The 72,089-nt window shown below is 36.5% G+C and overlaps 7 protein-coding genes across 8 annotated transcripts in view; 3 read left to right on the top strand and 4 right to left on the bottom strand.

Moving 5' to 3' along the window:
* The window catches only part of LOC131022347 (26S rRNA (cytosine-C(5))-methyltransferase NOP2B-like), a 5,424-nt gene extending 4,797 nt beyond the window's left edge, over positions 1-627 (bottom strand). The window contains exon 1 of the mRNA XM_057951802.1: positions 462-627. The gene's annotated coding sequence lies outside the window, so the exon portion shown is untranslated. The remainder of the gene's footprint in view (positions 1-461) is intronic.
* Positions 628-4,062: 3,435 nt separating this feature from the next.
* On the bottom strand, positions 4,063-6,931 carry LOC131022345 (anthranilate synthase beta subunit 1, chloroplastic-like). The gene is given in 8 exon segments (XM_057951800.1): positions 4,063-4,274; positions 4,432-4,567; positions 4,769-4,868; positions 5,501-5,611; positions 5,705-5,742; positions 6,336-6,406; positions 6,535-6,688; positions 6,690-6,931. Coding segments are annotated over 8 exon segments (825 nt in total). The 5' UTR covers positions 6,800-6,931; the 3' UTR covers positions 4,063-4,169.
* Positions 6,932-29,647: 22,716 nt separating this feature from the next.
* Positions 29,648-30,664, bottom strand: LOC131022885 (uncharacterized protein At2g29880-like). The gene is made up of 2 exons (XM_057952430.1): positions 30,356-30,664; positions 29,648-30,271 (listed from the first exon to the last, which is right to left on the bottom strand). The coding sequence occupies exons 1-2, from the start codon at positions 30,662-30,664 to the stop codon at positions 29,648-29,650; spliced, it is 933 nt and encodes a 310-aa protein (XP_057808413.1).
* A 9,259-nt stretch (positions 30,665-39,923) lies between these two features.
* LOC131022344 (ribosome biogenesis protein BOP1 homolog) lies at positions 39,924-47,947 on the top strand. The gene is given in 20 exon segments (XM_057951799.1): positions 39,924-40,399; positions 41,029-41,134; positions 41,755-41,832; positions 42,805-42,996; positions 43,363-43,517; positions 43,654-43,771; positions 43,905-44,006; positions 44,786-44,939; positions 45,057-45,165; positions 45,265-45,367; positions 45,474-45,624; positions 45,702-45,828; positions 45,910-46,016; positions 46,091-46,161; positions 46,296-46,356; positions 46,615-46,773; positions 46,776-46,841; positions 46,959-47,043; positions 47,414-47,592; positions 47,678-47,947. Coding segments are annotated over 19 exon segments (2,205 nt in total). The 5' UTR covers positions 39,924-40,399; positions 41,029-41,032; the 3' UTR covers positions 47,764-47,947.
* A 4,682-nt stretch (positions 47,948-52,629) lies between these two features.
* Positions 52,630-57,197, top strand: LOC131022343 (protein RETICULATA-RELATED 4, chloroplastic-like). The gene is made up of 8 exons (XM_057951798.1): positions 52,630-53,462; positions 54,474-54,542; positions 55,749-55,880; positions 55,966-56,019; positions 56,111-56,155; positions 56,331-56,470; positions 56,637-56,762; positions 56,851-57,197. The coding sequence occupies exons 1-8, from the start codon at positions 52,908-52,910 to the stop codon at positions 56,897-56,899; spliced, it is 1,170 nt and encodes a 389-aa protein (XP_057807781.1). The 5' UTR covers positions 52,630-52,907; the 3' UTR covers positions 56,900-57,197.
* Positions 57,198-57,348: 151 nt separating this feature from the next.
* LOC131022342 (putative disease resistance RPP13-like protein 1) lies at positions 57,349-62,750 on the bottom strand. 2 transcript variants are annotated; one of them, XM_057951796.1, is made up of 3 exons: positions 62,507-62,750; positions 57,918-62,003; positions 57,349-57,823 (listed from the first exon to the last, which is right to left on the bottom strand). In XM_057951796.1, exon 2 carries the CDS (start codon positions 61,987-61,989, stop codon positions 57,940-57,942), a length of 4,050 nt encoding a protein of 1,349 aa, XP_057807779.1. In that variant the 5' UTR covers positions 61,990-62,003; positions 62,507-62,750; the 3' UTR covers positions 57,349-57,823; positions 57,918-57,939. The 2 variants fall into 2 exon arrangements, with proteins under 2 accessions (XP_057807779.1, XP_057807780.1); XM_057951797.1 differs by having other exon boundaries at positions 57,918-62,000; positions 62,507-62,677.
* Positions 62,751-70,989: 8,239 nt separating this feature from the next.
* On the top strand, positions 70,990-71,409 carry LOC131022341 (60S ribosomal protein L27a-3-like). Its single transcript, XM_057951795.1, has one exon. It carries the CDS (start codon positions 70,990-70,992, stop codon positions 71,407-71,409), a length of 420 nt encoding a protein of 139 aa, XP_057807778.1.
* Positions 71,410-72,089: the final 680 nt, after the last annotated feature.

The raw sequence follows: 72,089 nt of genomic DNA, 5'->3' as shown, positions 1-72,089 counted from the left end.
CTTACTCGCCCAACACATAAGGCAATAAATAGAAATGCATGTCTTGGCAGCCAGGTCTTCGACCTTAAGGTTTCAGCTATATCGGAAACCCAAAAACCTCCCATAGATTCTTTTGTATAAAGAGATACACTATGAGCATTCATTGAGAAAACCGACACTTAGTAGAGATTTATCCACGTGTAATTCAAGTTCACCACATAGGCTCATGAAGAATCACTTGATAAAGAAGGGCTATTCATGACTATCCTATAAATTTCACAAAGGAAGCCAATGAACTAAGAGCAAGAAGCTCAGCTCCACGAACATGAATGTTAAAGAACATGACAAACTAACAAAACTCCCACAGTCTACTGTACTCGCTTAATTAAACAAAAAATACTAGTGCACGCAAGTTTAGTTGCAACTCATTTCACAAAGCAGATGAACAGAAAACCTAGCAGCATAAAAAGCTCAATACTTACTCGTCGAATGATGAGAAAGAAAGAGGATGAATTTGACCGGCAGAAGCGGCAGCGGCGGCGGCGTCGGTCGGCGGAGAAATTTGTGAAAGAAAGCTGTTTCCGGAAAATATAGAGAAATTAGGGGTTTTTCTTTATAAGGGAGGGGCGGGGAAGGGTTTAACAGCGGGTGCGGGGAAAAGGGACAGCGGCCCCTTAATTTTTCATCATTATTATGACTCCTATTATTTTTAGTTTTCATTATAAAAAAAATCAATGTAAGATTTTTTTATTTTTTTTAATGTACAAAAGATTTGATTTTATGTTGAAATTAAATTGAAGATATTTACTTAGTTACTAGTTAAACTTTTATTTAGCCAAATAAGTATAGTCGAATTAAATTGGCAATATGTAATTGTATTAATTCGACTATTTTACCAATTAAAATATTAGTTTTTGGTTTGGAGAATAGGAGCATTCTATTATATAGAGCTTTTTTATAGAGCTTTATTTGATGAAATATCATAGAAAATACATGTATGATGAAATAATTTAGTTAAATAAGAATGAATAAATATGAAAAATGCTAATGCTGTGAAATATCTATTGAAGATAATAAAAATTAATAATTGTCCACCCAACATTATTTCAATAAAATGTAACCATTTTTTAGTGTTTTGAACGTAATTATTCTCGTCATTCTTTATTGTTCTTACAAAAACACAAGCTTTCTCTTTTCTTTGTTTAAACTCTAGTTGCTCCATCGTTGAAATCCTAATCTTTCCGCCGCCGATTCGATGATATTTTTTTCGATTTCGCCCGTACGCCACCATGCATCAACATCTTCTTCTCCAAATATGTCGTGTTAGCAGACCAACGTGATCATTAACACCACCTATAATAGGTGTCCGTGTCCATAATATGGATTAAACGACGATCCCCATTAGTGTCCATTTTAGATCATTGTGGATTTACTTATGGCACATAGTTACAGTTGCGATTTTTTGTTATATTTTATGTTATTTGTGATATTTGTACTTGTATTTATAGTTGAGTTTGTTGTAAAATGAAGAAAACATATAAAATATTGTTTCGAATTTATATTATTTCAAACTTCTGTTATTTCGTGTTATTTCAAATTTCTGTTGCACTAACAATTGAGACGAATGGTACGAGTATTCCATTCTGCACAATTTGTCCCGATGTATGTCGCACCAAGTGTTGGCACAAATGCTGCGAAATAGAATATTGGTACCATTCGTGGCAAACACTTGCACGACATACATGAGATGAATGATACGAATATATCATTTCACACCATTTGTGCCAAGGTCTGTCACGCAAACACTTGAGACGAATGGTGATAATATATCATTTTGTACAATTTTTCCTACCGAAAATGGCATAATAAAATCACTATAGACTTGCAGTTTGTTCCAACAAAGCCAAGTATAATTGATGAATAAAATTCAAATCAATATTTTATTCATTTTCCAAACAATACAATTTCAAATCGTATGATCAAATCAACGCGAAATGTTACAACTCTCACAAAAGCTAACTAAATATTCATTTTTCATATTTTCCCTTTACTTTCGTGCATTGAAGGAAGGCGTCATGCGGGGGCAGCAGTGAAGAATTGGGGAAGGCTGAAGATTGTTGTCTTATTCACCTCAATCCTGTGTATTTGGCATGAATGGAACAAATTTGTTTATTCGTTTCTCTCATACGCGGGACAGATCTCGGGGATGCTAATGACTCCATTCACACCATTCTTACCAATTGTTGCCCCAATGGATTTTGGTGTAGACGACACGGATGAGGCTAATGGCTGCGTTGGCCCTTTCCATTCCTTCCGGTGAAACGAAAGATCTTGGAACGTATGGTACAAATTCGTACCATTTTATTCAATATCTTCTTATGTTTGCATTTGCATCTCATAATTTTTATAGATCTGAAATTGATAGAACTCAGATTTCATCAGATTCTGGAGAATATGATATTGACGGCGACAATGAAGCAAATTGGAGAGAGAGAGATTTCAAAGCTGATCGAAGTATATGCAAGTATATCGATGACAGTGCGTCAAAGCAAATATTTTAGCGACATAATGGTAAGAAAAGAGAGAGAGCCAGGCCCTGGGGCGTTTGGGGGGGGGAGGGGGGGGAAATATTTAAAATAACTAAAATAGTTATATAGATATAACATAATAAAATATTATTACAAAACACAATAATTCTCTATGATTACTCATAAAAGTGAGTAACATGAACTTGTTATTAATTGTATCTTTCTCAATATAATTAAGTAACAAGACCACGACGATCTCTTGTTCTATTTTGAAGTTGACTTTTTATAATCTTCATGACAAAAAAAGTTATTCCTACAGTGACATAGGTATATATATTTATGTATTCCCTTTGTCCTCTCACAATAATTATATAATTCTGTGAATTTGGAATTTGGATAATATAAATATATATAATTATGAATTAATTCTTTTACAACAAAATTCAAAGAAGATTCATGTGTGTAAAAGGAAGACCCACGTAATATTATTAAAATTCTAATAAAAATACTACTACTAAAATTCTGTAATAATAAACAAATAATCATGCCAAAAGAAAAGCTAGAAAAGTAAAAAAAAAATGCGAATTAGAACGAATTATAGAAAAAATTAACTTTTATAAAATTCAAAGTTAATAATGATCATTCAATAAATTAATTAGATTATGGAATATACATGGGGCTTCGCTTGGTTAAGAAATTGATAAAGTCAAGCGAAATTAGTTTTTAAAATCAAAGAAGAGTTTTAAAAGACCAAAAGAGTTTTGTTTTGTCAATAATATAAAAAATAATTAAAATTTGTGTACATTAGGAGTAATACTTTATTTGTGTAATTTTTGAATTGAATTTATTTGAGTTTATCTATTTGAATGTAATTTACTAATTTACGGTCTTCTCTTTATTAGAAAGACACGTATGAATCCTTTTATCTAACACCAAAAAACCATTTACTCCCTCCGTCCACGAAATGAGTATCCATTTGTGGACGACACGGATTTTAAGAAATATATGGAGTGTAGTGTGAATAGTTTAAGGGTCTCACTTTTTGAATGTATTAATTAAAGAAATATGTGGGATACACCTACCAAAAAGGGAAATTGGTACTCATTTTGTGAACGGGTGGAGTATTTGCCTTTAAACTTTTGCTCCTACTTTTCACAATTTGTAGTGGGGCAAACTTAAATATTTATGTAACCATTGCCCCTACTTTTCACAATTTTAAGTGGGGCAAACTTAAATATTTATGTGACATTGAATATATACGGGAGTATAATAGAACTCAATTGAGGAGGGGGCAATTGCCCCACCATTCTATAGTGTAGCTCTGCCCCTGGTTTCAAAAGCCCTAGCTCAAATTTGCTACAAATCGTAAAGTTCAGATAATGATTTTAAAAGTTCGAATCACTAGCTCTAAGTAAAAAAAAATCACAAGAGAATTTGTAAATTAAAAGTGAAATTATGCATAGTATAATATAATAAATTTATGATTCGACCTACCAGAAAAATGGCGCGCGTGAATGCTATATTCAAACTATTTAAAAACTACTGCAAAAAAGCAAACTCAGAAAAATCCATCGATAATTTTATTGAATTGATGTAGTATAAAATTTTACAACTGACAATTATAACCAAGAACTAGAATTTATCCTACACTGAAGATTAATCCTACTTCTGCGATTCAGCTTCCTTTCTCTTTATCAGCTTGATAAAATTATGCACGATAGTTTTGCCTTCAGTAGATATGATGCTTTCTGGATGGAACTGAACGCCCTGCAGCTTTCGGAAAATAAAACAACATTAAATCCATGCTCGTGTGCAATGTCCGGTAGCAAAATTCCACGCTCATATCAAATGGCATATTTGTAATTTTGCTACTGTTTTGGTGAGTTTGGATCTGGATCTTTTAACCAATCTTACGGCACCTCACCTGTAGATGACGGTGTACTTTGTGACGAGCAGCCATTACCAACCCGTCTTCTGTCCATGCAGTTATCTCGAGGGCATCGCTCGGGAAACTATCTCGTTCAATCACGAGGCTATGGTACCTACCAGCAGTAAAAGGGCTGCCAATGAACCAAACAGTTGTCAGAACTCAGAACTCAACATGATTCATAAAGATAACACAACTGAGAAAAGAATGATAAGAAAAACCATTGACAGGGGAGAACAAGTAATGACAATTGCTTATTATACAGAGAAATAAAGAACTTCGAATATCTTTCTCATTAGTTATAAAAGTCTGACAGACATGAAAAGAGACGTACTTCGATAAGCCTGCAAACAAGCCATCTTCCTGTCCTTCATTGTAGTAAACAGGAGAACTTTTTCCATGCACAACTCCATAAGGAGATCTCACAATTTTCCCTGCAAAGCACAGTATCATTTAGGGAGAGGAGGGGAGAGAGATAAATAATACTATTAGTAGTATGACCAAATGTAGAACTGTAGAAGCACATATGAAAACAAGGGATACCCAGCAAATATGATGTTAGCTAAAAGATATTACCACATGTTGCTAAACACTAAAAGCATTTGCTAGGTTCGCTTCGAGAATATTAAAGAGAAATTAATAATTGGGCTTAAATGGGAACCATCATCCAATGGGAAGATACCTGCCCCTGGCTTATTCTCAGACCAGTCGTTTTGTTTGAAAAAAATTGTCTCCGACAAATGGTTGGTTCTTGAGAAAGAGAAAGGTCAAGCATCGATATCTTTAAGTATCCATATACGAACAAAAGATATATCACTCAACTACTAAAGTTATCAAATAGAGTTATACACGTGTTCATTGAAATCCATCATCATATATTCAAGCTCAAGAGAACACATATGTGACATGTTATCTTAGGAAACTTACATATTTTATCTCATAAAACCCCAGCTAACAAATATCTAATTTTCTCTCCCTTAAGGACCACCTACAGTCATTTTTCCTATTTATAGTCCATAGGAGAATATGGACACGTACAATTTCATATTGGGAAATACAAAGTTACCTCCAAAAGCTTCCCCAATGCATTGCAACCCCATGCACACACCAAACAATGGCACAGTAGGTCCAAGCTCCAGCACCGTTTGTAATGATATTCCTGAATCTTGCGGTGTACCTAAATTTTTTAAGTGAAGTATACTTATATGATATAACTAGATGATAATAAGATATTAACAAAGAAGAAACTTAAGCCAAATAAAATTCTTACCAGGTCCAGGCGATATTAATATACCTCTTGGATTTTTCCTGTAACAACAAATAATAAACTGTTATTAACTATATCAACATCCATAATCGATTAGCATTTTCTCTAGTAGAACGTAATTGGCTCATTTCAACAAACAAATAATGTAGACTAACCTACATTGCAATCCACAAATAATTTAACCTAACCAAATAGCTAAATGCACTTTACACAAACAAAACAAGATTTGATGGGGGGAAAATGACAATAAAAAAATGGAACAATATTTCTTTTCAGTTTTGATTATGAATCCAATTACTCTCTAGAGTGCAAGTAGACAGTGTTAGCTTGATAACATCTCAGGACACGATGAAAACGAACATAACTCGAACGCGCATCTAAATGCTCTGTTAATGTAACAAGTAACAATGCAGGAAACATCTAACAAATAGCAAAAGCAACACCTAACTAACTCCACAAAATCAAAACTTGTGCTTCTGCTATCAACTAAGCTGGAATGGTCATCACATTTTTCCCCAAAATGATCAAACACTGTAATTTTTATTTTATTTTATTTTTCATTAAAATAAATGATGTAGGTTGCTGGAGATTAAATATTGCACCAAAAAAACGAAGAGGAAAAAAAAAAACTTACTCTCTAAGCTCATCAACAGTGAGCTCATCATTTCTGTAAACTTCGAATTCACAACCTAGCTCTCCCATATACTGCCGAAAACACGAAATGAGTAGTGAAAAATAAAAATAAAAATAAAAAATCGAAACATTATTATATCTTATGCAATGTAATTAAGAATCATGAATCTATAAAATAATTAAAGAGAAAATAAACTGACTTGGCAGAGATTATACGTGAAGCTGTCGTAATTATCAATAACGATGATTGGCCTGGTTGGCGTTTTCGGATACGATGAATTGACGGAGGAAACGGATGTGTTTCCGGAAATTGCCATGGGCGTTTTCGATGATGTAGAAGAAGAGAGTGCGGGGAATGGTGGTGAATCTGAATGGCCGGGTTCTTGGAAGCGAGGAGTTCTGGTGTGATAAAACGACGGAGGATGGCTGGTTGATGGAAGCGGAAGAGGCGGCGATGGTGGCCATGGCGGGCGGCGGAGCTGTGACTGTGAGGGTGCCGGGACCCGTGAGTGTGATGTGAGGGTTTATTAAGAACAACGTAATTTCTAAAAAGGCCTAATGCATTTAATTGCATTTGCTATTCCTTACCCAAAAAATAAGGGAATAACTTGTGCAAACTTGCCTCTTCAAAAAAAGAAAAAAAGAAAAAAAAGATTGTTGTAACTTGTAATTAGTAATCAGTGATAGTGAGAATTTGTTTGACAAAGCACCCAAATATTCTCATTCCGGAAAGGTATTATGTTCAATTCCGCCTGTTTTCAGATTTTTTTTTTTTTTTTGGTCAGAATTTTTTGTAATTTTCATTAAGAAGAAATTCTCATTAAAAAAAAGGTAATCACTAAACAGTAGTACTTATGTATTCTTTATTGAGTTCGAGTTCGGCTAATGTAATTACTATGTAGCCTATGCGAGAAAATAATTTACTAAGGAGGTAAATTTCAGTTAATTGAGCAATAAAAAATCCTAAACACAATATCAGTAAGATTCTTAGTATCACGTTTTTTTTTTTTAGTAAAGATTTTTATTACCATTTACATGATAAAATAAGTAATGTTACAAACATTAATCTCACCAACTACTCTAGAGCTCAACTTTGTAGCATTCTTCTAAATTTATCATTCCTATTATAACGAGTAGCAATTTGAACTTGACAAATGCGTATCAATACTTCATCCGCTCTTGTTGTTTGTTGAAATTTTCTTACATTCCTTCTAAGTCGGATGTGATACACTATAGTAGCAACAACAACACGATACATCAATTTTTTCCCTGTCTTTGATCAACGTTTAGGGATGGCAATGGATCCGGGACTCGGTCCAAATTCGCGGATCCGGACACTTTTTTCCGGATTTGAACCTTGTCAAAATTAGACCCGACGGATCTGGATCGGATCTAGAGCACTCTTTAAATTTCTGGATCCGGATCTGGAGTAATAATAGATTTAAAACTCAGATCCCACCCATTGAACCGGATATGTATAAGTATATATAATATATTATTTTTATTTTTTATTTCTATCAAACTCTAAATATTGATGTTATTCTGAATTTCTAACTATTGCTATTACGTCCGCCACAAGCTGCTCTAGTACCGTTCATCTCCAGTCTACCGCCTGAGCCGCTCTCTCACCCATCGGCGCCGGCAGCATGAAGGTAATGCCAACCACCGCAACGTGAAGCTCTCCAATCCACTGACGCTGAAGCTCTCAAGCTCCCCTCAACGTGAAACTAAATAATATGTTGTTGATTGATTTGATTCCGCTAAACAAATTTGTGCATAAAGTTTTGCATTCCGTAATTGATTTGATTCCAAGTCTCATTAAAAATATTCTATTTGTTCCATGTTGGATTAAATTATTGGTGAATTGGGATGTTAAATTAAATTATTCCATGTCAGATTAAATTATTGTTTGAATTCCTTTAGAGAAGCTATAGGTTATTGCCGAGTCAGTTTGCAATTTCGCAATTGTGCAATTTTGTTAATATGTAATTATTGTTAAATTAGAGTCAGTTGAATTCATTTGTTGAATTGTTGCTGAATTTGAGTCAGTTTGAATTCCTTTATTGAATTATTGTTGAATTCGTGTCAGTTTGTGAAAAATGTTATTAATTGTTACTCAATTTTGGTGATCATTTTTGTCTTTGTAGAAAAATGGAAAAACAATCTATAAATTCAAACATTGAAGCGGTTTACTCTCAAACATCAATTAATGGCGTGGCTGAAGGCTTTGTTGAGCTTCAATTTGGAGATGACAAAACCACTGAGACTTCGAAAGAAAAGGAAGAAAATCCAATGGCGTGGCTGAAGGCTTTGTGGATTTTGATGTAGTGTTTTTTTTAAAAAAATGATTGTTGGAACTTTAGACAGTTATTATGATTTTTATTTGATGTTTAATTAGTTTAGAACTTATTTTAGAAGTGAAAATGAAATGGATTCGGGTCTGGATCCAAGACCCTGTGGATCTTATAGATCTGGACCTGGATTCCATTTTTTTATATTCAAATGGATCTGGACCGAATTTGAATCTAAGTAGAAAATTATGGATCTGGATCTGGATCAAACAGAATCCAGTACAGATTCGGCCCATTGCCATTCCTACCCATGTTGCGTCTGCATGTACACTTATCATCTTCCAAATTTCTAATGTTTCCATTCAAACCACACCATGTCATGATCTGACTCCAAACTCGAGTAGAATAGTAGTAACATGTAAAAAATAGATGTATGTTGTAAATATATCTTCTAGATATATCTTATGTGTGTTGACCAAAAAATCTTCCTAAAACCCTAGCTTCCGACTTGTATAAATAGAGGCCTTTGGCCCTCATATTGAATACGCTCAATAGATATTCTCTTCTCTATTCTCTCTAGTTTATAACACGTTATCAACACGAGTCTCTAATCAATTGAGTAAATATTGAAGGTATGCCCTAGGAAAGAACCGTGTCTTTCCGATAAGGTAATTCATATAATTGTCGATTATAAGTGTGTTATTTGAATTATTAATTTTTTTTCCGAACGCTCGAACACATCAATATATATTTTCTTCATATACATCGATTTGTGAATTGATTCAATCAACGATTTTAATTGTTTTTCATTAATTATGTTGAATGTGTTGATCCAAATTGAAGTGAGTGCATGTATTGTGATTAATCTCCTTAAAGTTGATTATCTCACTCTAACCACCATTATTGTTACCTGCATCGGGCTTGTTGGCTTATAGAAAAGGGCGATTTCCATGGGTGATGGATTCCTTCACTTACTTTCACGCACATGGAGTAATTGATAACATATTCATTTGTTGAGATGGATTCAATCATAAAATTCGCCCATTTTAATTGCTTTACAAATCGTATTGCTCGTCTGATTAATTTAAATTTTGATTACTTACCAATCAAATTGGATATTGTTTAACCAATGGATATTTTGAATTGCTTTTACATATGATTATCGAAATTGTTTCGATTAATTGCTTTGTCTCCATAACCTATTGCTTGAATATATATATTCTCATATTAATTTTCTAATTTTATGTCAATCCATATAAATACGCGCATGAATCATAAAATAAGCTCTTTTTAATTGATTTCTTTTACTTAATCAATTGAATTGAATATTATTAAATCTATGGAGGTCTTAAGCGTTTGTGTACAAAGATTACTTAATTGCTTGTATATGATCAAAAAAATTGATTAGATTATCAATTACTTTTATATTTTATCAAATTCATTCTTTTAAAATTTCTTTTAATATGATGAATTGATATTCATTTAAATAAATCAAATCAATTTGTTTAATGTAAAGTTTATTGGTATATATCAATTTCTATGCCAAATTCAGTATTTTTTGTGCTCTTATTTCGAAGTTTGACATGTTATAGTCTGATATACTATATATATATACAGTCTATTTTTCCAAAATAATCTTGAAATTAATTGATTTTATTTAAATAGCACAAGTAGTATTCATGAAGAATATTACATTCAAGATCTTAAATTGATGCTATTAAAGTAGCACAAGTAATATTCCTAAAGAATATTACATGCTTTTGAAGAGCAATTCATATTACATGCTTTCGAAAATTAGATCTTGAGCACAAGTAGTGTTCCTGAATAATATTACATTCAAGATTTTAAATTGATGCTATTAAAGTAGCACAAGTAATATTCCTGAAGAATGTTACATGCTCTTGAAGAGAAATATATATTACATGCTCTCGAAAACTAAACCTTGAAGGTCAAATGGCCCTAAAGGCCGAATGGTTATACTCTTTTTCCCTTACTAAGTTTTTTCCTATGAGGTTTTCTTAGTTAAGGTTTTTAACGAGGCAACTAGTGTAATATATGAGTAAATATATATATCTTGTACTCTTTTCCTCTACCGAATTTTTCCCATGGGATTTTTACGGAGAGGTTTTTAACAAGGCATGAACATCTAAACACTAACATCATATGAAATCTTGTGATATTTGTCTTGGTGAATAACTACACATATTATTCTTCAAAAGAAGAAGTATTTCCTTAAGTTGACATTAGATGAGAATAATGTTAACACAATATCAGGTGCATCAAACATCATTGAAGGCTCCGGAAGAGCTTGTATCATTTTGCCAAATGATACTAAATTAGATATTGAAAATGTCCTGTACTCTAGTAAGTTTAAAAGGAACTTACTAAGTTTCAAGAATGTCCGTAATAATGGATACCACATCGAGACAATTGTGTGGAAGGTAGAAATGAATATCTTTGCATAAATTCTTTTGTTTCAGGCTATAAGCTGACAAAAGAAAAATTAGCATCATTGCCTTCTGGAATGTATTATACATTCATAAAAGCAATTGAGACAAACCATGTCATAAACACGAATTCAATGACTCAAAAGCTTTAAGCTTAATTTGGCATGATAGGTTTGGACATCCTGGAGCAACTATGATGCGCTAAATAATCAATAATTCATATGGGCACAACATAAAAATCAAAAGGTTCTTTCTACAAATGAATTCCCATGTGATGCTCGTGCGCAAGGCAAGTTAGTCATTAGACCTTCATATACGAAGGATAATACCGAATCTCCATCTTTCTTAGAAAGAATTAAAGGAGACATTTATGGACCTATACATCCACCTTATGGACCTTTTCGATATTTTATGGTATTAATTGATGCCTTTTATAGATGGTCACATGTATGTTTGCTTTCTACTAGAAATGCAATATTTGCTAGACTACTTGCTCAAATCATAAAATTAAGAGCTCAATTCACAGACAATTCAATTAAAAGAATTCGTCTTGATAATGCTAGTGAGTTTATGTCTCAAGCATTTGAAAACTATTGTATGGCTATTGGAATTGAGATTGAACATTTAGTCGCTCAGGTCCATACTCAAAATGGTTTAGCAGAATCGTTTATTAAACGCCTTCAAATTATTGCTAGACCAATACTTATGAAATCAAAATCCCCAACTACTGCTTGGGGTCATGCCATATTACATGCTGCAACATTAGTTCGACTAAGGCCATCAGCCAATCATGAATACTCCCCAAATGCAAATTATTTTTTGCCGAGAACCTGATGTTTCTCACTTACTAACTTTTGGTTGCACGGTTTAAGTCCTAATTGCACCCCCACAACGAACAAAAATGGGTCTCCAACAAAGACTTAGGATATATGTTGGATTTGATTCACCCTCGGTTATAAAGTATATAGAACCTTTAATAGGTGATTTATTTACTGCACGTTTTGCAGATTGTCATTTTGACGAAATGACATTTTCAACATTATGAGGAACAAATCTACATCCAGAAAAGCACAAGGAACTCTCTTGAAATGAGAAAAACTTATCACATTTTGATTCTAGAACAAATCAATGTGAACAAGAAATTGAAAAGATCATTCATTTGCAAAAAATTGCAAATCAAATTCCTGATGCTTTTGTAGATACAAGAAAAGTGACACAATCTCACATACATGCTGCAAATACTCCAACTAAAATTGATGTCCCTGAAGGACAAATAGCTTTGGCAGCAAATGAGTCTAAAATTCCTCAAAAACGTGGTCGACTGGTTCCAAAGATTCTATGCTTAGAAAAAGAAAGGGGCAAGATGGAAACCAAACACTGACGAAATGACTAATCAACCAAATGAAAGCGATGTAATTCCTGAAGAATTACAAGTATCTGAAAATCATGAGATCTCAATAAATTATTTACATCAGACACTAGAGAGAGAAAATATCATTGTTGATGATATATTTGCCTTTCATATAGCTCTTCATGTTTTAAATGAGGATCCTCAACTAAAATCTGTTGCAGAATGCAAACAGAGACTTGATTGGCCAAAGTGAAAAGAAGCTATAGAAAGAGAATTAAATTCCTGTGATGATCGGAAAGTATTTGGATATATAGCGCTAACTCCGGAATTTAAAATCCATGTTTAATACAAATGGATCTTTGTTAGAAAGAGAAATTAGAAAAATAAAGTTACGAGATATAAAGCAAGACTCGTAGCACAAGGTTTCTCACAAAAATCAGGAATTGATTATGAGTAAATATACTCTCCAATAATGGACGCTATTACTTTTAGATTTTTGATTAGTCTGGCTGTGTCACAAAGGCTTTAGTAACTGCTTATCTATATGGGTCATTAGATAATGACATATATATGAAAATTCCTAAAGGATTTACAATGCCTGAAGAATTGCAGTCAAAACTCAAAAGCATGTATTCAATTAAACTGCAAAAATCGTTGTATGGTTGAAACAGTCTAGTCATATGTGGTATAATAGACTGAGCGAGTATCTTTTGAAAGAAGAATACAAGAATAAAGATATATGCCCTTGTGGTTTCATTAAGAAAACCGAAAGTGGATTTGCAATCATAGCAATTTATGTTAATGATTTAAATTTAATTGGGACTTCTGAAGAGCTCAATAAAACTGCTGAATATTTGAAGAAAGAATTGAGATGAAAGATTTGGGAAAGACAAAGTTTTGTCTTGGTTTGCAAATGGAACGTATCCGTGGAGGAACGTTTATCTATCAATCCACATATACAGAAAAAGTGTTAAAACGCTTTTACATGGATAATGCACATTCATTAACATCACCAATGGTCGTTAGATGTCATTATACTAAGAAATATCCATTTCGACCAATTGAAGAGGATGAAACGATACTTGGTCCTGAAGTACCATATATAAGTGCAATTGGAGTGTTGACTTATTTGGCTAATAATACTAAACCGGATATAGTTTTTTTTTCTGTAAATTTTCTAGCAAGATTTAGCGTTGCACCCACTTTGAGACATTGGAATGGTGTTAAACACATTCTACGTTCTCTAAAGGGTACCATTAACCTTGGATTATATTATCAAGAAAATTCTGATAATACTCTAGTGGGATATTCGGATGCAGGATTTTTATCCGATCCACATGAAGTTAAGACACAAACTGGATATGTTTTCACATGTAGTGGAACTGCTATATCATGGAAGTCTGTGAAGCAAACCTTGACTGCAACATCCTCAAATCATTCTGAAATAACTGCAATCCACGAAACAAGTCAAGAATGTGTATGGTTGAGAAATGTGACGAGTCATATCCAAGAGTCGTGCGGCCGGGTTAGCTTCATCAAAGGCCAAACCAACTATTTTATATGAAGACAATGTTGCTTGCATCGTGCAACTCAAGGAAGGATACATCAAAGGCGATAGGACGAAGCATATTTCTCCCAAGCTCTTCTACACACACGACCTTTAGAAGGGATGGTGATATCGAACTTCAACAAATTCGCTCAAGTGATAATCTGGCGGACTTATTCACCAAGGCATTACCGACATCGACATTCAGAAAGTTGGTACACGAGATCGGCATGCGTCAACTCAAAGATATTCAATGAATTCAAATTCAGGGGAAGCAGTTGTACTCTTTTTCCTTCGACTAGGTTTTGTCCCATTGGATTTTCCTAGCAAGGTTTTAATGAGGCAACATTTTTGTTATAGGGATTGGTCAATCAAGGGGAAGTGTTGTAAATATATCTTCTAGATATATCTTATGTGTGTTGACCAAGAAATCTTCCTAAAACCCTAGCTTCATACTTGTATAAATAGAGGCCTTTGGCCCTCATATTGAATACGCTCAATAGATATTCTATTCTCTATTCTCTCGTTTCTCTCTAGTTTATAACAATGTATAATTATGTGGATTGAATTTGATAGCCTAAAACACAATATCAGTGAGATTCTTATCTTTTGGTATCACATTTTTCTTTTGACATCAAAATGGGAGTTTGTCATTTACAAAGTCAAAATTTTAATTTTAAATTAATTTTAAGATTAAATGATAATTTTATAATTATATTAAAAATTAAAGGCTTATGTATAAATACATATTTTTTTTTCTTTGTCTTTCTTTTCCTTTTTTAAAATTGTGAAATTTAAATAATTATAATATATATTTTATATAAATATTTAATTTAAAATATAAAAATTATACTTCCTCCGACCCTCTAAGACCGTCCCTAGTAGCGCCCAAATGAGATAGTGGTCGGCCGCCACGTCAAAATTTTATAGAAAAATAAAATAAAAATTCCACTCTTTTTTTTTCTTGGTAGATCGCCCATAGGCGGTAACTGGCCGACGAAAACCTCCACATTCATTTGCATTTTCCTTACTTTTTTGATATTTTTATTAGTTACTCTCTCCATCTACCAAAAATAGTTTTTTTAGGCGCACCAAAAATAATTTTAAAGGTAAACAACACGGATTTTAATAAAAATGATTATTGTTTTGTGAGTGGATAATGGTCTCACTTAAAAAAATACTTCATCCGTTCACGAAAGAGCGTCCTATCTTTCCTTTTTGGGACGTCAACAAAAAAACTTCATGCTTATTTTTGGACTATACCCTACCATTTATAATTACTAATACTTTTCACTTTTTTCACAACTCTCAATATTAATTAGGGTTAATTACGTATATATTATTGAACTTTCAACAAATTCTCATTTTGTACTTGAGCTTTAAAATCTTTATTAAAATTACTCAACTATTAATTTATTCTCATTTTGCATATTCGTTCATTTTCAACTAAATTTTGGGTCTTAAATGACGTCATTTCCATCTAACTATACATTACAATGTCAATTTTATTTTTCCATATGATCATATTTATGTTACGCAAGCATATTCATGCCAAACGAGTATATTTATGTCATGTCACCACGATGAAAAATGGGCAAATATGCAAACTGAGAATAATTTAATAGTTGAGTAATTTTAATAAAGATTTAAAGTTCATGTGCAAAATGAGAATTTGTTGAAAATTTAGTAATTTATATGCAATTAACCCTATTAATTATCACCTTTTTCACCACTCAAAATGCACTCAACAATCTTTTTTTTTTCACTCTCAACACACTCAACAATTTTTTTCGTAAAACTCGTGTCACTTCCTCCTAGGAAGTTATTTCGTGGACGGAGAGAATAGTATTTATAATGATAATTAATTGTATTATGAGTGGAGAATAGAGTCTACCATGGATAGATATTTTCTAAAATTGGAAATGGACTAGTTTTTGTGGACATCCCAAAATGACAAAAAATGGCTATTTTTTGTGGACGAATGAAGTATTTTTTTAAATTTTTTAATTTTTTTATTCTTTTTAATTATCATTTGTTTTCTTCTTTATTTATTAATTTGCTTTATTAAATTAAATAAAGTTTATAGCCCTTTTTGAATTGGATTTATATTTTGTATTGAGATTGATGCAATTTGTGTTCTTAGTTTATTATTTAATGTTATTTTAATTTATGTTTAATATAATTACAAGTAATGGAAAATAATTATATAAAATATTGTGATTGAGTGGTTGAAGTGGTCACTGATAAACTATAAAATATTGGTGTGGTGGGGTTGAATGAAATATTGGTATTGTGGAAGATAGATAAATTAATTAAATATTGAAAATGGTGGATGGTTGAGTCGGTCACTACTAGAGATAGTCTAAGTTTGCTAAGAAAAATAATGATTAAATGATAAAGGTAATAGAAATTGTTGGAGCTCACAATTTTTTAGTAGAGAAAGTTGTTTGATTTTTTGGAATGAGTCATTATCAATGCTGAAATAAGATTTTATTAAAAGAAAAGAAATTTTACAACGGAGAACCAAAAACCCTTGAAAGCACAAAGCTGCAGACTAAGGGCCGAGCCTCGTTAAAACCTCGTAACAGCTGAGGAAAAAGAGTACTCGTCAAGGACCAAGGTTGACAGAGCTGAGTTAGGAGGTCTCAAGGATTCCGGCCGAACCATTACCCTTAGGCCTCCCGGCTCACAACCGATCCAGAACCAAGAGAAAAAAACCAAAAAATTAAGCGAAACGAGTAAAATAGGGAATAGCAACATCCTCCTTGACAAAATCATTAAGACCAGCAATGGCATTAGGCCAAAAACCCTCCTCCGAAGCTTGAGAAGCCAAAAAATCCGCCGATCTGTTGCCTTCGCGAAAAATGTGAGAAATGCGCCACGTGAAAGTATGGAGTTTGGAGAGAGCAAGCTGCCACCGAGGCTTGAATCTCCAAGGAACCGTCTCAGATAGCGACTGAAGAAGCTGAACCACGTAAGAAGAATCCGACTCAAACCAAACTCTCTCCCATTTTGCGCGATGTGCAGATTCAATCGCAATAATAATAGCTAAAAGCTCAGCTTCGAACGCAACCCCATGGCCGCCTGAAAAATGATAACAACCAAGAACGTCGTTGAAGGCATTCCTAAAGACGCCCCCCGCATGAATCCTCCCTTCCCGTACCGAGCCATCAGTATTAACTTTAATCCAAGACGGCGGGGGAAGGTGCCAAGCAACGTAAATAAAGGAGAAAGGCTTCCTGGGTTGTCCAGCGATGGAAAGATTCTTAAGAATGAGAAGATCGGTAACCGAGTTGGCCATAGTGCCAAGGACGAAATTGTTGGCAGCTTCACAAAGAAAAACCCTGACCTGCTTGAGAATGAGTTGGCGCGAAGGTGCTAAATTGTTGTGTATGATGTTGTTGCGGTGAGACCAGAGACTCCATAGGAGAGAGACCACCCCAACTTTCCACAAATTGCCAACTTGTTTGCTGTTTTTCTGGTGGATAGAGAAGTGAATCATGCTGCCCACATCCAACGGAAAAGTTTGCTCAATCAGAAACCAACGAAAGACATCCGCCCAAATAGAAGCCGAGAAGGAGCAGTTCAACAGAACGTGATCCATCGTCTCTTCTGCTGCCGAGCATAAAGGGCAGCGGTTAGGCCCCTGAAAACCAAGTAGGCGATTCATATCAAAGGTAGGGAGCTTGCCAACAATAGTGCGCCAGACAAAGAGAGATCGTCGAGCGGGGATAAAAGGGGCCCAAATCCAGGATCCCCAGTCGACCTTAGGGAACTGAGGTCGTATGTGAGCAAAGGCCGAAGCAGCAGTAATTTTCCCGAAACCCGAGTGAATCCAGGATCTATCGTCCGCCAATCCAGGAATGGGGGTAGATATGATGTCGAGAGCAATGCGCGGGAAAGACTGAATAAAACTATAAGTGAGGTGCCACTTATTATTAAAGTAGAAGTCTGAAATCTTCTGAGAAAAATAGGGTGTCATGAACTCCGGAATATGAAGTCTGTCGATCAGCCGATACCCGAGCCAATTATCTCTCCAAAAATAAATCGTATCACCATTCCCAATCGTGCAGAAGGTATCCGAAACAATCTCCCGAATTGTCCTTCTAACACCAGTCCAAATCGACGAACTCGCCCATTGGGAAGCCCAATCCATGGTCTGAGTGAGATATTTCTGACGAAGCAGCCGATAACCGAAGCTGTTCATGTTCAGAATATACCAACCTAGCCGAAACATGAAACTATTATTGATGTCAGAGAAAGATTTGACTCCAATGCCGCCCTGTTCCTTCAGAGCGCGAGTTCTGATCCAACTCACAGAAAAAGAAGGTTTCTTCATAGTACTCCCAGTCCAGATGAACGATCTACAAGCTCTGTCAAGATCATGCAGAAGTTTCACCGGCCATTTATAAACAAGCATACTATGTACCGCAGCACTGTTGATAACAGAAGAAACTAAGCAGAGCCTGCCCGCCATAGAGAGTTGACTACCTTGCCACCTAGGGAAATGTGCAAGAATACGATCAAAGATAGGTCGAAGTTTAGCGGAAGAAGCTCGACCCGAGAAAATAGGCACTCCCAAGTATGTGAAAGGCATGGAACCAATGTTGAAGTCCAAAATCCGTTGGAGTCTAGAACGTCGGCCAGGCGACACCCCTTTCCCGAAGTAAAGAGTAGACTTATTCTTGTTGCAATATTGACCAGAGACCGTGGAATAGAGCTGAATAATCGAGTCTATCATAATGCAATTACTCTTGGTGTCCTGACAGAACAGGAGCACATCGTCAGCGTAAAGCAAATGAGAAGGGAAACTCAAAGATCTCGAGAAACGCATGCCGGCGATTAAACCCCGATTACCAGCGTCCAGAAAAATACGGCTAAGAACATCTTCCGCCAAGGCAAAAAGAATGGGAGACAAAGGATCTCCTTGTCTTACTCCCCGACTGCATTCGAAATAGCCATAGAGAGCACCATTGAACCGAATAGAGATGCGAGCCGAGCTTAGAATAGTTTTGATCCAAGAGCAGAAAATATTGGGGAAGCCAAACTGTTGAAGCACGAACAGAAGAAAATCCCATCTAAGCGTATCAAAGGCCTTATGAATGTCGACTTTAAGAGCCATGTTTTTGCCGTGTAAAGATCTCTCCATGCAGTTCGCCCCTTCAGAGGCAAGAGTGATGCACTCATGAATAGAACGTCCCAAAATAAAGCCAAATTGGTTGCTGGAGACGATGGTGGCAGCAGCAGCATTCAGTCGGATCGCCAGAATCTTGGCAATAACTTTGAAAAAGAAATTGCCAAGAACGATGGGCCGATAGTCAGAGATAACCTTGGCATTAACTTTCTTGGGAAGAAGGCTCAGAGTATTGGAATTGAGACCCGAAGGGAGATAATGATGAGTGAAGAATCTTGTGATGGCGGAAGTGAAATCATGTTCAATAATATCCCAAGCGGAACGATAGAAAGTACCTCCAAAGCCATCCGGGCCGGGCGCGCTATCTTTGTCCATAGCAAAGACCACCGCTTTGATCTCCGTCGCAGTCGGACAAGTAACCAAAGCCGAATTATGATCCAAAGTGAGGCTACTGGTGATATAATTAGTAATCCACGAAAGATCGCCCCCAGGATTGATATCTGCCGCAAAAAGAGCTTTATAAAAGTTTTCTACATGAGACGCCAAAGTGTTATGATCTTCAACCAGGACGTCGTTAATCTCAAGATGCTTGATAGTATGGCTAGCGCGCTTCATTCTCAACATGTTATGATAAAACTTTGTATTTCGATCGCCATCCTGGAGCCATCGAATTCTACTTTTCTGGCGATGAAGGTTCTCTTGCCGAGAGAGCATGACCGAGATAGAGGCTTCAAGCTCAACTTCTTGATCAAAGAGCGCGTCAGAGTAGCCAACATTATCGATATGTGCCTGAAGAGAAGAGAGCTTATTATAGAGCTCTTCAAGCGAAGTGTTGAAGTTCCCAAAAGTGGATTTATTCCAAATTTTGAGCTCTTTCCTCAAACGTTTCAACTTGTGCATCATACGCACCATGGGGCAGTTCGTGTCAACAACAGTAGCCCAAGAACGCTGAACCATTGGAATAAAATCAGAGTGAGAACTCCACATGTTCAGGAAACGAAAAGGACGGGCGCCATAGGTATTAGGAGGAGTGGAACATTTAAACAAAATAGGAGCATGGTCAGAGCCAAGACGGGGCAAAACCCGACTCTCAGTAGAATGCCATTGCGTAGCAAAATCCTCTGAGAAAAGAGTGCGGTCCAGGACAGACTCAGTGGTCATAGGAAATTTACGCCTGTCCGTCCAAGTAAAAAAAGGCCCAGAGGTGGGAGCTTGAATGAGAGTATGACGATCAATGAAAGCTTGAAAATCTCTACAGGAAGCACGGCTGGGAAACCTGCGTCCACGCCGCTCATGAGCTCCAAGCACAGCATTAAAGTCCCCAAGAATCACCATTTGAGGGACCATACAAGAAGAGATATCATCCCAAAGAATCCTGCGAGTGATATAATTACAACTTCCGTGAACAATAGCCACTCTAAAAGAATAGGTAGAAAACATGATGTCAAAAATGACCATCTGTTCTGTGGACAAAATCAACGAGCAGGTAACCCCGTTGGCGATGAAAATCCAGATGTTGGAAGCATGAGGGGCGCGATCATTTTGATGGAAAGGAGTCAAATTGATAGAGTTCCAGAATGAGGTCGGAATATGAAGAAAGTTAGTCTTAGGCTCAATAATGCCTAGAATAATAGGATGATGAACATGACAGTAATTGTGAAGCAAGTTACGTGCCGTGTCCGTCTTACCACGAATATTCCAAGCGATAATATTCATTGAGAAAGGTGGATATTATCTTCCTCCTCCTGAGGATCATAATCATCATCCACCATATCACCCCATTTCCGTGAAGAAGCTGTGTCCATACTTTTACCAGCAGCAGAAGAGGTTTGAGAGATAAGGAACTCTGAAATTTGTACTCCTTTATCCACCGCTTCCTTAACCAAAGAGTTAAACTCCGTCGTGGTCCCCTGAAGTTGTCCAACCTGATCCCCAATAGTAGCGGCCTGATTGTGTCTTAGACGATCTTTCATAGTCGGAGTTGCTGTGCGCACCAACTGTTCGACAGTTTGCTTAGGCGGCCTACCCCGCCCTCGTTTGATTGGTACGGCTTCAATCATCTCGTTTGTAGTACGACTAATGGCACCAACTGTTTGACAGTTTGTCTCCTGTTCTTGCCTTTCCCCAGTACTATCAGCCTTTTGATTTTGAGTTAATGTTGTTTCTAAAATCTGCACTTTCATCATGTTTCCTAAGGCCACCTCCTTATCAGCAAAAGTACCCGTCTCAGTGCTCTTGTTATTACTTGCATCTTCGGGTATTATTAGTGGTACGGTGTTCGAATCAGGAACGGTTCTGCACGCAGCTGCAAGCAAATCAGGTCCGGACAAACCTTCTTTACGCTGGGGCAAATTTTGTGTCCCATCTGTCTGACGAAACTCCTCAGGGGGAGTGTGATTAATATGTTCCGAAGCGCTGATAATGGAAGTCCTCTCCTTCTCAATAAGAGGCTCCTGGTTGAAGTCCTCATCTCCGGAAGGCTCTTGAGGTAAAGCCTCGAAAGAATTACCGATCGGAATCTCTTTATTTTTCTGCCATTCTTTCCCCATAGTTTTTTTGTGAATGGTTTTGTGAGAATGTTGATCCGAGCTTGTAGGATTCGTGATGTCCGTGTTGTTGTCCTGCTGTTTCTTGCGGCGGCATTGAGCAATGTTATGACCTGCAAGATTGCAGAAGCCACAAAAATACGGCAAATTTTCATATACGAATTCAACCTCGAACGACCGCGTTCCCTTATCCACTGTGAGAGTTTCGGGAATAGGCTTAGAGACATCCATGTCGACAAGAACACGAGCAAAGTGACCAACTTGCCCAGAAAACGCAAAACCATCAAGTTTAATAGGAAGACCGACATATCTGGCGATGCCGATTATCACTTCCGGATGCCAGTATTCGTGAGGAAGATAATAGATTCTCAGCCAGACTTGGGAGAGAGCAGATGATTCTTTGTATGGGTCAAAATCCGGAACCCATTCCCTGATTCGAATAATACCTTTGCTCAATTTCCAAGTAGCCCTAGATTTTGCCGTAGCAAGCTCATATTCATTCGCGAAAATTATCGAAAAAAAGCCTTTTCCAAGTGGCACCACACGGATCGCATCCGAGGTTTTCCATAAAGCCATGAGTTCTTGTTTAATGTCAGAAGCAAATCTGGGGGCGTCTCCCTTATTCAGCAAAAGCCTGGCGTGAACAGCGAACTCAAACTCCTTGAGTTTACTTTGATACAGGGACTCAGGAATCCGAAGAATAGATTTGTTGCCAATGTTTACGGGGTGAAGAGCGTTGTAGTCCTGGGCAAAAACATCAGCTGGTTTGGGAAGTGATCGCTGGACCGTTCGCGCAAAAGAGAGTTTGTTCCTTTTCGCCTCAGTGCTAGGGCTAGATATTCCATGCAGCGTCGATTTGACAAGAGCCTCGGAATGACTCTTGTCGTTCTCAGAATCGGGTTTGAGATAGGAACTTGAGGGAACATCCGAGGGCCGAGTGTGGTTCTTATCGGAGGAAGCAGGTATTTGTCTAACAAAGTTGTTGGAGATGGGGGGAAAATCGGAAGTCATGAAAGCAGGCGGGTTGCTCATGACATCGAAAGAAATTCCTTCTTGAACCATAGAATATTACAAACCCGAAAAAGAAAAATAGCAAAAATACGATATATCCGAAAGGGAACAAGATCAACCGATTCAAGCAAAACAACGAACGAAGAAAAGAAGAAGCAAATCGAACTGAACGCACCTATCTACTAGAGATTAAAGAGAAAGAGGTGAAATTGAAGCTTACAAGGGTTTTCGATCGGAGATAGAGGACGAGAACCGCATCGTCCGTTCCGGAGGACGACTGATTTCCGCCGCTGCGGTCTCTTATCCGGCGGGAGGTCGTGCAGCGGTGCTTCGGTCGGCGAGTCCACGGCTGGAGGCGTGAAGACGCTGCGCTAGGAGCAGCGGAGCGTGCAGCGCTCAACCTGGTCCGCAGCTCACGATCCCCTGGTCTGCCGTTGCGGTCTCTGAGCAGCAGCCCGCAGCTCTCAGTCGGAGCAAGCAATGGCGGCTGCCGCGGAGGGGCCGAACGTCGGGTGGCGGTGGCGGACGGCCGAACCAGACCAGCCGTGATTGTTCCGGTGGCGCTCAGCTCTTGTTCGGAGCAAGCAATGGAGTGGCCGAACGCCGGGTGGCGGAGGGGACGGCCCGGTCACCGGCAAAGGGGAGACGGAGGACGTTAAAGTCAAGCCCGTGGGCTGCGCGCACTCCCTCAACGGGAGAGAGAAACTTTTCAGCCGAAAGCTTCACTGTAGCATGGCATGCTTGTCGCCCATGTTGAGTCATTATCAATGAGATAGACGAAAAATGAAAGTGGGTCATTATTAATAAGACTAATGAAGTTTTTATATAAAGATTTTATTTAATATCTTATACCTGTTCTTTTGAATAAATTTAATTTTTATTTATTTTTTATTTTTTAACTTATTTATTTTTGTCTTTTCATAATATCAATTTTTATTATTGTGATTTTTTTATTTTCAATATTTAATTTAAATATATTTAGTTAAAATTATTTTTTATTATATTTATAAATATAATAATTAAGTTGGTATCAATTTTATATAAATCTAAAAATGTAAAAATATTTTTCGTGTATGGCACGACGAAATGCAAATATTATTACAAAAGGAAGTCAAGGAACTATTATTGATCTTTCTATTAAAAAATTGAAATCATCCAAATTCAACTTTTGTAATTATACAATTCTTTGTTTGTTAAGGAAACAAAAACCTGCATTCATCAAATATAATCGATTGTTCACATATTACCAATGACCGCAATTAATATAAAAAATAATCATTTCCTTCTTCCCATCATAAGTGAGATCCCCTTTTTTGGGCATGAGAATTAAGAAAAATATATTTTGTGTGTAGGTGGAAAAGTGAAAAAAATATTTGAAGGGTAAATTTTTTACCCAATAATGAAAGAATCTCACTTATGGGACACCCAAAACAAAAAAAGTCTCACTTGTAATGGGACGAATGGAATATTAATTTTATCTATCAATCATAAATTAATTAGAGATTTTATAAAGTTTGTGGATTTAGATTTTTGAAATAAAATTTATTAACACTCAATTACGGAAACAACTCAAATATGTCTTTTTTTGTATACAACTCAACTGTGTCTTTGATCAAATTACATAATATGTATAAACGATAAAAAAAAACTCATTTTTTGGTTGTAAAGACTCAGTATCTATACTATATTAAAAAAAATAATTCTTAATTTTAAATTAATTTCAAATTGATTTGAATGGCAATTTTATAAATTAAAGTAAAACCATAGACATAATTTATGTCAAACTCAAATTAATACACTAACAAAGTTAACGGTGTAGGGAAATGAATGAAATATTCTTGCCCTTGTTTTGATGATATCAAAATCCCTTAGGTACTTTCTATAGCATTAGTATTTTTCGTTGAACTCAAGTGTTAGAGTTCAAAGTGCTTAGAATAGGATTCTGGTTTGCTGATTGATAAACAAAAGACAGCGCAACTGATGTCATTCTGACTGAAGCATCATGAGACATTCCCTGACTGAAGATTGAATGCAAGTACCAGTCAGAAGCTACTCAAATGATTCATGTCATCGTAGAACTGAAGCAAAGTGAAAGTGCTAACAACCTTTCTACTCTCGACTGAACCAAGGAGTATCATACACGCAGCATTAAATGCCATGTACAGAGTATTAAATGCAGAGGATTTGACGACAGTCCTTGCAAGGACCAAACTTTCTCTTTTCGTGTAAAGCTGCAGAAGTAACAAGCTCCAAGAGTACTCCGATTCAAATTCAAGTATGAATGAGCTTGCAAAGATTGCCACCTCAGCCCATGAAGTGATAACATCCCACAACGGTAGAAATTTCGAAGACCTTCTCTCCAATGGAACTATTCAGAACTCTACCTATAAATAGCGTCAAGATCAACCACAAATCTTCACCGATTCAATTACATAGCCAAAGCTCTGCAGAAATTGCTTGTATCACTAATTTCTTAGCACAAAATACCGCAACTAACACGGTGCAATTGTAATAAGTAACCGAGTATCGTATCCACATGGACTGATAACCGAAATAACCCTAGCTACTCCCTAAACAAACTCTCACAGTAGACATGCAAACATAACATGAAGAAGATTTAACTAAAACCAAATTCAAATAGCAACAAATAAAATTCAAGAGGAAAGATTCAAATAATGAAAACGGCTGATCAAGATCCGTGGGACGGAGGGAGTAATATCATTTCAAAATTTATTACTATTAAATATTCACTCGGTCCAGAAAAAATATTCCATTTTTGTCATTTTTGGATGTCAACAAAAATTAATTACTTTTTATTTTTGGAAACTATCTATCACATGGTGGTCATATTCTCCACTCACAATAAAATTAATTATTAAGTGAGATCTTTTCTTTACTCACAATACAATAACTATTTTTATTAAAACTCGTGTCGTATATCTTTAGGACTATTTTTGGTGGACGAAGGGAGTAGTTTTTTTAAAAAAAATTCATTATAAACTTAACGTGAAATTAAACTTGTAATTAAAAACTTAATGAAAAACTGAAGTTAGAATTAACTAGGCAAAATAAACTATTAAACCCTAGGCAAGATTAAGGGGGCTGTATTCGTTGTGGATTTCCACAGACTTTAAAAAGTCCATGTAATTTAAATTCCATGAAATTCACATAGATTCCAGACGACTTTCAAAGAATTCGTGGTTGGATTTCACCCCGATTTTCACTGATTTTCGAAGACTTTACGGGATAATTTTGGAATTGAATTCCATGAAACCAGCGCCCGCGGAGTCCCAGCACCCGCTGGAAACCCAGCGACCGCTGGGAATATGGCCTATATATACATACTCAGCGGGCGCTAGTGCCCTAATTCTCACATTCTCTATTTTCGCCGCTATACAGACATCTCCCAAGCCTCCCAGCCAAAACCGAAAAAATCACCACCACTTCAGTCCTTCCATATCACCACCCTCTCCGGTCACCTTCAACGACATAATGGTCCGAACCAAGAGCGCCAACGTCCGTAGAGGCGAGGAGGAGCCAAGTTTAAGGGAAAGGCACGAATGTCCCTTTGACTTGCAAACCGAACTAGAGGGAGAAATATTTAAGAAATTTAACATGAACTACATTACTTGGATTGGGACTTGGTTATTGATTTGAAACTTGAGCGGCAAGTTGCTTTGTATTTGAATAATCTAGGGATGAAAGAGTATGCTAGAGATATTGAATTTTCTGGGTGTGATCCTCTATGTTATGAGTTCATGACTACTGTGGTTATGAGTGGTGATATGAAATGGATTAAAGCTAGGATGTATGAGCGAGAGTATAAAATTAGTTTGGCTAGAATGAAAGCTGTTTTTGGTTTCCCTACTTTTGGATTATCTGATAAACCTCGGGGATGAAATGTTAATCAAGTGTGGAATCAATTGACTGGCTGTGATAATTGGGATAGTTCGGGTATGCCTAGTGGGTACATTAAGGATCCGGCGTTGTCTATTGTTCATAAATTTCTTGCATATAATGTGTCTGGAAAGGAGCAGACGAATAAGGTGAATGCATATGAGGTATTTTTGCTGGCTTGTGCTTTAGATGGCACAAAAGTGTGCATCTTACAGTTTATTTGGGCTGCTATGATTCGGGCGAAGAAGCGCCCTGCTGCCCATGCTTTTTTCTCTACTATTATCACTGGTTTGGCACACAAGTTTGGAGTTCTTACTGCGACAGAGGGGCCTCAGGATGGTCAGGATGAGCTGCATGCTGAGTACATTGATTATGGTGAGCTCAAAGGAGCTCAATTGATTTCTGACCGATTCACGCTAGTTCCTCATGAGAAGAGGAGTTGTGTAGTTAACTACATACACTCCGAAATTGCAGCAGGCCGTCGTCCCCGCAATGATCCTGGTGCCGGTCCATCTGGAACCGCCGGTGATGATGAAGAAGAGGAGAACGAAGAAGAAGCTGAAGAGGAAGACGAAGAGGCAGAGGAAGAAGACGAGGGGAATGGAGATTGAGCAGCCGGTGGTTCAATGTCGAGAGACTACTATCAGCAGTTTCAGAATGATCTCACATCATTCCGTACACACTTTGATTCTTCCATGGGAGCATTCCAAGTTCATTTTGACTCCTCGATGACATCAATAAGGGATGATATGAATGCTCGCTTTGATGCACAAGACCAACAGATTGCCGAGTTGCAGCGCCAATGAGATTCTTGGAGACCACGTTTCTGATGTTTTATATCTCTGTTATTTGGTTTAATGTTGACATTGTTTTATGAGTTTGGATAATTTTATCTTTTGAATTTGGTTGATGATTAATGTTTTGGATTTGAACAATGATTAATGTTTGTTTTCATTATCCATGAATGATTTCATGTTTTGGATTTGAATTATGTTTGAATTTGATTAATGAGTTTCATGTTATCATTAAAACATACTTGGATTTCATGTTTTGGATTTGAATCATGTTATTATGTTTTTATCATCATACAAGTTTACATAAATATAACGAATGATGAAGTCAAAATAAAAAATATACACAAATTATTGCTCACTAATTTGTAACATAAACAACCCCAAAAATATGAATTAGGGGATGTATTTGTTTGGGATTTGAGTAAATCTTTCGAATTCTTGCATTTTGACTCACACTCCAGCGGCCGCTGGAGGCCAGAATACGCTGGAACCCAGCGACCGCTGGGACCCAAACAAATATACCCCCTAATTCATGCTCAATTCTGTGGATTTAATCAAATCCCCAACTAATACACCCCTAAATTATATAATTCATGCTCAATAAAATCGTCCAATATCCATTAAAAAAATCTAAAAATAACGTCAACATCCATAAAAAATCCAACATTGAAAAAAAAACGTTAATTCAACGACATCCATCAAAACACCTCCCTAAACATTATCTTCGGTCTCCGCCTGATCGTCTTGATCGGTTTCATATATTGGCCTATTTTGCCACATAGCATTAGCAATATTTGTTCTCCATATATTCACTTCATTCCGCTGGGACAGTTGGCTTTGAGAAAGATATTCCAAAATGTCTGCATCGTTCTCAACATCTGGTGCAATATTTCCTTCTTCAACTTCGACTGGAAATTCATCAGAACGACACTCCTTTCGGAGAAAGTTATGCAATCCAGCACAAGCCAATACTAACTCTGCTTGTGTTTGAAATGGGAACGGAGAAGCTGTTTTGAAAATTGTGAAACGTGATTTGAAGATTCTAAAAATTCGTTCAATCACGTTTCGCAATGATACATGTCGAAGATTGAACAACTCATCTGCATTTCTTGGATGACGACCTTGACCACCGAAATCTTTGAGATGATATCGAACGCCACGTAACGGAGCCAAAAACTGATGACGATTAGCAAATCCACAATCTACTAGAAAATATTTACCTTGAGGCACGTGGAGTCCATTTGGTCTAGACAATGCATCACTTAAAATTTTGGAATCATGGGCTGAGCCTTCCCATCCACTAAGCACATAGATGAACTGCAAATCAAAGTTGCAAGCTGCAAAACATTTTGCGAATTCACCCCATGACGGTTACGATAACAGCTCACGTCTCTACCTCTTATCATGGCCGGGATATGAGTGCCTTCTATAGCCCCGATACAATCCTAAAATAATAGGTGAATGTGTTATACAAAAACCAAAAATATTTAATATAATACAAGAGTAGATATATTATACCTTGAAGTAAGGATTAAATCTGGTACTTTCCCGAATTTTAGCGGGTATTGCGCCAGTCGGCTTAACCATCATGTCCGGTGCTATGGTGTTCAATGCTCTCAAGATTTTGTTGAAGTTCTGACTAGCAGCAAAATGCGAACGACCAAACCTTTCACGGACGTTACAATAACGATCGTTGTGCCCTACAATGATGAGGAATGTTGCCAACATTTCTTCAACAGTTGTGTATCGTGTATCATCCACATGGGCTTTCTCCCTAATGATCTGGAATAATTTGATGAAGACGTCAGGATACATTCTATACAACTGTCGAAACTGGCTCGGATCTCCATCCATCATTCTCGTAATAAAACAGAATCCTTCCCTAGTCTTTGGTCGTCGCATCAGAGAGTTGTCAGCAGTCGGATGTAGCGTCATAATATTTCCCAAAAAAGTGATAACTGCCTTAGCTGCTTCCATCAGTTGCCTAGCATGATCAGAAAGTTCAATCTCCATCTCTGTTTCACTTTCATCCTCAAGTTCTTCATCTATGTCTTCTTCAATTGCAATTTTAATTTTATCTTCATAATTCATGCTACCATTTAAAACAATGAAACAATAATTGAAATAAGAATAAAAGGGACGAACAAAAAATAGCCTTTTAAAAATACTCATAAAAACCATTCATTAATCAAGAAAATAAAGTATTAAAACATAAAACCAACAAAACAATGTACTCATAAAAAGATGGTGAAACAAAAATAAAAACATAGTTAAAAAAACATGACTAAACTATCCTCTAATCCCTAGTCTTGTATTCTATCCATCTTTTACGTTCAGGAACAATCATTTTCATAAATCCATCCTTTTGTGACTTTGTAACAAGCAAGTCAAATGCTTTGATGCGGACATCGTCACTCAAATCAGGAATTTTTTTGATAGCATCCAAAGTTGTATAACTTTTTTCTTTTTCTCTTCTCTCCAGCATAGTATCTCGTTTCACGAAGAGGCTTTCAACTCGATCCATTGTGCTAGTGATTTTTTTAATTTCTGCCATGAACTCATGATGCGAACTATTTTCAGTGTGGCCTGAATTTGTCTCAAACTGGCCTCTGCTTCTTTTGGCGGGAGCTCTTCTCTGAGTGGACTCCACAGGCACTTCAGTGAATGCCAAAGGTGATTTGGAGCCGGATAACGGTGGATCATCTTGACCCAGTCCTACAAACGCCTCATTCTCAGCATCGTAATTCAACTCCTCTATGTGCGGACCTCTACTTTCATCAACTCCTATTGTCCTAGCATCAGTAGCACTGCCCAATCCAATTGCGTTTCTTCCTACAGCCACACCGTTTCCAACAGCAATCCCCAAGTCTTCAAAATCCGAAAAACTCCCAATGCGTAAGTATGCATCTTTTGGGTGAGCCTAAAATAATAAATAAGAAAATTATTAATTAACTATATTATTTAAATAACATTGTGTTTAAAAAATAATTGATAACAAATTTACCTCTACATACGCATCCCATACTTCATCTGAGGCTGTGAATTTTTTGGTGTTGTTGTCATAGCCAAAACCAGAGTTAAACTTCAAGAGTGTTGAATAAGCATTCCAACCGCTCTTAAACCATTTGATACGACTTTGGTAGTGATTATAATTTTTATTGCACCTAAGTCTTTCATTCAGAACATGCAATATCCTTTCCTCTACTGTGGCTTTGCTAAATAAACCAATATTATCGTGCCATCCCCTATGTGCAGACTCAACCAGAATTTCTAACAAGGCATCACTTTGTTCCTTTGTCCATGATTCATACATTGCCCTTTTTTTGGAATCTTGTGGTTGAGAGTCTCCCATAATAATATTACTAGACACCGAAAATAAATACGGATACAATACTATATCAATGAATAAAAATAAAAAAATAAAAAACATCAACAAAAAACTGAAATCAACTCACATGCAATAGAAACACAGCATACAGTTGCTAACAATTTATAAAGGTACAAGATTCATGTTATAGAAAAATTGCATAACTAAAATAATATGAAGATATAAAATTTATGAAAAAATACCTGACTAAAAGCTAATATAGAACCCTAAACTTGTCTTCTTTTTGAAGTCTGCTTCTGTGGTATATTTTTGGAGTAGGCTTCTGTGGAATGAGGAAAAAAAATCGAAGAACTGTATTTAAAAAGCGTGGGTGGGCTGGGTTGCCTGGGCCCAGCGACCGCGGCAACCCGGCGGCCGCTGGGAACCCAGCGCCCACGCACACCCAGCGCTCGCTGGACACTCTCAACGATTGCTGAGTTCCAGCGCTCGCTGGCTTCTTGGCCGCGGGCGCTGGAACTCAGCGCTCGCTTAAAACTTCATGGATTTCAATTCTCGTGGTTCTTGGCCGGATTTCGTCGTGTGTATTTTTTGGATGAAATCCATGAAAGTCATTCCGGATTTTAAGTCAATGGAATAACGAATACACCTAGATTTGTATGGATTTTAAAAAGTCTTGAACGAATACACCCAGATTTATATGGACTTTTAAAAGTCTTGAACGAATACACCCAAATTTCTGCAGACTTTTAAAAGTCTTGAACGAATACACCTAGACTTTTAAAATCCATAGAAATCCATCAAATTCCACAACGAATACACCCCCCTAAAATATAAAAGTAAAGGCGAATTGAATGTAAACGCTACTAAGCTAAGAATTTAAATACTTGTAAATTAAAGCTTATAATCTAATGAACATAAAACGAAAGTGCAGAATTGAAATTACATAATTGAACGCAAAGCAGAAACATAATGAAATTGCATAATTTAAAGCAAAGCATAATTTAAACCATGCAAAGAAATTAAAATAAATACGAAATACCATAAACTTCTCAAAGGTGCAACCACTGTCACTTGATTACAAATTCGAAAGGAAAACTAAAGCAAAGTTAAACTTAAAATCGAACTAGAACAAAAAATAACGAAAACTTGAAGAATAAAGAAAACTGGAAAAACCTAAGTCTTTGGTTGCAGCGCTCGCAGGATCATTCTTCAAGGTGGAACGAAAGATTAGGGCAAATGATTGATTATTACAATGAATATTAAGACCCTATTTATAGACTTCATTCCAACCTTAATTACCATCAAAATCGGCCCAACAAACTTATCTTAAGGAAATAGAATCGTAACAGGGAAGGAAAGTCCATCTGGCGTGTGCTCTGCAAGTAACGCGGTAGCTCTGGCGAGAAAACGCCAGCTCTGGAAATGTATGCGGCTCTGGAAAGATATGGCAGAGCTGGAAGTACGCTCTGGAAAGTTCAGCTCTGGCGAGTAAAGTCCGCTCTGGAAAAATATGTTGACTCTGGAGAATAGTCAGCTCTGGAGAAATATGTTGACTCTGGCACGTAAAGTCAGCTCTAGTGATTGAGCTTCAGCTCTGTCGAGTTTTAGCTCTGCTCTGACAAGTTTGTTATGCTCTGGAGAATTTAGCTCTGATAGTGAAGTTCAGCTCTGGAGATGGTCAGCTCTGACTATGGAAGTCAGTTTTGCTCTGATGCAGCTTCTCAGCTCTGCTCTGGTGCGGGCTTTTCAGCTCTGGACACCAGTTTGCGCCTAAGTACGCCCTTCTGACCCAGAATCTCCAACATAACACTCTTCCATCTATAAAATCAGAATCTTCTGCAAAGCATAAAACAAACTCATAAACGCACCAATTTCCAGGATATTTAACTCAAAATAAACACATGCAAACCCCCAAATTAAGAACAATTAAGCATAAATCACATTAGAAGCTTTAATTAAAGTTATTTAAATTCTTAGTTTAAGTAGCGTGTAATTCTTAGTTGCCTTACTTTGCTCGTTTAATTCTTGCCTAGGGTTTAGTAGTTTCTTTTGCTTACGTTCTTGCTTTCATTCTTTTCTGCCTAGTTAATTACAAGTTTAATTTTACGTTAAGTTTACTTTATAAGTTTTAGTTTAATAATCAAAGTTTACCGCTTTCTTGTGACATAATTAAAAGCCCTTAAAGATCTTTCTTGAGAGATGACACTGGGTCAACTTACCATCGCTAGGATGTCCTTCTTCTATTGCAAGTCAATCTAGAGGTGTTTCTAGTTGAGTCAATGATAAGTTGACCCAAAGTCATCTCTCAAGAAAGATTCAACAGGGCCTTTAATTGCATCACACGAAAACAGTAAAGTAAAGTTTGATTATTCTATTTTAACTAAAGCTTGTAAATAAAAACTTAACTTAAAACTAAACTTAGAATTAACTAGGCAGAAAAGAACAAAACATAAGAACGCATGCATAAAGAAATCATTAAACCCTAGGCAAAAATAAACGATTAAAGTAAAGCTACTATGCTAACAATTTAAATGCTTGTAAATAAAAGGTTCTAATCTAATTGACATAAAAGAAATCGCAAATTGAAAGCGTAAACATAATTCATAACGAGGCAAAGAAATTAACGTAAATACGAAATACCATAAAATGTCGCGAGAAGCGAATCACTGTCACTTGATTACAACTCGAAACGGAGAACTAAATCAAACGTAAATTGAAAGAACTATGAAAACTAACTAAGAACAACTTCACGCAAACTTAAAGAACTATGAAAACTAGAAAAACGCTAAAGTGTTTTGATGCCTAAGGTGGAAGATTAACTTGGTCCGAAGGCTGAAAAGTATATGCCGGAGGCAAAAGAGTTATTCTGATCATGAATATTAAGCCCTTCTTATAGACTGTCTTTCATCAACCTTAGCAACAAAGAGGGCCTTGCAAAACTTGGCCTAAAAGATAAACATCAAGGCAGCATGCGCGCACTGGAGAGTGCAAAGTCTCGGCAGCGCTGGTGAATGATTGCCAGCTCTGGAACAGTGCTGGCGTAGGTAGCTTTGGAACTTGAGCTTTGCACGAACGAATGCCAGCTCTGTCGGCCTTGCTAGTTCTGACGAGTGAACGTCAGCTCTGTCGAGTTTGGTCAGCCCTGTCAAAGTAGGCATATCTGGAGATAGTCAGCTCTGGAGATGGTCAGCTCTGGATATGGTTAGCTCTGCATAAGGTCAGCTCTGCACACTTATCAGCGCTGTGGACTTGTCAGCGCTGTGCACCACTTTGAACCCCAAATACGCAATTTTTGATCCAAAAACTCCAACTTAGCATTCTTCGTCCTGTTTTATCAAAAGCTCATACAAAACATCAACAAACTCATAAAATTTTCGGTGGTTTTGTATTTAATTTGTTGTCAACAATTTTTATTTTTTATTTTGAAGTGTATTGAAATTTGTTACTTTTGTATTTAATTGTAAATTATTATTTTTTTGTCAATTTCAATTTACTCTTCTAGTTGAATTTATTTACACTCTTATATATATATATATATATATATATATATATAATGTGATTATGTAACATTTTATATTTTTTCAATTTTACCTATATATTTTTCTAAATTATATATTAGTCCATAAAACTTGTTAATTTTATTTAACTTATGTAATTTATATCGTTGTTACGTTTATCATATTTGGACCCTAGTTATAATATATGAAATTAACTATGATAGATACGAAATAAAGTCAATATTAGTATATGAATAATTTATATTATTCAATAGCTTATATAGTAGTATTTTTTTCTATAGGAATCAACAATCTATGTTTAATATGAAAATTTTGAACACTTAATTGGATGAAGTAACCTTAAATTAAAAGTCCAACTATTATTAAATCATCATCCAATACATAAAAAACAATTAAATTTAACAAATTAGGTCACCTTTAATTTTATAATTTTGACATTTATAAAACAAAATTAATAGTCCACACTTCATATTAAAATTTTGGGTTCTTAAAAGTTCAAATTTCAAATTATAAAAGTATTAAAAGTCCATACTTAATTAGCCCAAAATCTAAAGCTCAAATAAAAAAAAATTAATTAAACTCAACAATGAAAAACAAAATTTAAAATAAATATAATAATCATTATAAAATGAAAAATAGGTCTACCTCTAGTATCATCTCTTTTTCGTCTTTCCTAAAACCTCTTAATTTAATATAAATAATGGAGTAAATATTAGTAATAATAAAATGACTACATCTCTTTATTAGGTTTACAGACATCACGCAAAGCGCCGCCTTCACCTCTAATTTCTTCCTATTCTCACGCTACCACCTCAGCTCGTCTGCAACCTCTCTCTGTTTTCCGCCGCTCGTCGCCCCCTCCGGCCCACGCCGCTCGCCTCGAAATCTCTACAACAACAGCCTGCGCCGTGCTCCGCCTCACTGTGCAGCCTATCAGAGCTGCTCTGCCGACAACTCCCCAACCCAACGTCTAATAGCAGGTAAATCGACTGCAATTTGAAATGTGGGAACTGAGATGTGGAAGTGAAGAATTCACATTTATTGCTGCTATTTATAGATGGTAAACCTGACTTAGCATATTCAAAATTCAAATTTGGGCTCCATAAATTGGAGCCAAAAGAGCACTGAACCTATTACCCAACAGATAAATTGATCCAAATTATTCAGTAGATTAAAGGAAGTGTGACTTGGCGGGAAAAATTGGCAGCTGAAAACCTTTCTTTAATATTAGTACTAGTATTATACCCGTGCTTCGCATGGTCCAATTATTCATACGTGTTTGTAATATACATAATAAGAGTACTATAAAGTTTTATAAATGTATTTAAGTGATACAAAAAAAATGAATATAGAGTAATCAAATCAAATTGAAAATTTAGGTTACATACTACAAAAAAAACAGGAATTGAAAAAACAAAAGAGCTTTACATCATACAATTTATATTATAATACAGTAAGACACAAACATTTCATACAATCAACGCATAAAAATCAATCTAAGATCTCACCATATATAAGGAATCTCATTGGAATGCTCTCCTATATATATAATGATTTATTTTTCAAAAAGAGAATTAATAATAAAACAATATATATATATATATATATATATATACACACACACACACACACAGTAGTTTATTTTCTAAAATTAGAATTAATAATAAAACAATTTAAGTCCACCTATAAGTGTACATAATTATCAAATTATCTTAGGACATAAATTAAAAAGTAATGCTCGGTATTTAATAAAAATATTGCATGTTTATATCTCTAAGACTTGCATAATAGTTATTATGTAAGTTGATATTGAAATGTTACTTATTTATGCTTGTATTTATTTATTATAAATATAATATTATCAAGATAAATATATTAATTATTTATTAAAATAAATTTTTGAACTCGATTAGCCCGATAGGCTAGCCCGAAACCAAAACATTTAGGGTTAGGGTTAGAAATTGTGAATCCGAAAAAAATTTCAACCCGATTAGCCCGCACTCGAATAACCCGTAACTCGATAGGGCTTGCCCGAAACTTCGTGTATTGACCCGATTGACATCCCTATTTATGTTATGCATATTCTTTTTTAACTATATGCATAGTACTATGTGACACTGTCAAGTGACTCTTGTCATTGGTCATTTGACGAATCATACTTTCACAGAGGGGTCACATAGTGATATTTATTTAAAAAATAAATATTTGTCACGGGTATAATAATAAATATTGACGAATAAGGGGTGCAATTGATTTTGTTAATTAGTATTCTAAATTACCTAATTTTTGTCAAAATGAAATACTACATAACAAAAACAGCCAATTACTATTACATTGATATAAGCCTATACTGCTGAACACACCAAAATACATCAAAATTTAGGCTAGCAAAATGAAATACTCCTATATAACAGAAGATAGCCAAAGTACCATTACATGAAGATGGTGTATCCCCAAAGGCTGAATATACCAAAAATACTTAAATATTAAGGCAAACAACGTTACCCAAAACATCATTTCTGTCCGTTAATCCTTTTCTCTCTCATATACAATCGGTCTCATCTCTCTCTTTCAATCTCACCGCACACATCCCCCACCGCTTCCTGCTCCGGCGAAGGGGCCGCCCTCGACCACCGCCACCACAGGCATCTCCCCCTCTCGCCTCTCGCTCCCTATCTACCCCTTTCTATCACTCAACGCGCACGGCCAGGCTGCACATGCAGCGCCGCCTCCGTCGCTACGCCGCAGTCACCATCTCCACGCCTTCCACCTGTAATTTTCGGCCTTGCTACCTCTCGTTTTGGTACCCAAGATTTGCTATCTCAATTTTATTCAATTACAATGCTAATTAAAAAAAAATCCTAAAACTTGAAATCCTTAACACCCAAAATCGTGACCCCCTTCACTCCCTAATTGATTGCCGCTGCAGCCTCGACGCGCTCGTCTGCCGCCTACGCGCAACCCTCGAGGACAATGGCGGCAGGCACGACACCATCTCGCCGCTGCGACCCGGAAGCCTGCGACGCCGCCCCTAGGGAGAGGTTCAAGAAAGAACCATAAATAAAAAAAGAACGGAGAACCATTTTCAGCCATTCGATTATCAAGATCTACGGTGGATGCATCATCTTGTTGGATGAATGCAGATCCTGGGTTCGAATCCTGAATGGAGCAATTTTTTTTATTTTTTTGAGTGCATTAATTTTAACAGCGAATGCATTAATTTTTTACAGTGAATGCATTAGATTTGATGGTTCTCACAAATAATGTAATTCTCTCTGGAACCACACCATATATATATATATATATATAAAGTAATAAAACAATAACATATATTGATCAACTATTAACAAAGAGAAAATTCATAAAATACTATTATTAAAATTACTCATTAGTAATTTTTTTCTCATTTAGCTATCTCGTTGGATTCTCATTTATTTACATGTTAATTATAAAACGTAAACAATGTCGTTTTAATATGCCCAAATTAACGTCATTTAAGTAATCAACGAATTTGAATACGTAGGATTTTATACAGTCACTTAACACTAAGTTTGATCGAAAAACACGAGATAGCAAATTATTTAAAAATAATAATTAAGTAATTTTAAAGTTTATTTGTAAAATGAGAATTTGTTGAAAGTTCAATAATGTATATGTAATTTCTTTACACTCATCTTTGTCTTTCACCCCTGTTAAGTTATAGAATGTGAATGTTTAGTTTTCTATCTATTATTAGTTGTTAGTTATTTTTCTTGTTTAACTTTTACCCTTTTTGTCGGGCATTTACATTTTGTTTGTATTTCCATATAACTTTTCACAATATAATCTATAAGTAATACTCCCTTAGTCCCACCTTTTAGTAACCATCTTTCCTTTTTGGTTGTCTCATATTTTAGTATCTATTTCTATTTGGGCAAATAACGTCAAAATTTCAATAGTTTCGCCCGTTTCGCATTTTATCCATGACCTAAAAATTTCTCGTTAAAATCCTTGACCATTGATCCCGATTCTTAATTTTCCCTTAATGATGTTTTCCGGCCATTAATTACATGACGTGTCACCTATGTGGCAGAGCTTTTGCTGAGTCATTAAATGAAGTCCAAAACGGCGTTTTAACACTCACATAAAATGTGGGACACTTATTCACTCACAAAACACTCAACTACTTTATTAAAACCTGTGTCATTTTCAACTGGATACTAAAAGCCGGGACAGAGAGAGTAATATTTAAACATATGTGACGTTTTCTTTTTTTGTCTTTGCATCAACACTCACTCTCTTTAAATCTTTATAAAACCAACAATATCTCAACCTCTCCCTATATAATTCATCCGTATCTTCTCAAATTCTTTTGTTGAAACTCACCAATCCACTATCACTATCGCCAACTCAGACTCATTTTTCCCTTATTCAAATGTCACAAACTCATATGAAATTCGAATAATGATGAATTTTATAAAAAAAAATCGTTCCTATGATATTCTAACCCAAGACCTAATTCATTTAACAAAGTGAAAAATCAATCGTGTGGATCTCATAATCTAAGAAATGATATGATTCCTAATTTTATATTTTAAAATAAATTTTTACTTTAACCTTACCAATACACAATTATATATAAAAAGTTACTCCAATAAATTAATAATTCAATACTTCAAATAGTTTTTATATACATTTAAATAACACCAATACATGTAAATCTCTATTATGGGCAATGATTTAATCAAAATAGCATAACTATTGATACGTATATATAGTATACGTATCAATACACATGGATATATAAAGCTATGTAATTTAATAAAACAAAGTTAAAATGATAATAAAAATGCGACATTAAATTACACACACACACACACACACACATATATATATATATATATATATATATTCTATTGAGAAAGATAAATATTTAAATAAGTGAGAAACAATCTCATCCATTGATCATGATCCATAAAACGGTCCAGAATTAAAAAATTACAATTATTCTTGAACTATCTTTTACTCTATAATTTTATGTAGTATAATTATATATTATTATATAGTCAAAATACATGTTGAATTTTAAAGTAGAAATTACAATTAATTTGAATACTGATTTAACCCAATAATTTTTTCACACAACTATGTAAAATTACTCATTTACATTACATTTTTCATACATTGTAATTTATTATATATCAAACAAAAGATTTAATTTTGAAATAGAAATTACAATTAGTTTAATATTAATTTAATGCGATAAAGAAATTATATAGAAATTAGCTATCATAGGTAAAATTAACTATAATAACTAAGCAATAGAATCAATAAATGTATATAAACAATAATGCATAATATTCAATGGCACACATCTTTTTATAGGAATCAACAACTCAAATTAATATGATAATTTTGAACTCTTAATTATAATTAAATATGATCATAATTTTGAACTCTTAATTGAATTAATAGTTCTAAATTAAAAGCAAAATTGTTAGAAAATTAATTAGATTTAACAAAAAAATATGGAAGCAAAATAAAAGAAAAAACTGATAGTCCAAACAAATGACCCAAACTAAAATTAATCATTTTGGACATGTATAAATAAATCAAACGAATAGCCCAAATTAAACTAAATGGCCCAGATTGAATTTCATATACAAATACAAAAATTCACAATAAGAAATTAGGAAAAAAAAAATGAAAAGAATATAAAAGGGAAAATAGTCGATGCCCTAGTTTTAGCATATCTATAAGCGCCGCTTCTTGGCTTCTTCTTCATTTTCTTCTCTGCTCACACGCTTCATTTTTTTGAAATTGCATTTTGCTATCTAGAGTTTACAAAAGATAGTTTGCCGTTTTCCTCTCTTCAGCCGGTCCCTTTTTCACCGGTCGACGTCGTTTGTCTCTTCCGGCTGCCATCGCCCGCCTCGCTTCACCTCAAAATCAGGTGCAACCCATTATTTTTCGTCGTCTCACTTCCTCCGATCTCGGCCTATTCGTCCAGCGATTCTGCCTCCCCAGCCCAACAGCCTCTCTCTCTCTCCCGTCGGTCGACGTCGCTTGCCTCCTCCGGTTAGCGTCGCCCGACTCGCTTCACCTCGAATGCCCTGTAGCAGCAACCTTCGCCCCTCCCTATATCAGTGACCAGTTGAGGCCCATTGGTCCGGCGACTCTGTAGCAGTTGCCGACGCCTCCCCAACCCAACGACTAATAGCAGGTAAACAAATGCAAATCTAGAAATGTGGGAGTGAAACAACAGGCTTTGTTCAAGAAAAATAAGAGAAATTATTGCGAAAAAGATTAGAGAATTATTACAAATCTAAAAATGCACAATGGAAAGGTGAAAATTTAGCAGCTAATCAGCCTCTATTTATAGAGGGTAAAACTCAGTTAGTATATAGTAGTTCACACTTATCAGAAATAAATTTGGGCTCCAAAAAATTTAAAATTTGAATTTGGGCTCCTAAATTAGGAGCCAAAACTGCAGATGGTTAACATGATCCAGGAGATAAAACTGATTAGAATTGCACACTGGATAAACCAATGTGTGCTTAGGCGGGAAAACCAATTGTGCCAAAACTGTGCATTAATATGCAATAGATAGATAGATAGATAGATTTGATTAGCTGGGCCTCAGCATCCGCTTTAGTTGACATCGTATTAGCTTGGACATAATAGAATTGGGCCCAAGTATAATTTTCTCTTCACTTACAAAACCCACCCAAGGTTATATATAAAGACACTCTGCGATTCCGTATGTCTTCTTGAACACTCCTATCCGCCTCAATTTGCAGTCGTTTACCAGTTAATCGAGAGATTCGAACCTCTTTTTGCAATATTCTGCAGTAAAATGGCGGACAAGGCGGTCACAATCAGAACAAGAAAGTTCATGACAAATCGCAAGCAATTCATCATCGACGTGTTGCATCCAGGAAGACCTAATGTTTCCAAGGTCTGATTTTTCTGTTTACCTTGTTGTTTTACCTTCATTATTTTTCTGTAAATTAGATGTTTTGTTAGTGTTTTTAGATGTTAGAGAACTTGTAGTACGGTATGCTGTTATGTGTTGTTTGTTTGTTTTGAAACTGTTAAGGAGAAAATAAGTTTTTTAACGAATGTAGGTGTGTGGAAACTATAGCAGTTCGATTGAATTGTAATAGTGTTTCAGTTCATATTCTGATGTTGAGGAGTATGTTAATGGAACATGAGAATTAATAGAATTTTTAACAACACGACGCTATTTCGGAACAATAACGTGTAGCAAGTTTGTTTGATCGTCTCATTCGCTCTATTTTATTGAGGGTTGAACTAAAGGAGAAGTTGTCCAGGATGTATGAGGTTAAAGATCCGAATGCGATCTTCGTTTTCAATATCGACTCTTAGGTTTTAGGGAACCAATTGCTCTTTTTGTTGAGCTACAGAGCTTCGGCATTTCATTTGTGTAGTATTGAGCTTGTTAATTATGGAACCGGAGTGAAGTTCGGTTTAGTATAAATGAACAAAGTTCGGTTTAGTATAAATGAACAAAATATTGAGTTAATTGATTTAATCTTGCTTTTGTAACTTTTGTAGAGTTTGACTGGGGATGAAGGCTCAAGTGATGAATCTGGACCTGAGGAAAGCGAATTATCTTTATCTGAGGATGATGAGGTACGCTCTTTTTGTCATTTTGATTGTGAAGATAGCTCTAGTTTTCTGCTTATCTCTACCCTGCAACCATTAGGTTATGGTGACCGAACAAGGATGCTATTGACATTTTTTAACCCTTGATGTGTTCACTTCATGACTTTTCCTTCTTTTAGATTCAGTAGTAATTATTTCTTTTAGAACTTTTATTGCACACATGTACAATTGAAGTATGTTTACTTCTTCAGATGAATGCTTCTGCTCTGATTCTGATGTTCCTATTATTTCTTCTTGGTGGATGCAATTACTCATCTTACGGCCTATAGCGTGCCAAGGGACTTTCGGTGCTGACATGGACAAAATCAGCATGTTTTAGAGATCCATGTAGACTCTTTTATTTTATTTAAAAAAGAGATACTTACTAATTAGGAAATGCAAAAGAGATCTATGTAGACCCATCTTCTCCTTCTCTTTCTTTCTGTTTTACCTTTCTTATCACTTTTTGGATTTTTTTGATAATTTTGCTCCTCTTCTTTTGTCTCCTGCTGTTTATTTTTTTTAATTTTTATTTTTTAAAAGCAGTGATATGTCTAGTTAAATCAATCTCCACTTGTGCCCCGCATGTATCATCGCTGAACTTCTTGTGGTCATTTTGTTCTTGGCTCTATACTTTCTAGTTGACATGAATAAACTTCAAGAAGCGACCATCTTGTGCAAGTTGGTGTGGGAGACATGGTTATCATAAGTTCCATATATAGTTAGTTTTGTGGCTATCAATTATGCCGCTAGAGGATGGCGTTCTTTTGTGTGATGACATTTTCATTTGTTTTGTACTTTTTCCCTTCTTTTTGTGCTGTACTGAAAAACTTACGTTTGTTCATTGCATCAGCTTGAGAATTTGTTCTTGTATATACTTAAATTTCGGAAAATCAGGCTACCCATCATGTTCCTGCTTTTGTTTACTTAGATTAGATAAATCTGATTTTCCTGTAACAGGATGCTGTTCAATCCAGTGATGATGATGATAATTCAGTTAGTGCTTGCCATGATAAAGACTCTGTTGAAGATAACAACCATAGCAGTGTTAGCAAAGGTGATGAACATGATAAGTTTGGTGTTGAAGACAGCGGTGGAAGGAGTGATGATTCTCGTGAAATTGTTGAGGAGAGTGACTCATCTGAAGATGAGGTATATACACGTTCCTGTTACAACTTACTATCACAAACACCTCTTCTATCTGCTAAATTCCTGAAAGCCCCAAGTACCCAAAAGTACAAAAGTATACATAATCTGCCTATATAGTTAGGGAAGGAAAAGGCATTCCACCACTTTAAAGGTGTAAGAGCATTATTTGGGTTTACCTGTTTTACAAAGTTCTTGCCAATCAAAATTGATCTACTCTTTCCTTTTCGAATTCTTAATTTTTTTTTGGCAATTGAACATGCTTGAATTTTTCATCAGTGTAACCCAACTAGATGATTGATGAGTACATTGTCCGAGAGTCTTGCAAATTGTTTGAAATGCCTTGCTTAGAGTTTTTCTTGTTCAAATCAGGTTGCACCTCGCAATACTATTGGAAATGTTCCTTTGAAATGGTACAAAGATGAGGAACATATTGGATATGATTTATCTGGAAAGAAGATAAAGAAAAAAGAGAAAACGAGCAAGCTCGATTCTTTTCTTGCAAGGACTGATGATGCAAAGAGTTGGTGAGTTCATATCTGAAAGCAGTGTTCTATTTTAATTCAAGTTACCCATAGTATATCCCCTGATTATGTTGCTAAGCATATTTACTTATAGCAAGATGTTTTGTTGTGATTAGTTTGTGTTTTGCTTGGTGTTCAGGCGTAAGATAATAGATGAGTACAATGATGAGGAAGTAGAGTTGACAAAAGAAGAGATCAATCTCATCCGGAGAATGATGGAATCAAAGGCACCTCATGCTGATTTCGATCCATATCCTGTGCGTAATATCCTCATTTTGATAGTTTAATTTATTCATTTGTACTTATGCGGTTACTGCACTCACTTTTATAGATTTGGCATCCTGTTCTGTTGATTGAGGAACCTGAGTATTCTTTTTTCTTGCCCTACAGTCTTATATTGATTGGTTCACTTGGGATGGTGCTAAGCATCCACTCTCAAATGCACCAGAACCAAAGAGACGTTTCATTCTCTCTAAGTGGGATGCTAAAAAGGTATATTGGTGCATGCTTGTTACTTTTACTCGTATCAAATATGATATCATATGCTGAACAATGTTATAGTGTATTCGGAAAGTTTAAGTGGTTTACTTGTTACTTTGTTGTGGATCGATTTTGATAATGAATGGGGTCATATACAAAGTTACTTGAATGTTCATATCTTTCAGCTTTTGCCTTTATCTATGTATCTTAACTTTTGACAAGATTAACCTCATGTGAGAATAACATTGGTCAATTTGCTTCCTGTAAAAGAAATTAGAAGAAACTCATAAGGTATCTTAACTTTTGACAAGATTAACCTCATGTGAGAATAACATTGGTCAATTTGCTTCCTGTAAAAGAAATTAGAAGAAACTCATAAGGAAAACTCATAAGGAGGTTTAATCTTACTCCTGGTGTTTTAACAAAACTGTTTGGGAGAAGATGCTTTGAGAACAATGTTTGTCTGTGATCAGTTAGTAACATGAAAAACGAGATACTTTTTGGGTTTGGTTCTGGAGAAAGAATTGAGAAGGTTTTTTTTCTAGAAAACAAACCAGACATATGTAATAGGGCTGTGTTCTATGTCCATTTCTACTTTCTGATCATGTGGAGATTTGTTGCTTTCCATATTATCATCTTGTCTTGTCATCTTTGGCCATGATTAGTTTTGGTAAATGACCACTGAAATGCCTCATTGATTTGAGTAAACAGATGAAGTGCATATTTTAAGGCTGCTATGGGTGCACTTCCAAAACTTTGTTGTTTCTGTATTTGACTTTTCAAAATTATAGGTTGTCAAGTATGTCCGGGCCATCAGGAATGGGCAGATTAAGTTTGATGACAAACCCAAAGAAGAACATAAATTTTATGACTTGTGGGGTGAAGCCAGTTCTGCTGATAGACAGGGATTGGCATATATTCCTGCACCAAAACCTAAGCTTCCAGGTGTGTTAGCTATCTGAATTTTGAAGTGACTGGATATTCTCAATTAACTAGTATATTTTCAATTCTCTACAACTTGTCATGATCTCAAGGATGGATTGTGCTTTTCTATATTTTCAGGTCATGAGGAGTCTTACAATCCCTCTTTAGAATACATCCCGACACAAGAAGAAATTAATGCTTACCAGCTCATGTTTGAGGAGGACAGACCTAAATTTATACCAAAACAGTAATTTTCTTCCGTTCTATGTCTCGATTGATGATCTTCACTTGTGTCAGACGCTTGGTGCTATGATTTCTAATTATTTTCTTTCTATGTGAAATTTAGATATACTTCCCTGAGAAGTGTTCCTGCATATGAGAAAGCTGTCCAAGAAACATTTGATCGATGTTTGGATCTCTATCTATGCCCAAGAAAATATAAAAAACGTGTATGTATTACTTACATGCTTGATGAATTCTAAATTTAGTGTTGAAAATAATATTTGAAGGTTAATGTGAGATTAAAAGCAAATTATTTCCTGCTCAACTTTCCAGATTAATATTGATCCCGAGTCTTTGAAACCAAAGCTGCCAAGCCCTAGAAATCTTAAACCGTATCCAACAACTTGTTATCTCGAGTACAGAGGCCATAAGGGTCCAGTGACGACTATTTCTGCAGAGACCACTGGACAATGGATTGCTTCTGGTTCGATCTCTAATCCGCTTCAAGTCTGAAATGTATATTTAGAACTGGGCTCTAATCGAATTCTTTCATTAATTAAGGTTCAAAGGATGGAACTGTTCGCATTTGGGAAGTTGAAACTGGCAGGTGTCTCCAGATCTGGAATATAGGTGAACCTATTCAGGAGGTTGAATGGAATCCTGAGCTTCCATTATTAGCTGTAGCAGCGTAAGAAATATCTTAGAGCCTTAGCTTCTTGCATTGGGAATTGATGTTGGTATATATCAGTAATTTCCTCAAAATTTTCAGGGGCCAAGATGTGTTCATTCTGCACACCAGGTGTGGAAGTGATGAACATCAGAAGAAGATCGATGATCTTCTCCATGTTGTACCGAAGACAGGGGCTGATGACTTTGGTAAGTATGATGAGGAAACTGATTATGCTTTATACACCTTACCTTATGCCACACACTAAGAACTTTTTATTCAGATATAAATGCATCCATTGTCAACTGGGTTCAGGATGATGCACATGGAGGAATCAGACTGAAGCATTTTAAGGTGATTTTTTTTGGGGTTTATTGTTTTCCACATCTCAACTGGCATTCGTCTCATGAATTTGAAGATGCTTTGTAATCTTTGATTTCTCAACATTTTCTATTTCGTGATAATGGCTTAATGTTGCTGAATTGCAGACTGTTAGTAAAGTGGAATGGCATCGTAAAGGAGACTATCTTTCAACTCTCATGCCATCTGATATCCTTTTCCTGGCCATATGTGCAGTAATTGTTTCATTATGTTTTTGTTTTCTAAAATTAGGCCTCAAATACTTGTAACTGATATACTGGAGTGCATTGGAAGAGTTTATTATATGCAAGTATATGTAGTTTGCTGGTCCATACATAGTATGCTCGAATCCTTCTGGAGGTTTGTTGCTATGTTACAGGCGGTGGCTTGATTTAGTAATTGTAGCTATATGCCTGCTCAGATGGCCATTCCTTAACTTATATGTACGCCAATCAAGATCAGTGTTAGTTCACCAACTCTCCAAAAAACTTACACAACGAATTCCATTCAAGACAAAAGGAATTCATGTTTCAAGTGCTTTTCATCCCACTCGTTCCATTTTCTTTGCTGCAACAAAAAAGGATGTCCGCGTCTATGATCTATTGAAGCAAAAACTTGTCAAAAACTTGAACCTGGTGTCCGTGAAATTTCATCCATAGCTATCCACCCTGGTGGTATGTTTTTCTCTCTCACCCCCCTCCCCCTAGCACGTGTTCGTTCACACTGAAAAGCACGCATGCAAATTATTATTGGCGCCTAAACTATAGATGTCTGATCCCTTATTAATGCAGGTGATAATGCCATTGTTGGAAGCAAAGATGGAAAGATGTGTTGGTTTGACATGGATCTCTCATCCAAACCTTATAAAGTCCTTAGGTATGAATTGGTAATTTATAAATATCAATAAGAAAGTGTCCGAGTGCCATGATGGTTCAAATGTTGTTGATATGAGTCTGCTTAAAACCTTTTTTAAAAAATAATTATTGGCATCTGGCATTCCTCACTCCTTACTATGCAGTCCTTATCATATGCATCTTAGGGCCACCGATTCTTTCTCATAGTCCTGTCCAATTATCTATGATCTATTTGCATTAGAACTTCTCTTGCAGCCTGGTTTTTGACCATTATATCATTTTGGAAGCTTGAGTTATTTTATTTCATCTGCTCTTTGCAAATAACCTAAAAAGAAAGTGGATCCGTATTCTTGTCTGGTTTGTCTACTTATCGCGCCTTTCCAAATTTGCAGGTGCCACGGGAAGGATATCACCAGTGTTGCCTACCATCGGTCTTATCCTTTATTTGCATCAACCTCGGATGATTGCACCGCATACGTGTTCCATGGAATGGTTTATTCGGATCTGAATCAGAACCCGCTGATAGTTCCCCTGGAGATCCTCCGGGGGCATTCCAGTTCCGACGGAAGAGGTAACTTGCGGATTTCTGTGGATTTTTTTTGCTGCGATTACGATGTTTCGCACGCGAGTAATGGTTGAATTTGTGAGCTTTGCAGGAGTCATGGATTGTAAGTTCCATCCAAGGCAACCTTGGCTCTTCACCGCCGGTGCAGATTCTTTGATCAAGCTATATTGCCATTAGCTTCTTCATACACCAATCATACCCTAATATTTCAGACTGTTTTGTGTATCGCTGAGCAATTTTGATCGACACTAGCTCATGTTTCTTGCAAAAAGGTGGGTAGGAATCAGAAACAAAGTCGTTCATTTTGTAGTTGTAACTTGTAAATTAAGTTTTACTAATCCATTGCCCTTTTCTTTTTCTCGATTTTTTGTTAAGAGCATTACAAAGTGACACATAATCTCTTACATTTTCGCTTTTATGCAGCAATTTCCAATAATGAAAAACACCAATCCTATTTTTGGGGTTTTTTTAGATAGAAAAAAATCAATCTTGTGTTGAACCAATTGTGGAGGTATATGGACGAATATATCCCTATATCTGCAAAAAAAAGGGTTAATAGCTGGAAAATAGACGAATTTTCACCGGATTTGCATACTGCACATGACCTTCAAAAGTAATCCTAGAATACACCACCTTTTAATTTAATTGCAAATTGCACCCATGTTGACTACCACCTTGATCGGTGATGACATGGCTGTCGGATTTTGTTGACATGGACGATTTTTTGATGTAGGAATACGTCGTCGTTTTGTTGTTACATTACAACACCCAAAACGACGTCGTTTTATCAAGTTATTTTAGATAAATAAATAAATAAAAAAGCTGCTTCACGTCGTTTAATCCAAGTCTCCTCCGCTACTCACCTACTGCTTCACCCCCGCCGCTGTCGCCGGGTGATCCCACTCAAACTTGGGGCTGAAGATTATTGTTGATTGTTGAGTGATTCGGGGCTGAAAAAGAAAAAAATTGCTATTGAAGGTGATTGTTGATTGTTGAGTGATTTGGGGCAAGAAATCGTTGTTGTCACGCCGGAGTGTGGAGAGAAGGGGGGCTTTGGGCTGGGCTCGGCGGCGGTGGCCTTCCGGCTGTGCGGTCGCCGGGAATCGACGGGCAGGAGGCTGCGATTTGGGGATCTAGGGTATTGGCGGCGGAGGTGGTCGTGATGCCCTCGTTTTCTCATTCGCAACCACCGACGCCACTGGTGTTGCAGCTGCAGAGACTCGCCATCGCCGGAGTCCAAATCTGGTGTGCCTCTCGCTTCATACACAAGCCACATAGCACCCAAATTCAATCCCTTTAGCTGATATGATGAACACGTGTTATCAAGCTGCAGGGTGGCCCAATTTCGTTGCAGTTGATTTTTACAAGGTACTTCAGTTGATTGAATGAAGCAAAACCATGATGATTATATGAATCTTGCAGACAAGTGATGGTGGTGGAGCACCTGAAGCAGTAGACATGGCGAATGGACAGCGAGCTTGTGGCAGCAAATCGGGCAAGAGATTGAAGAAGATATTTTTCTTTATTCTTTTTATTTTTTCTCTCTATCAAAACAACGTCGTTTTGAACGTGTGGCTTGCCACCGTGTAATAAATGCCACACGTAATGCCATGTAGTTTAAAATAGTATCCATGTCATCGCCGGTCAAACATAAGAGTGGTCGGAATTGTCGCCGGGTGCAAATTGCAACTAAATCAAAAGGTCATATATTCTGGAGCTATTTTTGAAGGTTATGTGCAATATGCAAATTTGAAAATAGTTGGTGTATTTTCCGGCTATTAACCCAAAAAAAATAATCCATTATTAGTTCCATAATTTGCGCAAATTGGATAATAAATAAGAATTGAAAAATATTTCAATCTTGAATTTCATTTTTTTCGTTAACTATGCCATTCGATGAACAAGTTTCATCAAAAACATCAAAGTAATACTTGCATTCTAAAAAATAAAGACTACTCTTAGCCCAAATTAAATGCTTTTTTTTTAATGTTGCAATTAAATCTTGTGGATTATTTCTCAAATAAAAATTGGAAAATGGCAATATTATTTCGATTGCATGCTTTCTCTTCACAATTAATGAGTTTTTGTTTTCGTTTTTTAAAAAAAAGAGTTTTTGTTTTCTTTCGCGTGAATTTTGATTAGTTTTGTATCAATTGAAGAAAGATACCAATTGAGTTTTGAGAGAATTGCAAAGGAGAAAATATAGGTGTTTTGATTAGATGGATAGAATAAATAGGATTAATAAGATTGATTGGATTAAGGAGTTATTAAATAATTCATCTATCATTAGGGTAATAACTCAATTAATGATTAGATGCGTGCCAAAACACCTATATTTTGAGTCATTTCCTTATATGGCATTTATTTGCTCTGTAAGTGTGTTATTACTCAATTAATGCCCGTCACGAATTTTGAGTCATTTCCTTATATGACAAATAAATTTATCTTTATTCACTTTTTCACCTACCACACTTACACACTAAATACTATTTTCTTAATTCCCGTGTCAAAAAGAATTGACTCAAGATTCGCGGAACGGAGGGAGTACATTTTAAAAGATTTTTATCTTTTTATGAAATTTGGGCTGAGCTATGAGCTTAACTGTGTAGATATTAGGCTAAATATATTTAATATATAGGGAAAATTGCACCTAAATACACGAACTTTGCCAAAAATTCAAATTTAACGCAAACTTAGGATTTTACATTTTAATACACCAATTTAAGAAGTTGTTCAATTTTGAATTCCGGCGACCGGAATATTGACGTGGCAGCCGGAATCGCCACGTCACACACACACACACACACTCCACCCTCTCTCTCTCACACCCCAATCTCTCTCTCTCTTCCCATGTCAGCTCCCCCCCCGGTTCGGACCCTCCCCCTCCCTCTCTCTCTCTCTCACCGCCTCTTCCACCGCCGCCACCGATTCCTCTCCCCACCACCACCTTTCCCCACCACCATCACAGATCCGCCGCCTCATCCCTACCCCCATCCCCACCCACATCGCCGCCTCATCCACCCACGTCGCTTCCCTCACCTTCCGCCTGCTCCACACCACCGCCTCCTCTATTACGTCTCCTGCTTTGAAGTAGGGCAAATGGTAACGAGGGTGAAGAAGAGGCACGCGAAGAGCATCGAGACTTAGGGTTTGTGGCTTCGGGATCGGAGGAGAGCAACCATACCCTCTCTTCACCGTCAGTCACCTCTTTCTCTCTTTCCATTTCCGGCTCGTCAACAGCCCTAGCCCAATTTCATCCCCATTTTAGTTTGTGAATTTGGGGATTTGTTGATTTAGGGATTTTTGGATTTGGGGATCTAGGGAGGAGCAATGGTGGCGGCGGCAGTAGGGGTGTTCTGGTCTAGCGGCGGTGGCTATTGCTGCGGTGGAAATTGAGGTGGAATCGGTGGCGGCTGTGGTGGAAATTGAGGTGGAATCGGCGGTGGTGGCTTGAGATGGGCGGTGGCTTGAGATGGGTGGCAGGTAGGGGTGTTCTGGTCTCGACGGCAGTGGTGGTCTGGTGGCTGGAAGTTCGGAGCTCGGCAGGGGCGGCGTATCTTTGATGGTGGTGGGGAAAGGTGGTGGAGGAAGAGGTGTGGTGGTGGGGATAGGAATCGGTGGCGGCGGTGGAAGAGGCGGTGAGAGAGAGAGAGAGGGAGGGGGAGGGTCCGAACCGGGGGGGGGGGAGCTGACGTGGAAGAGAGAGAGAGATTGGGGTGTGAGAGAGAGAGAGGGTGGAGTGTGTGTGTGTGTGTGTGTGTGACGTGGCGATTCCGGCTGCCACGTCAATATTCCGGTCGCCGGAATTCAAAATTGTGTCAAAATTGAACAACTTTTTAAATTGGTGTATTAAAATGTAAAATCCTAAGTTTGCGTTAAATTTGGATTTTTGGCAAAGTTCGTGTATTTAGGTGCAATTTTCCCTAATATATATGACAAAATTTTGGGTTTGCACTATGCTGGAGGCCAGTGCACCTCCAATGCAGATCGCCCCCAAGGGTGAGGAATCTTTTGTTGGAAGAAGGTTTATTTATTTATTTATATAAATTTATGTAAAATTAAAATTGTAATTTAATTAATTATTCTATAATTATATTTTCTACTATCAAATAAAAGTATCAATTATCTCAGTATTCTATCTAAATAGATAATTAATCTTAATTTCCTTATATCACTTATCTTAATTTTATTATTGTGATTATTTTTAAGTTTGGATACCAAACATGTGTTTACTGTATTTACGAACTAACAATTCTGTATTGGGGCAAAAATAGAGCGGGTAAATGTATGTGTTGGCTTAACGATAGGTGATTTATGTCTAAGGTCTGAGGTCTTGAGTTCGAGTTCAGCGTTGTGTTATCGTTAAATTTTTTATTTATTAGTGTAATTTATTAAAAAAAATAAAGTCGATAACCGAATATTATAATTTTAAAAAATAAAAAAGTTCCACATACATGATAGTACATAGCATCATGTGGAGCGTTTGCAACACATGGGGTATTAGCATTAGGGGTGAGCATTCGGTTATATGGTTCGGTTTTTGCTAAAACCAAACCAAACCATATTTTAGTTCGGTTAAAAAAAAAAAACCGAACCGAACCGAATTACCCGAACAAACCGAACCGAATTAACCGAAATTTTTATAATTAAAACCGAACCGAACCGAAAAACCGAATTAATCCGAAGAAAACCGAAATTTTCGAAAAAAAACCGAAAAAACCGAAATTTTCGAAAAAAAAAACCGAAAATTCCAAAAAAACTATAAAATTAAAAAAATATTAGAAGTTAGATATTATAAAATTATAATTAAAATATTATAACATATATTTATATATATATATATATTATAAATATAATTCGGTTTTTCGGTTTTGTTCGGTTTTAAAAAATCCGAACCGAACCGAACCGAACCGAACCGAAAAACCGAAATTTTATGGAAAAAAAACCGAACCGAACCGAAAAACCGAAAAAACCGAACCATATTTTAAAATTTCGATTTGGATCGGTTCGGTTATTCGGTTTCGGATTTTTTGCTCACCCCTAATTAGCATCATCCTTTCCCTCTAATGAAATGGGGTCACTAACATCACAACATATACTATACTGCATTTATAATGTGACTATCTATGTAAGGAAATACTACTATTACTATATAGGAGTGGAGTAGATTTTTCTTAAAATTCCAAATTCGTTTACTCATACTCTTTGTTTTCTGCAGTCAACCCCTCACCCACCGTTTCCCTATCTCTCTCTCTTTCTCTCACACACACAATCAAGAGAGAGAGAGGAGGGACAAACGAGGTCAGCCAGCCACTTCCTAGATGGCCACCGCCGCTTTTTCACGCCTCACAACTCAATTCATCGCCTCACCAAATGCGCACCACCACCACCGCCACCACTCTCCCTCGTCCCTTGCCTATCCGTCGACTACCCAATTCCTTAAAGTTACTCTCTCCTCAACTTCTTCGCTCCAACTAATTGGCTCTCTCCACTCCCCTCGCCGTCCTTCATTTAATCTTATATCGTTCAGCGTCGGCGGAGGCGATGAATCCGGCGGTGGCCTTAGCGGCGGTGGCGGCGGCGGCGGAGGAGGAGGAGACAGTGGTGATGGAGATGCAGGGAAGAGAAACAAGGCTGAGGCGATCATGGCATTGGCCGAGGCCGGTAGATCTTTAGATAGCATTCCCAAGGATTTGGCAGCTGCCATTGAAGCAGGGAGGATTCCGGGATCGATTGTTCATCGGTTTTTCGAGCTCGAGAAGTCGCCTTTTCTGGGCTGGTTGCTCCGATTTGGAGGGTTTAAGGAGAGGTTGCTCGCCGATGATCTTTTCTTGACCAAAGTTGGCATTGAGTGCGGCGTCGGGATTTTCACCAAGGTTTGTCATCTTTTTCATATAATGCTTCATTTGACAATAATGTTTTGCAGTATATCTGAGTGATATTGGATCCTGTGTTGAAGGCCTACCGATCTTGGTGATATTTTTCTGGTTGTAAAGATGGATTAAGTTGCACAAAGTTCTTGCCGTTTTGTTTTTGAGATAGTACACCGGATGTATGGTGCATCCCGCCTAATGAAATCCTAATTGGAGATTAATAAATTCTGATTGGTTATTGATGAACCCTAACTGATCGTTTATCTGGATGCACACAAGTTTTTGCCTTTTCGTTTTTAGTTTTGATTAAAAATAGATGAATTTTATGTTCCTGATTTGATATAAGTCGATGGTCTTCTGTTGTCAGAGTTTTTATTGTTTACTGTATACAACAGAAATGGAGATCCCGGTGACATTTTATGTTAATTGAGCATATGCAATTGTAAGAATTTTTATTTGTGATAATCTGATGGTAATGACGATAAATCCGGTGAAATGAAATGAAGTTCCTTTCAGCATGTCACTAGGGATGGAATCGAGTGAGAATCACATCTTTTGCTGAGAACTTAGAACTATGCACAAACACATAAAATACATGAACAAATCGTGAGCAACTAAGTATAACACATAAATCAACTAAACAATCGAGCACATTTAGCCATTCTCATTTCAAAGTTTGTCAGCGGCTCCATAGAATTCCATGATTGGGCGCTGAGGTGTTTCAAATTGCTGTTTGATGTGAGCTCTTGAAAGTTATGCTTTGCTAGTATTTCAAGTGACAGTATTTCCAATTGTTTATTCTACATAGCCCTATTTTTTTATTTTATTTTGAAAATAAAGTTTCTCTGCTCATGTCTTGACATCTTGTGGCCTATGTACAATATTGGTTTTTAATCCGTGAGATCTTGATATTGATTGGCGGCCTTTTCTTCTAAATATAATCTATACATGCATGTTTGGCTTTTGTAAAGTCTTGATTTTCAAACCATTATGACGTGTATTTCTGTATGCTAGACTGCTGCAGAGCTGGAGAAGCGTCGAGAAAATTTCACCAAGGAGCTAGATTTCGTCTTGGCTGATGTGGTATGGTTCTTTCATGTAGTTGTGACATGATTTATAACTAACCAAATTATTTTTGAGTTTTAACTTGCAATATAGTTAATCAATTTTGATGAAATGTGCACTCTTTTCACATGATAGTATTGGCTAATCAACCTTCTTTGTTTATAAAATAGTCTGTCAAGTGTGTGTGTTTTCTGTTTTGGCATAGTGGTAGTGTGGTTAATGGCTGAGGCCAGAGGTCTCAGGTTCGAGTCCACCGTCATTCGGTCTTTTAAAATATTTGTTTCTCCTACCAAAAAAGAAATAGTAATGAAAGAGTAGAAAATCATTTGTCAATTTAGTGTTGAGGCTTTCTGACAATGAAATAAACTGCAGAAAGGCTATAGTTTCAAATCTCAACATATTGAAAAAACATGCCCATCTTCACCATTTCAAAGAATTAATCACCGACTTGCTACAATATCTTCTTAGTAGATGAGTTTGAACTTTTAATCCCAACTTCAGAAAATTGCAACAACATAATCCAGTAAACTGAAAATAAATAGGCAAAAAACAAGAACAAAAATTATTACCTTGATCCTCGGAATCAAGAATTAGACTATGATGCTTCATAAAATGTAATGATTTCTTAATAGTTGAAGGGATATAAAGACAAAATATTTAGGCTAGCTATATCCAGAAGAGGATATTCTTTGATATCAAAAGATAAGTAGTTAATGCGATTTCCTTTTTTCTGTAATTTGTGATATCTTGTGCCTCTGAGGAATTATGGGATGAGTAAGATGTACAGTAAGTCATTGTATTTGTGATACCTCATCCAACGATGATATTTGCTCTAGATAGTTTCCTTATTTCTGGTGTGAAACATAACAAAACGTTGTGGCTTAGTTAGATTAACTTTACTAGGTGTAGCATGTCATTCTCTCTTGTTGAGAAAACACGAGATAGAAATTTGCTGCACAAGTGGCACTTTTATGCTCATCATTTCTAATTATATTTGTGGTCTTCAAACTTCTCAGTCTGATTCAACATTTATTCATTCCCCCTACCCCCACCTCACTCCCACTTCCTGTTGTGTTGTGCTAACTTAAATGTGTCAGCTAATCATTTTTTTATACTTGACTTATTGGAAGCTGGTTTATTTGGTCGATTGCATTTTATTTTTTGTTTGTTATCATCTTTTCATGTGCTACTTTTCTCAAATTTCCCAATCATCTGTTCTTTTAGGTAATGGCCATTATTGCAGATTTCATGCTTGTCTGGCTACCTGCCCCCACTGTTTCTCTCCGAGCACCACTAGCTGTTACTTCTGGAGGTCTCAGTAAGCTCTTCTATGGCTGCCCTGATAATGCATTCCAGGTTATTCTTTAGCACACCTTTTACATTATGCTTCATTATGTAAATATTATTTTAAATTACTAAGTAACTCTTAACACGGCTGCAGGTTGCCTTGGCGGGTACATCCTATTCATTCCTACAAAGAGTAGGGGCCATCGTGGTAAGTGATTAAGTGTTGCTTTATAGTTCAGTAACTACTTCTGTAGATTCTGAATTAGACGAATCTTAGAGGCTTCTCATCTGCCTTGCAGAGGAATGGTGCAAAGCTGTTTGCTGTTGGGACCAGTGCATCTTTGGTAAGTCGACTTCACATAATGCAAAAATTCTTCATATGGCTGCTGATTTGTCATGCTTCTTACTTCTTGGTGTTATGGGATTCTTATTTACCACAATAGTCTCTTTATTTGGTTGCACTTGCACATTCCACAAGATAGACCCACCCTCGACCTTATTGCTGTTTCTCTACTACAGGTTGGGACGGGCGTTACAAATTTGTTAATCTCTGCTAGAAAGGCTATTGACAAATCTTTTGCCGGTGAAGCAGAAGACATTCCTATTTTGTCGACAAGTGCTGCATATGGGGTTTATATGTCAGTATCAAGCAACCTAAGGTATGTAGTTCTCCCAGAATTGTAGCTGCAATCTGGATCTCACTAGGTTCTGCTCATGATGATGCAACACGCTCGACTCTTTCTTATTATTTTGAGGTTCATTAGCTGAGGAAGTTCAGGGTGGTTCTGTTTTATGCTCATTTATACGACGCTCTATGATGTATAGGTACCAAGTACTTGCTGGAGTTATTGAACAACGGATTTTAGAGCCTCTGCTACACGAACATAAGCTCGTACTCAGTGCAGTCTGCTTTGTTGTGCGAACTGGCAACACGTTTCTTGGATCATTGATGTAAGATTTTAGTGCTCCACTACGAAACTATAAATACACCCTCTTCCTGCGCTTTGTAGTTGTCATAACTCACACATTGTTGTTGCAGGTGGGTCGACTATGCACGATGGATTGGAATCCAGAGGGCGCGCGAGTAGAGCATGAACACAGATTTCTCTGACAGATGACCTTGTTACACTAATCACATATCGGGTTGTTATTTCATTATGATATGTTTTGAACCAAATTTCTCATTAGAACTTCATTCTAGAAATCAAGATTTTCTCGTTGTGAAAGTTGTTTTTTTTGTTATTTATTGAGGTGGGCTTGCTTTCTTGCGATTGCATGAAAATAACAAGCTGTAATCAGAAACAAGAAAATGCTTGTCTGTGTTCAACTTCAGAGTTACCTTATAATTGATTCTTGAAGAAGATATGCAATCATATGTTTGGATAATTTCTTATGCCTCTGATTCGTGACAAATTCTGCATTTGAAACATTTGGAAGCACATTGAAAATATAAAAGGAATCAAATCCAGACATCTAAATCTTTAAAGTAAAATTTTCTTAATAATGAAGCAAACATCAAGCCAACCAAGCAAAGGAATATGTGAAAGATGATTAGTGATCAATCTATAAGAAACACCTTATAGTCTTATACTAAACACAAACTGATGCATCAAATATCAAACACTTCTTATGATCACCACAGCAAAAATATCAAAATGCCCACAAAAATGAGTAGCAGTGGTAATACTAATGTAGAAATGTAGAATTTATGAACTATGATGGCGGACTTCGTGTTGAATGATAGACCTTCACCTACCTCCGAATCATGGTAAAAGAAAAAAGGCAAGAAGCTCTGCAACAGTTGGAAGAATTTATACTAAGCATTTAGAGCTGAAAATGAATTCAGAGACAAACACTTATCATCCCCCAGTCTTCTTGCCTGTGTTGTTTGGAGCTATATTCAACCAGATTTGACGGCACAACTAAGAACAGACTCCAACAATACTCATGTAGCAGTGCTTCTGCACAGTATTCTTATCGACGTTCAAAATTTAGAAACCCCCAGTCACAAACTGCATGCATAACATTAAATACCAATTGATAAGAAACAAGAAATGGAGGAGTTCAAAAGGATCAAATGGTGAATTATGGTTTGCAAATGAGTACCTGACTAGCCATGATGAGTAACTCAAACTGATGGTTGTTTATAAACGTAAGTTCCATCTATCTCCACACAAGGGATTCCAGCTATCTTCGGCCAATAGTCACCTTTGTCTCTCAGACACCGTGGCTTCAGCAGTGGACAGTTACTGATCTCTAGATGCCAGAGCTGTTCGAGCAGGCCTTCGTTAGGCAAGACATTAAGTTTTTCGCAGTTCATGATAGATAGATACCGCAATGAGGTCAGTTTCTTAAGCACTTCATTCAGAGAAGTGAGCTTGTGGAATCTAGCAATAGAAAATTTGATCAGAGAAGGAGGAAAGAGACCATCGCCATCACCAAGTAGCTCAAGCTCTTTGAATCCACCACAGATGGAGAACTCCGTCAGAGAATCTAGCCTGTGCAGGCCCCATTCTGCTAGGGGCTTGAATCTCTTAGAATCCCATATCCTAAGTGAAGATAAGTTCCGAGGCAAATCACATTGTGGAAAATTATCAAGCCTGTGACAACTTCGTAACTCAAGTGATACGAGGGATTTCATGTCACGAATCCTTTCTGGCAAGGACTTGAGATTTGCACATTTTTCAATAGAAAGTGCCCTCAGGCTCGGTGGCAAGCCTTGTTCTGGGAATTTCTGTAGACGACACTTGGATAGCTTTAGCTCAATAAGATGTGAGAACCCATGCAATCTCTGAAGTAGATTACTGAAGTTTGGCCAAGTACGTAAACTAAGATCTTCCAGCATAATGCTGCTGTTCTGGGGAGACATCAGCTCTGGGACTGGCTCAAGTTTGGGGCAATTTTCGATTGCAAGTTTCTTTATGGAAACTGGAAAATGACCTCTTTCCCAGGTCCTCAGGGACGAGCACTTCTTAATCTCCAACCTTTCAAGGTCAGACATGTTACTCGGCAGGGACTCCAGTGCATTGCAGCTGAGAATCTCTAGACGTTTAAGCATGGGGGGGAGGCCACTCTCAGGAAAATTGACAAATGTAAGACAATTCTTTATAATTAGCTCTCTTAGTGAGCTGAGATCACTCAAGCCATTCGGAAGGGAAATCAAATTTTCACAGCGAAAGACTTCAAGAACTTCAAGTTTGCAAGGAAACTGCTGTTGTCCTTGTCCCATGGATACAAGCTGCTTACAATCTGCAACAACTAGGCGCTTTAGGTGGGTAAGATGTTCGAGTGGAGTCTCGCCTGGCCACAGTGATAGCAGCTCACTGCAGCTACAACACTCTAAAACTTCAAGCGCTGATAAGGACAGGGTAAGTTCCCTTGGTAGATGTGAGAGCCCTGTAATGGCCTCAACCTTCAAGGACTTTAAGGAGTCAACATTATAGAAACTTTCTAGTAAAAGCTTGCTACACTCCTCGAGATCCAACTCCCGAAGTGCAGGAAAGTTTAATGGAGAGACACTGGTTAATTTGCTGCATCTGGACATAGTAAGCTGAAGAAGATGTGGGAAATTAATATCCTCACCATCAGCAGAAGCGGCCCATTTTTCCCATTTTGGCATGTGATCAAATCTTAGTGTCTCAAGTTTTGGAAATGGAACCGCAACACCAGTTCCATAGAACTCAGTTGAAATGCATTTGACTTTTGGCATTCTTCCTATAAGCAGGTGTTTAAGCTCCGGAAGCTGCCCTAGCGGTGGTAAAGATTTGCATCCCAAACAGCTGAGGATGCTAATGCTGGACAATTTGCGGAACAAAGGATTCCCAATCCAATATGGGAAACTAACTCCTGCATAGCACGAAATCTTGAGACTTCTCAAGTTTTCATGAGGATTTAGAAGTTCCATCACTTCTTCTTCTGCACTTCTGTCACGGGTCTCGTCCATGTCACTACCCCATGTCAGTTGTAATTCATCAAGTTCGTGTGTGCATAGGCTTGCCTCCTTTACGTCCTCAATGTTTGTCACATTTTGCAATTCGAAAATGGCAAGTGATCCCTTCAACTGCTTCAAACCCCTCAATTCTCTTAATCCCAAGCCACCCGCTTTGCTCAGAACAATTTTTGGTAATGTCTGCAAGCTACTCAATTTACCAATTTCAACTGGCATTTCTTTCAGTTGATCAGTACCGGAGTTATCAAGATGCCGCAAGTTAGACAGCTTGCCCATGGTTGACGGTAACTTACATATAGCACGGCAGTTACGTAAAGACAAAGTTTGCAGGTTGTAGATATCACCTAAAGTATCTGGCAATTTGACGACTGAAGTCCCAGATAAATTGAGATACCTTAGACGTATCAAGTTGCAGATAGCACTTGGCACCTCTGTGATGGAGTAGCCGCTTAGAGATAGTACTCTTAAGCTGTGCAATTCAGGTATCAGTTCAGCTAAGATCTTGTTTGATAAGTAGAAAGGAGGGCAAACAAGTGAATTTTGGACAGGCATTGGTAAGAATGTCCTCAAGCCTTGAACTTCAGTGAAAGCCTTAAATTTTCTGAAAACTTCATATTCATGACGAAGAAATGAACCATGACGAGCTTTCGTAGGTATCTTGTACTCCTGATTAGTATCCATTTTCTCATCCAGACGATAGCATGTCCCTCCAGCAACAAATTGAGCCAAGTCATTTATAAGGTCATGCATAACAAAATATTCATCACTATCACTTGATCGTTGAAAAAAGGATCTTGATAACAGCTCATTGAAGTACTCAAGGCCCAACTCCTCCTTACTTTTCCTCTGATTTGGCTTTTCCAGAAAACCTTCTCCCATCCATAAACATACTAACTCATTCTTCTCAAAGTCATAGTCCTTTGGAAATATGGAGCAATAAGCAAATAGATGCTTCAAATGTGGAGGAAGATGGTGATAGCTTAATCTTAGAACAGGAAGTATATTTTCCTCAGGTAAATCCCATATCTTGCTATTCAGCACGTCACGCCACTCCTCCTTAGTTTCTTTAGAGCGTAAGAGGCCACCAAGTGTTTTAGCAGCCAAGGGCAAGCCTTTACACTTCTTCACCAGTCCCAAACCGACTTCTTTTAAAGCTGTATTGTCATGGAAAGATCTCCCAGCATGTTGAGCCAACAGAGATAGGCAATCATCGTCAGTCAGAAGTTTCACATGGTAAGCTGAACGAGGCGAACCTACCACTGATGCAACACTTTCGTTACGAGTTGTAACAATAATTCTGCTCCCACGTGTCCCCAACTGAAAAGGAGCACATAGATCACCCCACTTTACATAGTTCTCGTTCCAAACATCATCCAAAACAATAAGGAACTTGCTCTTTCCTAACTCCTCTTTTAGCCTCACCTGAAGTATATCCAAGGCCTTGGACTTACCAGGCTCCCCAGTTACTGATGCATAAAGTTTTTCGGTGATAGAAGTTACATCAAATTCGTCCGAGACACACACCCAAGCCCTCACATGAAAGTTCTGCTTAACATTTCTATCATTATAAACCAGCTGGGCAAGAGTGGTTTTGCCAATACCACCCATTCCAACTATTGGAATGACAGAAACATTGTCACGGCACTCTTCATCCATAAGCAACAATTTCGTTATTGCTTCTTTGTCCTCATCTCTTCCATATACCAGAGACTCATTTACCACAGAAGTGCTAGGCGACCTTACAACTGATGATCGGTTTGAGTGACCTACTGAATTATCCTTCAGATCCAATTCAGTCCTTCGCCTTGCTATAGACTGTAACCTATTTGTGACCTCCTTTATCTTGGACATCGTCTTATAATTAGATATTATTGCACTAGGCGCAAAGCTGCTGCATGTTGGGATCAATTTCCACACCATACTGGCTCTATTGTGTTGGATCCCCTTCAATTTTTCAATGGAAGCTTGAGTGGTGATCTCATCCAATATATCCTCCAAGTCATAAGCCAAGTCCCTGAGGCTCTCCAGCCATACTTTTACAGTCCTCTGTGTCAATTGCTTCTCCTCCGCATCTTCGAGCACAGCTTGAATCATTGTCAAATTGTCTTTTAACTTCTCAAAATGACGCTCTACTTTCTCCCGACTGGCCAAGTACTTAATTGTGCTGGAGGCCAACTGCTGAAACAACGCCTGAATGATTGCAGACAGGAAGAGCTCTGCTACTGCCATTGCTCTTGATTCTCCTTTAGAAAAACACGCAGAATTAGAGGAATCGCGGAAAGAATGGCTCACATAATAGGGAACAAATCAGAACTATAAACAACATTCCCAAGCTAATCATCAAATTCGAACTGACGGTGTAATAAATCATCAAATTTGATATCCACAAATATGTATGATCACATATTTACATTCCTTCTCAGAAAAATAAAATAAAAATCATCACATTTAATATCAACAAACGCTGAAAATAATAATTATCAACAAACGCCAACAGAGTAATTGCCGTGCAACGTACTAACTCAGCTGTAAATACCATAAATAAACCATGAGAAATCAGCTATAATAGGTGGAATTTCATGTGTGGCGTAATCGAGCTGGAATCATATGAAATCAAAACAAAAACAACGCTCCTGAAGAAAAATTAGAAAATATGAAGATGCGCGCGCGCAAGTGGAGTGCTAATACAAGGGTATAGCAGAAGCCATACAATTCATAATCACAGAAAAACAGCATGAAGACTTACAAATTTGTGGAGTTGATCTGGAGATAGATAATCTGGAAATAAGCATCAAACTCCAAACTATTGGATTCTTGCTTTCCATGAGTGTTTTCATGTTGAAATGTCAAGTCAAGTCAAGTCAACGGCCTTATCATCAAGAACTTTCCTCTGTATTTCATCTCAACGGTTTATACAAAATTTGCCCATGTTCAACATATCATGTTCGTTAATTGCACTCAAATAATCAAAATTTAATGAAAGTCTTATGTTGATCTGGTGTGTGGGGAGTATTATATTTTAGAAGTTCTATGGATTTATGATTCGAAAAATAAGGTAGACGTTATAAACATAAATTTTAGATTTAACTTAATAGGGGGCGACTCTTTAATTTTAGTGAGATTTATGGCACGATCTGGTGCGTTTATTTTATCAATCTTATGGCTGATATTATATCTGGACTCTGGAGGGAGAATTTTTTTCTCATGGTTCGAATCTTGGAGGGAGCAAAATATTTTAAATTTTGTTATTCATCAGTATATACTGTATTGTTCATTAATATTATATGTCTTATTCATTGTCCTCAGTGTTACACGAAAAATAGGGGGCCTCACTGGAGTGCGCCCCCCTAACTTAATAAATACAATGTTTCAAAAAAGATTAATGAAAACAAAATTATGTACACGTTTCAATATTTGTACATGAAATGTATGTTATTTATATTTGATCATCTGATTTTTGGTTTGTAAATTTATTTTAGATGGTCTTTGAGTAGGTCTTGAGATCTGATAGAGAAATATATCTTCAATCTTTTTGTTGGACTTGATCAAACTTTATGATATTGATGCAGAGGGCCTTTGGTTTATTTACGGATCGAAGGTTAACTTTACTAAAGCTTTTGCTTGCTTCATGAATAATGTTTTGAACTTCGACATAACAATTTGAATATTTAAGAGAATTTCGTTGTAGATAAATTTTGCTCCAATTATAGATTTCTTCAATTATGATTTGGGGTATTTTAAAAATAAAATTTTGCCTATAAATACACCATCAAGACTTGTTCATGAATGACTTGTCGTGAAAATGAACGAGTTTTGAAAATTTTGAATTTATCATATAGTTTATACTCGTAATCATGAAGTTGTTATTTTTCAAACATGTAAATAGTTTATACTCATATTCAACAGTTCTTCAATGATTTTTTTATATAAATTACATAAATAAATAAATAAATAAAAAATTGAAAGACTACATGATGATAGACTTGAACACAAAATCTCGGGTCTTTGAGCATTAATCACCCATCGTTAAGTCAACACACACGCACATCAATTTTGAACAGTATATACTCGTATCAAGGAGTTCTTCGGTTTGAATTTGGATTTAGATAGTTCATTCTCGTATCAAGAAATATTCTATATATGCTCATATAGAGGAACTTTGTTGAATTTGATTTATACTCGTGTTAATAAGTCTTCACTTTGAACATGGATTAGAAGACATTTTATAATTGTTCCATAAAGTCTCTACTTGAATTTGAATTTATAGACATTTTAAACTTGTTAGTCTCCACTTAGAATTTATATTTGTAGATATTTTATACTCGTGTCAATGAGTCTTTCACTTGAAATTAAATTTGTAGACATTTTAGACTCGTGTGGTGAGTCTTTCACTTGAATTTGAATTTATAGACAATTTATACTCGTGTCAATGAATATTTCACTTGAATTTTAATTTGCAAATATTTTATACTCGTGTCAAACAATCTTTCACTTAAATTTAAATTTGTAGATATTTTACACTCGTGTTAAAGAATCTTCATTTGAAATTGTAAATATGTTATACTCGTGTTAAGGAGTATTCAACTTAAATGATTTTTAAAAATGTTAGATAGTTTTTGCTTGTGTATATGAGCTTCACTGAAAATTTAGGCTCTTATCAATGAGTATTTAAAGGTTGCATCATATCTTGAAAAATAAATAGGTAATTAGATTCACAATATCATCATCTTCTTCAATTGAAGATTCTTCAAAGAATTTGCTATCGTTATATATTTTTTTGACTACATTAAAATTGGCAACGTCGTATATCGACAATTCTTCAATTCCATTTGCAATAATGCTCAATTTCCTATCATAAGCTCTAGTAACCAAAGACGAAAACAGGAGGATGGCTGTTAATGGCAACTACCCCCTTAAAATTTTAAATTTTCACACACACACACACACACATACACACACATATATATAGAGGGAGAAGTTCCATAAAGAACTGCAAATATTTTTTCTATATAGAGAACGAAAAAAAGTTACAAATAAGTTACAGAGAAAAACCTTCTCAAAGATTGAAGTTGGTAAAGCAAAAGGATCACCAGAAGTTCAGGGGAGATGAACCAGTAAGACCTCGAGTCAATGGAAAACAAGTGCAGAAGAAACAAGTTTAGGAACATGAAGATGAAGATGAAGACCAAGAAGAAGATGAAGATAAAGATCAACAAGCAGACTGCTGGAGTGCGTGAACACAAATCTGAACTTTGTGTTTGTGTGTTTTTCCTTGTCTTTGTATGTTTTGCTCTGTACCTCAACTGATTTATCATCATTTATTTTTTTTAAATGAAATGAACTTCTTTTGATCTCAACCCGAAGACAATATCTTTTTGTCTAAGCTCTGATTATTTACTTCAGTTTTATCTTCGTTTTGTTTGTTAACTATTGTGTTTTTACTCTGAGAGCAAGTTTATAGGCTACCTTGTTAAGGAGGAATAATATTCACCCTGTTTAGCAACTTGCTTTTTGAGTTCAGTCTTTTCTTGTCTTAGAACTGATTGTATGGTTTTGGCATCATCAAAAAGGGGGAAATTGTTGGGAACTTTGTGAAATATCCTTGCCCTAGTTTTTATGATACCAAAATCGTTAAGTTTTCTTTGTAATAGACTAGAACTTTTCGAACTCAAGTGTTAGAGTTCTGAAGACTGAAGACCGGAGGACTAAAGACTGAAGAGTAGAGAACTCAACTGATGTTCGCAATTAAAGGCAGAGTCAAATACTGATGTTTGACTAAACGAGTTTTTCAACTGAAGGATCAGTTATGACTGATTCATTAATGTTGGCCACATGGATTTAGCGGACTGATACTAAAGTCAAGTATTAGTTAACATTCTTCCTCGGACTGAATCTCCTGAGTTAAAAGGAAGCCACGCACGTCAAGTACAGCCACATTAAATGCAGAGATTTCAAGGATCGTCCTTTCTCTGCAGAGCATTTCTTTTTGGTGATTACCTTTTCAGAGGCATCCTACCTCTTGTACATGAGTAGTCGTTTCTCACCAAATAAGAAACTTCGAAGATTGAAGCCTCAGTCAAGTTCGAATTTCTCTCCAATGGATGAATTCTTGAAGACCATCTCCGTCAACGGATCTATTCAAGACTTCACCTATAAATAGAGCTCAAGGAACACTTCAATCTTCATCGATTCAAATACACAAGCTGAAACGCTGCCGAAATCGCAACTCAGCAATCAAAGCCTTCCAAAGTTTAAATCGAAGAAGAGAATCCTAAAGCCAAAATCAGTTCACTACTGATTACATATATTCTCTTAGAACCTTAGGCAAATATTATATATCCAAAGCCTAAGTTACTGATTACAAAGGGTCTGTTCTCTGTGATCTAGTTGGTAGTTTTCGAACCTTCTTTCAACTGATCGAAAAGAGCGTTTGAGCCGCGAGGAGTTCAGACCAGTGTTCTGACTCCAAGAGAACTCAGCAGTCGCAGACAAGACATTGTTGTGTCTTAGCGAGCTAAGAGTGAGCGAGAAATCCAACCCAGTGTGTTGATACTGAAAATTTGATTTTCAGTTGTAAGGTTTGCTGTGCACCCGTAAGAACAAGCCCAGATTGTTTGTCAGTGTGATCAACTGACCGTGAACGTAGGAATTGGATTCCGAACCACGTAAAAATCCATTTGTCGTTTATCTCTCTCAGCCTTTACATTCTTGTCTGTGTACAAACTCTTTGTTAACTGAAATTGATTAATTGCAAAATGGAACAAAATCTTGACAACGTGTTTAATCACAAAGGCTATTTCAAAAGACAAGTTTTCCGCTGCCAAGTGATATTAGTCCGACTGATATATCTTCGGATAGTCAGGAGGATTCATAGCACTTCTCTGTTTTACCATCAAGACTGAAGCCTCACGCATATCAGTTAAAGTCTTGGACTTAACTGATATCTCTTTACAGAAGAGAGATTCAGTATTAATCTTCAACCTTTGCAACTAAAGTTTTCGTTAACTTTTTCAATAGTCTAAAAGGTTGTGTTTGTTTTGAAAAATAGCCTATACGTGTATTCTCCCCCCCTCCCATACACCTATTCTAGACCTTCCGGGACCTAACACTTAATAACTGCATGTTGTTGATGTCTGCGTTGGGGCGTCTTTTTGGTGTTATAGGCTGGTGGTTTGTGGTGTTGTTGGTCGGAGTGTCCTTTGGCTCTTTTTCAGTTTACTAGTGCGCTAGTAGCTGGGCCTCACAGAGTCGGACTCCTTTGGATGCTCCGTCGTTTATCTAGACGTCGAGCGATGTTTGAGGCAATATTTTTTTGGTCTGCTTCGGTTTTCTTTTCTGGTGGCAGTTCTTCCTAGTTGCGTTGTGCTTCTGTCTTCAGTCTTTTATGTGGATGTTTTCATTTGCCTTCTTTCACATGAGGGGGATCCGAGTTTGCTTAGGGGCGATGGTCAGGCCGGAGTTCCTGAGGCAAATTCCCTCCCCCTTCCCCCGCTATGTTTTTGTTTTCGTTTTCTTATTGCCGTTTTCGGTGACTTTTTCTTAGACAAACACTCTTTTTCCTTTTTAGGAGTTTTCTCACCAAGTTTTCCCCAAAAAGGTTTTAATAAGGCTCGGCTTTTATTCTGCTTCTTTGTAATTTCAAGGGTCTAAGTTATCTTTTTTCTAAGATAATAACTCCGTTTTAAAAAAGTAATGATACATATGAACAAATGTAATATTTTAAAATTATTACTTTTTCACGAAAATTGTTATCTTTATTCACGAAAATTTATAATCTTAATTATTTGGTCAAGTAATTATAGTCGTAAGAAAAAATCACCATTGTTAGGTCCGGAGGGTCTCGATTAGGTGTATGGAGGGGGAATACACCTATGGGCTATTTTTCAAAATGAAACTTCGAAACACAAACTGACACAACCTTTTTAGTTAAAAGAGTTTGGTAACACTTAGGTTGATGACTGATACTAAATACTCTTCAGTAAGGAGTTATCAGTTAAGTCTTGAGACTTTAACTGATACGCGTAAAGCTTCAGTCAAGTTTGTTGAACAGAGAGATGTTATGAATCTTACTGACTATCCGAAAATTTATCAATTAGACTAATAACATACACAGTGGAAAACGTTTCTTTCGAAATAGCCTGTGGGATTAATCACGTTGTCAGAGTTAAGGTTTCTCTTTGCAGTTAATCAGTTTTTAGTTTATAAAGGTTTGTTCATAGATGAAAGTAAATATTGAAAGCGATAAACAACACAAAGATTTTTACGTGGTTCGAAAAACACTTCCTACATCTACGGTCAGTAGATCACACTGACAAACTTCACTGGGCATGTGCTTACGGGTGCACAGCAAACCTACACAACTGAAGATCCTATCTTCAGTACCAATACACCTGGTTAGGTTTCTCACTCTTAGCGCGCACTGGGCACTAAGATCTCTTCGGAGACAGAGCACTGGTCTGAACTCCTTTACAACTCAAACTGTCAATTCGATCAATTGAATAAAGGTTCGAAAACTTGCCAACTAGATTACAAAGAACAGGTCCTCTGTAATCAGTTATACCTAGGCTTTGGATATACAATATTTGCATAAGTTCTAAGAGAATGTATGTAATCAGCAGTGACTGATTTTTGGCTTTGCGATTCTCTTCTTCGATTCAAACTTTGGAATGGCTTTGAATGTTGAGTAACGAATTCGGCAGCGTTTCAACTTATGTAGTTGAATCGGTGAAGATTGAAGTGATCCTCAAGCTCTATTTATAGGAGACGTCTTGAATATATCCGTTGGCTGAAATGGTCTTCAAGAATTCATCCGTTGGAGAGTAATTTGAACTTGGGCTGAGGCTTCAATCTTCGAGGTTCCTTGTTTGGTAAGAACGGCTATTGAGGAGCAGGAGATAGGACATCTCTGAAAAGGTAATCACCAAAAAGGAAGGGCCTCTGCAGAGAAAGGACGATCCTAAGATCTCTGCATTTAATGCGGCTGTACTTCTGGAGTGCGTGGCTTCCTTTAAACTTTAGAGGTTTAGTCCGAGGAAGAATGTTTAACTGATACTTTGACTTTAGTATCAGTCGGCTGAATCCACGTGGCTCACATTAAGTAATCAATCGTAACTGATTCTTGGACTGGTCAGTCAAATATCAGTATTTGACTCTGCCTTTCATCGCTACAACAGTCGTTGAGTTCAGTCTTCAGTCTTCAGTCTTCAGTCCTTCAGTCTTCAGAACATCAACTAAACTAGAAAAGAACTCTAACACTTGAGTTCGAACAGTTCTAGTCTATTACAAGAGAAACCTATTGATTTTGGTATCATCAAAACAATGATTATGATATTACATTAAGTTCCCAACAACCATTGATATGAATAAAGGTAATATTTTTTTAAAATAAAAAGCAGAAATAAATGGAAAAAATAGAAAAAAAAATAATTATTGTCTTTAATAAAAAGTAATTATTGAGGGAAATCTTATTATAGCCCTCTTTCATAAAAACATAAGTTTTATAGCCCTAGTTTATAATAGATAAGTTATATAGCCATTTTAAGTTTAAAAGACTATAACACCCTTTGACTTTTTTGTACTCGATGGCGCCATCGAGTACTCGTGGTGCCATCGTGTACACCATCGAGTACTTCGATTACTCGATAGTGTTGTAGAAAATCTTCATTTTTTTCATTACTCGATGGTGTACACGATGGCGCCATCGAGTACTCGTGGTGCCATCGTGTACACCATCGAGTACTTCGATTACTCGATAGTATTGTAGAAAATCTTCATTTTTTTCATTACTCGATGGTGTACACGATGGTGCCATCGAGTACTCGAAGTTTCAAAAAAAAGTCAAAGGGTGTTATAGTCTTTTAAGCCTAAAATGGCTATATAACTTATCTATTATAAACTAGGGCTATAAAACTTATGTTTTTAACAAAAATGGCTATATGTGATAATTAGTATTATTGTAAAAAGAAGTAACCATTGATATGAAAATAATGTAATGATACAAAAATATTATGACAAATAAATAATGTAGAAAAAAAAACAGGAAAAAGAGGGAAAAAATGCAAAATAAAAACAATTAAAAATGCAAAATAAAAACAAAAACAAAAAAACGCTGGAGAAAAAAAGAAAAAAAAATGCTATAAGGAAGGTTCAAACTCTGGTGGTTTAAAATTTAAAAGCTTGCCCCAACCATTACACCACATTAATTATTCATTTTGTATTTATTAAGGAAAACAAATTTCATATATTTGCCTGCAGGCCCAGACCTGCCCATCCCACACCCTGACCCATTCGACCCGCGCCTCGATCCGGTGTTACCATCAGATTGGTCTGACCAGCAAAAATAAAAGATAATAATGATAGGCAAATTGCCCAATCTATTATTACCGGATTCACGGGTCAGCTTCAAGGATGGTGGGATTTTTACCTTACCAAAGAAAGAGATAAGATATCCATATCTCGTCTCTGAATTTTTAAATTGTTGTCCAATTGAAAATGACCTAAAAGGTCTTTCTCCCTTGCAAATTGCAAATATTTATCTACATAAAGACATGCAACCAGTGCACGGGAATAAGACTCGAGAATACTTTGAGAGAATTCTAGTTGATACTGGATCAATAACAGTTCAACATATGGAAAAACCCAATAATGAGTTTGCATTCTCCAAACTCATTATTAAGACGGTAAATCTGAATACCAAATAAAAACCGTAGGAAAACAAATGCTTATTTACGCATCTGCAGCAAAAATAAAAGATAATAATGATAGGCAAATTGCCCAATCTATTATTACCGGATTCACGGGTCAGCTTCAAGGATGGTGGGATTTTTACCTTACCAAAGAAGCAAAAGCCAAAATTCTTAATGCAACCATTATTGATCCTATTTCTAGGAAAGATATATATATACTAGTATTTGCACTCGTGCAACGCATGAAAAAATATTTTTATATTTTATTATATATAAAATTAATATTAATTTGATTATTATATAAAAATTCTAATATAATTAAAAATACTACTCCCTCCGTCCCACCGAACTTGAGTCGTATTCCTTTTCGGGTAGTCCCACCGAGCTTGAGTCGTTTCATTTTTTCGCAAAACTTAGGTAATTTAATATACTAATTAACAAAATTAATTGCACCCCTTATTTTTCTTTAATCATCTCAAATAACCCGGCCTCCTCCCAGTGCCGTCGTCCCCTCTCCCACCCACTCCCTACACTGCCGGAGAAAATGACGACCAGATTCAAGAAGAACCGCAAGAAGCGCGGCCACGGTCGTATTGAGAAGCGCCGCAAGCATCCCGAAGGCCGCGGAAACACCGGAGGTATGCACCACATCATCTTCGATAAGTGCCATCGTGGATACTTCAGCAAGGTCGGTACGCGCTACTTCCACGAACTCCGCAACAAGTTCCATTGCCCGACCGTCAACATCGACCGCCTCTGGTCGCTGGTGCCGCAGAAGGTGAAGGACAAGGCGTCCAAAGATAACGCATCGCTCATTGACGTCACACTATTCGGCTACTTCAAGGTCCTAGGCAAGGGATTGCTGTCGGAAGGCAAGCCGATTGTGTTGAAGGTGAAATTGATGTCGAAGAACGCGGAGAAGAAGATCAAGAAATCTGGCGGCGCCGTCGTGCTCACTGCTTGATTTAGGGTTTTATTATTTTTTACTATTTTATTTTGTTTTTCAAGTTTTATTGCTGAGGGATTTTGAATCATCCCAAATAACCCTCATTTCTCAAAAAATCAAAACATTTTTATAGCCATGCTTAATTAATTAAAATTTATATTTAAAATAATTTAATTAAGTAAACTTTATATTTAAAATAATTAAAATAACTTTATTATTTTAATATAAAAATACTTAAAATAATTTTATTATTTTAATTAAATTTCTGATCTAATTACTTTAAATTTTATATTTAAAATAATTCATTATACAAATAATTAGTTAACCACAAATTTACAAACATACTTAAGTAACTAAACAGCAACTGCTTAATTCTCGTGCCCCAAAAAAAAAGCTTCAAGCTCGGTGGGACGGAGGGAGTATAATTTAAGATAAATATATTTTAGTTTAATATAAAAATAATAAAGAATAATTCATATTAATACAAATTGATATTGTAAAAAAAGAAAACAATATAAGTTAAAAGATAATTGAAAAAAAAATATAGATTTATGAAAAAAAAGACAAGAGACGAGAGAGAATTTTCTTAAGTTTTAATCCTTAAATAAATACAATTTTTATATTTTAAATCCAATATTTACATAATATATATCAAATTAAAGCTCTTGTCATGATCTTGAATTTGATATGCATATCAA

The sequence above is a fragment of the Salvia miltiorrhiza genome, chromosome 4 (genome assembly GCF_028751815.1).
Source record: "Salvia miltiorrhiza cultivar Shanhuang (shh) chromosome 4, IMPLAD_Smil_shh, whole genome shotgun sequence".
Classification (NCBI taxonomy): Eukaryota; Viridiplantae; Streptophyta; class Magnoliopsida; order Lamiales; family Lamiaceae; genus Salvia; species Salvia miltiorrhiza.
Note: the sequence above shows the minus strand (reverse complement) of the source record. Positions and strands in the feature narration are given on the sequence as shown.

Bases quoted from the DNA above. Each gene is read 5' to 3' on its own strand.
- LOC131022341 (XM_057951795.1), top strand. From the start codon at position 70,990: ATGACGACCAGATTCAAGAAGAACCGCAAGAAGCGCGGCCACGGTCGT.
- LOC131022885 (XM_057952430.1), bottom strand. From the start codon at position 30,664: ATGTATGAATCATGGACAAAGGAACAAAGTGATGCCTTGTTAGAAATT. The intron at 30,272-30,355 runs GTAAATTTGTTA...TTATTATTTTAG, and splicing joins TATGGGATGCGTATGTAGAG to GCTCACCCAAAAGATGCATA.
- LOC131022342 (XM_057951796.1), bottom strand. From the start codon at position 61,989: ATGGCAGTAGCAGAGCTCTTCCTGTCTGCAATCATTCAGGCGTTGTTT.
- LOC131022343 (XM_057951798.1), top strand. From the start codon at position 52,908: ATGGCCACCGCCGCTTTTTCACGCCTCACAACTCAATTCATCGCCTCA. The intron at 54,543-55,748 runs GTATGGTTCTTT...CTGTTCTTTTAG, and splicing joins ATTTCGTCTTGGCTGATGTG to GTAATGGCCATTATTGCAGA. The intron at 56,471-56,636 runs GTATGTAGTTCT...TATGATGTATAG, and splicing joins TCAGTATCAAGCAACCTAAG to GTACCAAGTACTTGCTGGAG.